The 71459-nt window shown below is 38.7% G+C and overlaps 6 protein-coding genes, 1 long non-coding RNA gene and 2 pseudogenes across 10 annotated transcripts; 5 read left to right on the top strand and 4 right to left on the bottom strand.

The window, feature by feature from the left end:
• Positions 1-2258: 2258 nt before the first annotated feature.
• Positions 2259-3031, bottom strand: LOC112168741 (annotated as a pseudogene).
• A 636-nt stretch (positions 3032-3667) lies between these two features.
• Positions 3668-4495, top strand: LOC112168750. The gene has a single exon (XM_024305657.1). It carries the CDS (start codon positions 3668-3670, stop codon positions 4493-4495), a length of 828 nt encoding a protein of 275 aa, XP_024161425.1.
• Positions 4496-17030: 12535 nt separating this feature from the next.
• Positions 17031-17947, bottom strand: LOC112168770. The gene is made up of 2 exons (XM_024305690.1): positions 17417-17947; positions 17031-17345 (listed from the first exon to the last, which is right to left on the bottom strand). The coding sequence occupies exons 1-2, from the start codon at positions 17945-17947 to the stop codon at positions 17031-17033; spliced, it is 846 nt and encodes a 281-aa protein (XP_024161458.1).
• A 2038-nt stretch (positions 17948-19985) lies between these two features.
• LOC112187573 (putative receptor-like protein kinase At3g47110) lies at positions 19986-25057 on the top strand. Its single transcript, XM_024326432.2, has 5 exons — positions 19986-20251; positions 21703-22774; positions 22960-23453; positions 23589-24006; positions 24558-25057. The coding sequence occupies exons 2-5, from the start codon at positions 22090-22092 to the stop codon at positions 24878-24880; spliced, it is 1920 nt and encodes a 639-aa protein (XP_024182200.1). The 5' UTR covers positions 19986-20251; positions 21703-22089; the 3' UTR covers positions 24881-25057.
• A 1442-nt stretch (positions 25058-26499) lies between these two features.
• Positions 26500-28118, bottom strand: LOC112182034. Of its 2 annotated transcripts, none has more exons than XR_002929252.2 (4): positions 27976-28118; positions 27061-27131; positions 26850-26952; positions 26500-26739 (listed from the first exon to the last, which is right to left on the bottom strand). It is a non-coding gene; the product is annotated as an uncharacterized LOC112182034 (long non-coding RNA). The 2 variants fall into 2 exon arrangements; XR_002929253.2 differs by having other exon boundaries at positions 27818-28118.
• A 1507-nt stretch (positions 28119-29625) lies between these two features.
• LOC112181662 (probable LRR receptor-like serine/threonine-protein kinase At3g47570) lies at positions 29626-32931 on the top strand. The gene is made up of 2 exons (XM_024320044.2): positions 29626-32359; positions 32486-32931. Exons 1-2 carry the CDS (start codon positions 29749-29751, stop codon positions 32857-32859), a joined length of 2985 nt encoding a protein of 994 aa, XP_024175812.1. The 5' UTR covers positions 29626-29748; the 3' UTR covers positions 32860-32931.
• A 9332-nt stretch (positions 32932-42263) lies between these two features.
• LOC121052222 lies at positions 42264-48879 on the bottom strand. Its single transcript, XM_040516753.1, has 2 exons — positions 48611-48879; positions 42264-47218 (listed from the first exon to the last, which is right to left on the bottom strand). Exon 2 carries the CDS (start codon positions 47212-47214, stop codon positions 43654-43656), a length of 3561 nt encoding a protein of 1186 aa, XP_040372687.1. The 5' UTR covers positions 47215-47218; positions 48611-48879; the 3' UTR covers positions 42264-43653.
• LOC112183163 lies at positions 46574-46686 on the top strand (annotated as a pseudogene).
• A 13798-nt stretch (positions 48880-62677) lies between the features above and the next one.
• Positions 62678-68176, top strand: LOC112181660 (probable LRR receptor-like serine/threonine-protein kinase At3g47570). Of its 3 annotated transcripts, none has more exons than XM_024320042.2 (4): positions 62678-63019; positions 63107-63514; positions 63677-67514; positions 67641-68176. In XM_024320042.2, exons 3-4 carry the CDS (start codon positions 64820-64822, stop codon positions 68012-68014), a joined length of 3069 nt encoding a protein of 1022 aa, XP_024175810.1. In that variant the 5' UTR covers positions 62678-63019; positions 63107-63514; positions 63677-64819; the 3' UTR covers positions 68015-68176. The 3 variants fall into 3 exon arrangements, with proteins under 3 accessions (XP_024175810.1, XP_024175809.1, XP_024175811.1); XM_024320041.2 differs by having other exon boundaries at positions 62685-63019; positions 63689-67514; XM_024320043.2 differs by lacking the exons at positions 62678-63019; positions 63107-63514 and having other exon boundaries at positions 65091-65221; positions 65862-67514.
• Positions 68177-71459: the final 3283 nt, after the last annotated feature.

Raw genomic sequence — 71459 nt, forward strand, 5'->3', positions numbered from 1 at the left:
TGCAACTCATTGCCCAGTTATTGAAGTTCACTTGGTGGTTTTGATTCTGGCAACGAATTCCGAGTCTTGCTTTGAACAAAACCATTTGTAGAAAGAATTTCAAGCTTTTTACTTTGTATACTAAAGCATTGTTTTCATTATTACTTACCTTAAAAGTTATGATCTTAAAGTTGTCCAATGACGTTCTTTCTCAACTATTGAGCTTGGCCAATTGTTAAGACATTTGCTTAAATTGGTTATGCATTCGTTTGCTTTGCTTATACTTCAATTTTATATTTGCTTGAATTGGTTAAGTATACAGTTTTTAACTTGCTTTCTTTGCTATCATATTTCTTTTGATGAGTCGATCGTTTATCACAAGGTCACTCTCAGTAAATTTTACTAAGAACTATATTCAAAATGTGAAATGACTTATTACTTCACCCACTATAGTTCTATTTTAGTAGTCTCTCTAACATTGTGTAGATTTGTCCTTGCAGCAGTTCTATTTTAATAGTTTCTAACATTCTGTAAGTTGACTGCAGGTTAACTCTTTCTAAGGCGTCAGATTCTTGAAGTATCAAATGATGAAGAGATTTTTTTTCCCTTTTTTTTTAAGAGGATCAACAAATGATGAAGAGGTTGCCTTACTCTCAGAGATGTTTGGATCAAAAGCGAAAAGCAAGCACTAATGAATTGTTTTGGCGTTAGCATGAATAGGATTTTCTCCTTTTGCTTAACACCTTTTGTGCATATATACCTAGAGCAACTAGAACAACTATTTTTTAGAAGATGCTCTAGCAGCTACTATAACTAAGGTAAGCTAAAGATAGCCAATTTGTTGGCAGCTACCATAGATATTGAAAAGTATTCATATTGTACTGTTTTGTCGTTTATATTCAGTTTTTTATGTTTAGTTTTATACTAACAATTGAAGATAATGAACTAGAGGGAGTAGACAAAGCCACAATGGATTAAAGGGAAGCCTTCAGTTTAGAAACAAAGTTGCTTAAACTTAGTACATTTCATGGTCGCAATTTGCATCCCGCAGCAAAGCGCGGGCACTATTCCTAGACATTACTAATTGCATTAGTCTTCCAAAAACCATACATTAGTAATAATGTATGATTTTTGCAATTTAACAATTGTATCTCTAATGTGGAGTTATGTTTTTATGGTAAAATTCAGAATTATCTATATTCAGAGTTACCCTGTTTTTATGGTAATGTGGTTACTAGACCTAGTTGCTCATGGTGGATCTGATGCGCTGGAGTTTATTTGGTACCCAACCATTAATTGGAGCCATTGATGGAGGGCTGTAAACCTTTACCTAGGTTGATTTTCATCAATCTGGTTCCAACCAGATTCATCATTCGATGGTTTGTGCTGAAGAGTTTTGGTGGTGCAATCGGCTTAGGCTCTGTAGTTGCTGGAGTGGTAGAGCGGTTTCGACCGTCAGCAGGGAAGTCTAGCTATGGTGGTGGCGCAATTGAAGCTACTTGGTGGAGGTGAAACCGTGAAACCGCTTGAAGAACTTTATGCAAGCTATTCCTTGAGAATGGGATTGGGCCTTTTCTGAAAGGATTTTGGGTTTGGGATTGGGCCTGGTCCTAAGCTCTTCTAGTCCTGCTTCTAATTTTCTTTCAGCCTATTGTAACAATGTCTAGTTTACTTTAAATTGAAGAGTTTTTAAGTGTACCATAATTGAGTGCATTGGCATTTGGAAGCATATTATCATTTGATTTTAAGTGGTTTGATTGTGATGTATCTAGGCTTGACGAATAAGTCGAGTTAACCGTTGTAATGAAGACAATTTGTTTCACCCTGTAATGCTTGGCTGTTATTGGGCACAAGCTTTAGAACATTATGCATGTACCGTTTTGGCTATGGAGATATTGAATGAAATTTTTTTTCTTATAAAAAAAAAATTCAATATATACGTACAACGAGATACAAAATGGTAGTCATGATAGTTCAACATGTCCAATACAAAGAAGTACATATGTAGCTAGGAAACCATATCATATATACATATCAGCAAATTTATTTATCTTTTGCTGAAGAAAAGAACATACAAAGAGAGGGGGACAAAGCCAAAAACCTCTCAGACAAACGTAAAAACATAATATGAAAATACAAATTACGGAAATAGAAACTTTAGGAGACCTAAACGGTCATCATACATTTTGACAATTCAGGACTAGGTTGATAGATAGTCCTGATTTATTTTTATGACCCAAAGTATAAATACACATATCCCCTCCTTGGATTTGTATGCCTTACATAGAAGCCCACAAAAAACCGGTAGTGGGCAGAAAATGACAGACTGGGATTGTATTTCCAGGCTTTATTTTGAGGACTTGAAAGGCCAAATGCTTAGGGTTCCAGCTAGTGGTATCAGTATGGCAAATAGCTACTGCTTTGGCTTTTGTAACCCCATCAGCACCCACCAACGGAAGCATGTAAGCCCTTGTTGTTGTGCCATAGAATTTGTGGCAGTAAAACACACCATAAACATAGTTCTCCTTATGGCACACAATCGACCTGTCTCCAATACTTTGGACTCCAGTAATCTCAATGCTATAGTCTTGTTTGTTTTCATTTTCGGCCTCGGTTGCATAAACTTGGACGTACTTCCCAAGCTTTGAAACTGTGAAATCGAGTCTTCGCCTTTAATGGCCGGTGCCTCACACTCTTCGATTGTCCTTTTCATTATTTCTGCAACCACTGATTTGGGTTTCACTCCAAAGTAGGTTAGAATTTCTGGCAACTTGCTACTCGAAAAGGGTATGGACTCTGCAACTCGACGAGGCAAAAGAGTTGCCTTGTTACTTGTGGGTTTCAAGAATCGCAATGTCACCGTTTTCCCCAAATGCTGAAGATCTTTTCCTTGGAAGAATGTAGTTAAACCTGGCTCCACTTTGACTTCTAGAGAGGCAGCAGAATAAATAAATATTTTTGACGGTACATGTGTAAGACTTACAACATCCTTTCCAATCCCAGTGTAACTTCTTTGACCTTGTGACAATATATCAGTTCCTTTGATGAGCATACCTGTTTTTGGAAAAACCGTGAAATAATTACAAACATTCTACGACTTTAGTTTTACATTTTTTCTTTTCCTTTTTCTTAAAATTTCTGGAAGCGTCATAGTTTGAGAAAAAAAAAATCTCATTATATATGTCCTTTACGTTAATTAAGCTCAGTTAGCAGAGACGAGCGACTAGGTCAAAAATATTTAATGTAAATGTTTGATGTCACGTTCGTTCCACGGTTAGTAAGTTAATGCATTCTTATTTGGGTGAAGAAAATTATCATATCATTAATTTTGCAATGTTGATTAAATGAATTCTTATTTGGGTGAAGAAATGCACCTGATGGCATTTAGAATCACTTTTTGGCCCTTTAGAGTTTATGAAAGTTTAAGGATTAAATATTAGTTACTCTATGTATTTTCCTCCATAGAACAGTTTAGTCTCTCATCTTCTATATTAAATATATATTTCTTGTTCTTTCAATTTCTCAACCAATAAGTCTAAAATGTCTATTATATCCTTTATTTCCCCCTGTCAATAACACAGCTTCAAATATACAACCAAAAAAAGAGAGCGGCGCTCTAGCAAAACGGCAACTTGATTGCTTTAGGCCGATTAGGGTTCCCTACGGCGGCATTAGCACTAGTGAGGAGATGGCTTTTCGCATACTTGCTTGGAATTGCAGAGGAATTGTAGGAAACTCCAGGCGACGAGCTCTAATCGATTTGATCCGGCAGGAGAAACCAAAGATTCTTTTTCTCTCGGAGACTCTTTGCGATACAAAACAACTGGACACTCTACGAGTCAAGGTAGGGTTTGATAACTGTTTGGGTTGGCCTAAAGATGATGAGAATTCAAGGGGAGTGGCTTTCTTATGGATGAATGATGTACCGGTGAGGATTAGGAATTATTCTTCAAGGCATGTTGACGTAGCCATTGGGGTAAGAGGAGCACCGGATGAATGGCGTTTAACAGGCATATATGGGTATGCTCAGACCGCTGATAGGCATGAAACATGGAATTTGATGCGCCAATTGGCATCTCAATCCTCCTTGCCCTGGCTTATTGTGGGGGATTTCAATGAAATCGTTGACAACTCAGAGAAAACGGGTGGAGTCCCTCGAAGGCATGTGCAGATGCAAGGTTTCCGTGAGGCAATGATGGATTGTTCTCTGCTTGATATGGGTTTTTTTGGAAGCCCTTACACATGGTCAGACTACCAGACGAAGGAAAGGTTAGATCGGAGCTTATGGAATGTGGAGCTAAGGAATCTGTTCCCATCTTCACGTACAACTCACTTGCCGCCAAGTTCCTCTGATCACAGTCCTCTATTAGTTGAGGTAAGTGAAACTCCTATTCCGCAAACTGGGCGTAGAAAACCACTATTTCGTTTTGAACAATATTGGGCAACACATCAAGAGTGTGAATCAGTGATCCAACGCGGTTGGCAATATGCTTCTGAGGGAGATCCAATGAGTTAGATCTGCCAACGTATTAAGCAAACAAGTCGTGAACTAACAGGGTGGCAGAAACAGACCTTTATGTTTCGTCAGGTCGAGATGAAGGCAGTGAGGACGAGGCTGGATGAGTTACTGCGACAGCCGTTTAACGCAGCTGATTATGCTGAGAAGCAGACATTGCATGCCCGGTTTCAGGAATTGTTAACTCAAGAGGAGACTGTTTGGATACAGAGATCTAGGGCATTGTGGTTGAAAGGAGGAGACCGTAATACCGCCTACTTTCACAGACGAGCCTCAAATCGGCAGCACAGGAATCGAATTGTGGGTTTGTTTGACACTAATGATCAGTGGGTGCATGAGCCGAAGGGGATTGAGAGAGTAGTAAGCACGTACTATCAGCAGTTGTTTCATACAGAGGGAGTTAATATGCAAGCTATGAATCTGATTCTGGCTACTGTGCAGCCCAAGGTATCTCCTGCTATGAATCAAACTTTGTTGGCCCCTTATTCTAATGACGAAATCAAGCAAGCCTTGTTTCACATGCATCCTTCAAAGTCCCCAGGACCAGATGGTATGTCGCCTTTCTTCTTTCAAAAGTATTGGAGTACAGTTGGACCTGATGTGTGTACCGCAGTGCGCTCCTTTCTCTATTCCGGAGTGATGATCAAGGATGTTAATTTTACTCATATTACACTCATTCCAAAGGTGAAAGATCTGAAACATATGACTGATCTTTGACCTATAGCACTCTGTAATGTTCTTTATAGAATATGTTCAAAGGTATTGGCAAATAGATTGAAGCAGTTGTTGGGGGATATAATATCGCCATTGCAGAGCGCCTTTGTACCAGGTCGCTTGATTTCTGATAACACTTTGGTAGCTACTGAGGTGGCCCATCACTTGCACAATAATCGCAGGGAAGGTGATGGTCATTTTTCTCTTAAGTTGGATATCAGTAAAGCTTATGATCGACTAGAATGGTCTTTCTTGCAGGCCATGTTGCTAAAATTGGGCTTTGATGAGGAATGGGTTAATTTGATTATGACGAGTATTCGGACAGTTAGGTACTCCTTCCTGTTAAATGGAGAAGTTCGTGGATATATTCGGCCTACTCGAGGTATTAGACAAGGTGATCCATTATCGCCTTACCTGTTTATACTCTGTGCTGAAGGTCTTTCCTCTTTGATTGAGCATTTTGTCCAGAACCGGTGGATTAGTGGGATTGAATTGGCACCATCTGCTATTTGCAGATGACAGTTTTTTATTCGGAACAGCTACCGAAGAAGAATGTCAACAGTTTCGAAATATCTTATATACATATGAATTAGCCTCGGGACAGAAGATTAATCTGTAGAAAAGTGAGGTCGCTTTCAGTAAGAATGTTGAGATGGTTAAGCAGAATTATTTGGCCAACTTATTAGGTGTTCAGAGGGTCGATAAACATGAGCGTTACTTGGGGTTACCTACATATGTGGGGAGGAGTAAGACAGCAGCTTTTAGCTATTTGAAAGAGAAACTGACAAAGAAGGTGGTTAGTTGGCGTGCTAAATTACTTAGTGGAGCCGGTAAGGAAATTTTGATCAAAGCAGTGGCCCAAACAGTACCTAACTATGTCATGAATTGCTATATGTTGCCGTTGGGTTTGTGTGAGGACTTGCAGCAGTTGTGTGCGGGTTTCTGGTGGGGAGACTCTGACGAGAAACAAAAAATACATTGGAGGTCTTGGGATCGGTTATGTGTTCCAAAGAAAGATGGTGGGATGGGTTTCAAGGACTTGCATTGGTTTAATTTGGCGATGCTAAGCAAACAAGGATGGAGATTGGTGAAGAATCCGAATTCTTTAATTGCAAGACTGTATAAAGCTTTATATTTTCCTAATGGGGATTTCTTACATGCAGAATTGGGTGCTCACCCTTCTTTTCCATGGCGTAGTATTTGGGAGGCCAGAGAGGTCTTACTGAAGGGCCTCCGATGGCAGGTTGGAAATGGTGAAGATATTGATGTATGGAGAGACAACTGGTTACCAGATTCTTACCCACGTAGTCCATGTTCACCGCAACCGAGAGATGCCCCAACGAAAGTGTCTGAACTCATTCTTCCGGGAGCTAGAACTTGGGATGAAGACAAGATTGCTCAGTGGTTTTCACCGGTGGATAGGGAAATAATTCTTAAAATCCCACTCAGTCGACGTGCTCCAAGAGACAGGTTAGTATGGTATTTTCATAAGAAAGGTGTCTTTACTACAAATAGTGCTTACTACGTGGCTCGTGATATATTACTGGGTTTAGTTTTGGCTCCTCCATCGATCCCGGATCCCTATTCTAGATTGTGGGCGGCTATTTGGAATGCCACAGTCCCTAAAAAGGTGGCTCTTCAGGCCTGGAGATCCTGTGTGAATATATTACCGACAAGATCTTGTTTAAGTACAAAAGGTTATGTGGGGGATATGGTTTGTCCTTTGTGTGGACATGGGATTGAGAATAATGTGCATCTTTTCATCCATTGTAATTATGCACGTGAAGTATGGGCAGCAGCAAACATTCAAGTACCCGCCATGCATGTCTTGGACGTGAAAGATTGGCTCCTGCAGTTGGTGGGTAGCTTGAGTAAAGAGCAATTTGGCAAAGTTCTAATTCTTCTCTGGGCTATATGGAAAAATCGTAATACTCAGGTATGGGAAGGGACGAAACAACATCCCTGTGATGCTGTGGTAATGGCTTTTGGCTGGCTAACAGAGTTTCTAAAAGCTAATAGTTGTGAAAAACAATCTCGGGTGCAGAGACAAGATTGGGCAGTGCCTCAAGCAGGGTGGCTTAAATGCAATTCTGATGGAGCTTTTGTTGCGCAAGGTAATAGGGCTGGAATTGGAGTAGTTGTCCGCGACCATGATGGTCAACTTAGAGTAGCAGCAGCAAAGCCTATGAGGCATATCACTTCACCATTCCATGCCGAGTTAGCAGCCTTAATGGAAGGGGTCACATTAGCTGAACGAATGAATCTGGAGAAGGTCATATTTGAAACAGATTGCGCCATCTTGGCAGCAGCAGTGAACCAGAATGAACATGATCTTTCCCTGCTCAGCTTTGTTCTTGAAGATTTAAAGGATCATGTTCATAGCTCTGTTGATTTCAAGGTGGTTTATGCTCCCCGTGAAGCCAATAAAATAGCTCATATCCTAGCCAATAAAGCTCTTTGTAATAGTGTTGACCAAACTTGGTTTGGTACTGCTCCCGAATATATAAGGGATGCCATTCTAAACGAGTGTACTCGTTAATTTTTTCAATAAACCTACTTTTCAAAAAAAAAGCTCAGTTAGCTTAAGCTTTTCTAGATCTTGCTCGTGTTTGAATTTAGAATGAATTTAGCTTAAGCCAGTTAATTAAGTTATATTACTATTAACTAAATAATATATACCTGCAGGGTTTAGAAGTTGTTGTACAGCTTTGGAAGGCAAAGGAGATTTTGGCAAAGCTGAATTCCAGTAAGACATCCAGGACTTGCCATCATCAACTTTATTAGCATACCCAATTCCCACCACTACTGATGCCACCTGTGCACATGCCACAAATTAACTACAAATGAGTATGTAGTCAAAACATTTTTTGCAATGTTAGACATTTTTTAGTCAAATTTTAACTAATTTTAATATATGTCTGCATCAGACATCAGTTCTCTAGTTTAGGTAGTTTTCTTATTCTTTAAGTCTATAAAATATAGTTTTAATGTATATATAAATTACACAAAACTACTTTAAAATGAATTTTTTAAATTAACAAAACTAATAGAGAGCTACATCTCACTCTTTATATTTAGATTTACGGGCCGGGTAACTAAAAACCAAAATGAAGAGTACTTAGAGCATTTTTAACACTCTATTTTGGCTCCTTATTTATTTTAGAGAACATGTTTAATTTTTTTTTATCTATTATAACTTTTAGCTATATCGCTCATAAATATTGAAACCGATATGAGACTCTCTATAATTTAAAACATTTATTTTGAGTTATTTTATGTAATGTATAAATATATTTAAACTATTTAATATTCATTTAAGATATAATTTGAATTCAAAATTAGCTAAAATATAGAGCACTAATACAGACATATTTCTAAGAGCATCTTTAGCAGACTCTCTATTTTGGCTCCTTAGCTATTTTGGAGAGCATGTTTAACTTTTTATCTATTTTAGCAGCTCCACCAGACTCCTAAGTGACTCTCTATTATAACTTTTAGCTATCTCGCTCCTAAATATAGAGAGCGGGATGAGGCTCTCTATAATTTAAAACATTCCTTTTAAGTTATTTTATGTAATTTATAAATACATTTAAACTATTTAATCTTCATTTGAAAAATAATATAAATTCAAAACTAGCTAAAATAGAGAGCATTGATGCAGACGTAATTCTAAAGTGGCTAGCTAAAATAACTTTTTAGCTACTTTAGCTAAAATTTAACTCAAAAATGGCTAGCATTGCTAAAGATGCTCTAAAGTAGCCAGCCAAAATGACTTTTTAGCTATTTTGGCTAAAATTTAACTCAAAAATGGCTAGTATTGCTAAAGATGCTCGTACTTAGGAGTCTGGTGCAGCCATTAAAATGATTAAAAAAAAAAACTAAACATAATCTCCAATATAGCTAAAGAGTCAAAATAGAGAGTATGCTAAAATTGCTCTTAGTTACTTAGTTTTGTCTAAAAATTTAGATGAATCAATACTTACTAGCCTCTTGGTTTGACTTTTCGTTTCTTTTATAGAAATGTGAAATAGTATATAAACAATGAATTATAATGAAAACAAAAATAAATATTTGAATAAAAAAAAGAAAAAAATGGGTAACGTTTTCACTTTTTGCGATTAATGGTTCGTTTTTCCTATTTTACCATCTTTTGATAAAAATATTTTTCTTTTACATATTAAAAAACCTTAAGCAGAAAAAGAAGATCTCAATTTAACTATCTTGCATTAGAATTAGAGAGGAGAATTGTATATTGAAAATCTCATTTTGCTATTTTTATTATATTTCTAAATATAAAAACTAGGTATAACATACTTCCTCTACCTGTAGGTCCACATTTTGAGTTTACAAGTCTTCAAATAGAACTTACTATTCATTCTCAAAAAAGAAAATAAAAAACAACAACTTACTATTTAACATAGATTGTATTCTTTTATGTCAATATTATTAATTTATTAGATTCGAGTATGCTTTTTGACATTTGCTTTAACAAAGTACTATATTTTATTTATGAAATTATCTAATATTTGTAGTTTGTCAATATATTTAACAAAACACTAACATTACTATACACTATACATTTTGAAACAGATACTTTATTATGGATGCAAAATGACTTGAAGAATTCTTGTATATATATATATATATTGGAATACATATGTGAAAGAAAAGAAATATAAGTAGCAGCAGCCTAGCTTAGACCAAAACAAAAATAATACTTGATAAAATAAGAAGAAAATAAAAACAAAAATAAAAAAAGAACATAACTGCAGTACATAACTAACGATAAAGTGAGAACAGGAAAAGAAGCCGAAACTAATCCACAGTTTTATATAATGATTAATATCGAAGTAGATCTTTTTTTTTTTTTTTTATAATTAAATAAGGGATGAGGCGATATTAGCTCCTCGGAAGTAGACGATTTAGGGAACAAGTCCCACCCTCAAACCCGAAGGTGAAGGGTCTACCACACTCTGGGAGCCCACCGCCCGTCCCCTTATTTATTTTTTATTAATAATAAAGCAAAATACAAAAACGAGAAGAGAGGACAAAAGCCAAACCCCAAAAGTATAGACATGACAGATGGAAAACATAAAATTCCATCATTGGAACAGAAACAAAATAAAAATAAACTCCAGGAAGCCCAAATCAACATCAAGAAGAAACACGAGAGTAAGGGAACCCCTGGTCATCCATTCTCAAGTATGGAGAGATCTCGGGTGGAGGTGAGGCATGCCAAATCAGAGATGAAGAAGCCAAACCCAAATTTGTTAACCTATCTGCCACAGAATTGCCTTCACGAAGAACATGAGAGCAGTGAAATGTCATTGACCGAATGCGAGATAAACAATTCAGCCAAGCAATGCGCAGTGGGCAAGGAGGTGCAAATGAGGTAGAGCTAATACATGCAAGAACACTCGTCGAATCACTCTCCAACCAAATACAATGCCAACCCATTCGAAAAGCAATCTCAATACCAATTATAACTCCCATTAACTCCGCATAGAAAGCTGAGTGTTGACCCAAACCTTGACAATAACCTCCAAAATATTAGCCATTCGCAACCCATAAAACACCACCGCAAGCTGCGGGGCCAGGATTACCTTTAGCTAACCCATCAGTGTTAAGCTTAATCCATGGAAAATTAGGGGGATGCCAAAGAACAAACCGCGGAGCAATTGATTTGCGAGAAACTGGTTGGATTCCCAAGCTCACTAGCAACTGAGAGTCTAACACACCGCGGGAGTAACCAGGCAAATGGTGATTACACGCATTTATATACGTGTAATTATATCTAAAATACTAGAATTAAGCTAATCTTCATGTCAATTATTTATGTAATTAATTTATTTTTATTTATTTTGTAGTGAATACGCGGAGTGTGGATTTCGGATGAAATCGTGCGAAAATGATGCTAATTGAAATTACCGATAAAAAGACGAAATTGTCAACATGGTCAACCATGGTCAATGCAAGTTTGAGAGCGAAACCCGACTAGTCTCTTGAGAATATATATGGAAATATTTGAGACTGTGGAAGAGGAGAAGAAAGAAAAATAGAAAAGAAGAAGAAGAAAATTACAGAAAATAAAGAAAAGGGTTGTATTAATTGATCATTAGCTTTATCATTTAATATCTCTAGCCATTAACATGCTGCAGTAGACCTTAGTTTAATTAAGCTTTGATTACAATTGAGAAGTCTGCTGCCATCACGTGCTCAAACCATTACTTCCTTTCTTCTTGCCCACTCCCATATTGACACGTGGCAACCATACTCCTTTCTCTTTTACCAATTGATCTCAGCCTCATATGGTGATATATCTGCTATATATTTATGAGAGAAGGGAGGACAGGAGGGCAGCGGCAGACCCAATTTCTCTCACCTCAAACCCAAAACAGCCGCAAGGGAGGAGAAGACCCCAGACTCCCAGATCCATTTTTTTCACTCTCCCCATATTTTTATTCTCCCTTGCTGCAGCACACCACCAACACATCTCCACATCTAATTTCTCTTCTTTTCACTCACACCCATCTATTCTAATCCTCATCAATTTGAAGGAGCTTCAAAAGGAAAAACACTTCAAGCATAAAGAGTTTAATCACCACTTGGGTAAAAGGGAGAGATTATAATTCCAAGGCTTGTTATGTTTGCTTTTTAGTATTTGTAACTTGTCTTGGTTGTTTTTCCCTCTTCTATACCTTTTCCTCTTTTGTTTGTATGAAATTGATGGAATTGATGATGTATATATTTATGGGTAGTGAGTAGAAATTTTGTTGGGGGTTAGGGTTGTGAAGCCCTAACTCATCTTGTATAAATATTGATACTTTAATTTTAATAAATGCAATTTTCATTGTGTATGCTTTAAATCCGAATGTATTGGTCCTTAGAAGCATGTTTCTAGGTTTTGTCACCCTTTGAAATTATGTTGTGGACAATTGTGATGAATAGATTGATAAATTGACAACTTATTAATCTTGTTGTATCTAGGATTTAAGTGTGGTAACCATTAACTAGCTTAATTGTAGTTAAGCTTGCTTGAGTCTCTATTATCTTGCACTCTAGGCCTTTAATTTTGGATATTGCGGCCTTAACCGGCGTAATGCCCAAATTAGAGAGTTGATTGTGGCCCTAACCGGCATAATCGATACACCGAAAGGATAATTGGTTTAGTAGCCTTGACCGGTACTAAATACGGGACTTAACACATATAGGAAATAAACATGAAATTGGCACCGATATTTGCAAGATAGTTAGTGTGAATCACCCGACATTCCCATATTCCCTTTAATTTGAAAATCCAAATTTAATTTCTTGCTTGATAATTAGTTGTTTGTTTTTATTTTAGTTTGCATTTAATTTAGTTAATTCTCAATTCAAAATTCCCAAACAAAATTCTATCTTCCATTGTGCATAACTCATTTGGGCTACAAGTTAGTGGCTTTGATTAGGCTTAGTGTGAGCTAAGCCGAGCATTGCCGAGGCTTGGTGCCTTGTGAATATTTTATTTTATTTTATTTTATTTTTATTTTTACTTTTTCATTGTATGCTTTTGAGTCACTCTAGCGCCGATTACCTCGATTAGGTCCAACACCTAATCCCCGAGGTATGATAATCAAGGTTTTAATACTTCCCTTACTTGACAACGATTCGTACGCTTGCGAAGAGTTTATGAACCAAGTCAAATGGGGAGCAGCAAACCGCAACCAAGATTTAATAGAACGAAAAACACGCATAAGAGAAGGCCTCTTATTATGAAAACAAAGCTTATTACGTGTTTTCCAAATAGCCATGAAAGCAAACAGACAGCCCGCAAGCCATAAATTTTTCAGTTGAGGAGAAAACGGTTTACCAACAATTATACTCCATAAATCACCAATTGAACCATGAGTTGGTAAAGAAGTACCAAAACAGCACGACAACCATTGCCAAACATGCTGAGCAAAGGAACAAGAAACAAATAAATGAGTTGAATCCTCAATAGTGCAAAAAGAGCAAAGCTGACATACTGAAACCAATGGGATGCCGCGTCGTTGTAGTTGGTCATCGGTGGGTAACTTGTTATGGAGGAGGCGCCAAACAAGTATAGAGAACCGTGGTGGAATAAAATGCCTCCAAACTAGAGGTTGTGATCCATTAGAAGCAAAGTGTGGGCGTAGAAGATTATATCCCTCTTTAAATGAGAAAAATCCATTACTCGAATCCTCCCAAATTAAAAGATCATCTTCAGGGACAATAGGAAGGGGTAAACTTTGAATCTCATCAACCAGAGCTGGAAATAAAGTAGAGAAACGGTGTGGCAAACTCCATTGCTGACCAGCAATAAAAGAAGCTACAGTAGTTGTTAAAGGCCTAGGAAAACAATTGACCTGCAACCTATCAAGAAGAGAAGTATCCAGCCACCGATCAGACCAAAAAAGAACAGACTTACCATCTCCTATAAGCCATCTTGAGTGTTGGAAAATTATTGGAAGAATAGCTTTCAACCCATGCCATAATGAAGAACAAAAGTAGCGATAATTCATATGATGGGAGATCGAGAACCTTGTACAAGCAAAAGAACTCCATAAAGAATTCAATGTGATAGTACTCCATCCCATGCCCAAGAGAGCAGCCATATTAAGAGTCTGAAGATCCTGCAAACCAAGTCCAGACTCAGCTTTAGGAGCACAAACTTGGCGCCATGAGACGGTAACCAGTTTCCTAACAGCAATATCTCCAGACCAAATAAAATTTCGTGCACAAGCCGATAAATGTTTCAACAAAGATGGTGGCCACAAATACACTGAGAAGCTATGAAGAAATAAACTTTGAAAAATATCATGAACCAATTGAACTCGGCCTGCCATGGATAATAATTTTCCATACCACCCAGCAAGACGCGCTTTTGCTTTGTCAGCAATAGACTGAAGATGAACACGTCGTGGCTTACCCTTGAAGATAGGAACACCTAAATAAGTGAAAGGAGCAGCCCCTGATTTGAACCCCAAAATTCTTTGAACATGCTTGCGCCGATGGGAATAAGAATCCCCCATATAGAAGGTACTTTTATTTTTGTTAACCAATTGTTCAGAAGCAGCACCATAAGAGTCAAAAAATAACTGCAAACGGTTAAGGGAGGAAACATCCCCTCTACAGAAAATGAACAAATCGTCAGCATAGAGCACATGAGTAAGCTTACATCCTCTTGGCAAAGATATAGACTGGACTCTTCCCGAAGAAAAAAGAGAAGAAAGTCCCCTACTAAGAGCTTCCTCAGCGAGACAAAATAGAAGAGGGGAAAGAGGATCACCCTGTCTAACCCCACGAACACAGGGGAAGAAACCATGAGGAGACCCGTTTACTAAAATTGATAATCTTGCTGATTGGAGAATTGTATGAACCATATCCCTGAATCGTGAAGAGAAACCGAACTGTTCCAGAACTTGGAGAAGGAATTGCCAATTCAAAGTGTCAAAAGCCTTAGCAATATCAACTTTGATGCCCACATTACTGCCCACATTACCACCATAATTTTTGCGATCCAATAAATTAAAACCTTCTGACACCAACCCAATGCAATCTGCAATTCTACGACCCTTAAGAAAAGCTGTCTGTTCTGGAGAGATAATCCTTGAAGCAATAGGACTCAATCTATCAGCCATGATCTTCGGAATGATCTTGAAAAGGAAATTAGCTAGAGCAATAGGACGAAACTCAGAGATCACAGAGGCCCCCTCTACTTTCGGAATGAGCACAATAAAATTAGAATTCACATTAGGGTAGAGCCAATTTTGTTGGAAAAAAAACTGAACAAAAGCAATGACATCATCACCCACAATATCCCAACAATTATGATAGAAAGACCCAGGAAAGCCGTCAGGACCTGGAGAGCTAGTCGGATCCATAGAAAAAACCACACGACGTATCTCATCTGAAGTAGGCACCGAAATAAGACTAGAGTTCTCATCGCTAGAGACCAAATTTGGAATTACCTGGCAGCAATCAACCACACCAATTGGAGCAGAGCCTGGACCATATAGAGTGCGATAGAAATGAACAATATGATCTGCAATATCATGCTGGTCAGTAAGTAAGTTAACCCCATCCTGCAAACAATGAATCTGAGCACGTGATGATTTAGAACGGGCATAAGCATGGAAAAAATTAGAACACTTGTCACCCTCTTTAAGCCACTTAACCCGAGCCCGGTCACGCCAAAATGCCTCTTGTCGACGAGTTGCCTCCAGCACCTCAGCTTTGGCAGCAACTTCAGCCTCCAAAATGACATCAGAAGGCCCATTTGTAGCAATGTCAAGCTGAATAGTTTGTAATTTATTGCGTGCCAACTCCAGGTTTCTATGCACATTCCCAAAAACAGTGTTATTCCAAACCTTCAAGCAAGCTTTCAAGGCTTTCAATTTTTGTAAAATAACATACATGGGGCAGCCAACAACCATATTTGTAGACAAACAGTTTGCCACCAACTCATGAAAAGATGGGTGAAGAAGCCACATGGATTGGAAGCGAAATGGTTTTGGACCAGTCAACAAATTCTTGTTAGCTGAAAACAATAGGCAATTATGATCAGATACCACCCGAGGAAGTGTCATACAAGAAGTATAAGGCCAAACATCCAGCCAACAATCATCACACAATGACCTATCAAGACGCCTTTCCAATCGCCGCCGTCCTCGGCCTCTAGACCAAGTGAAAAAAGCACCAGAAGTAGCAAGATGAGTAAAATTACAAAGCTCAATAGTGCTGCGAAAATCCTCACATGAAGATCGAGCTGGAATAGCCCCACCCTTAGTTTCATGAGCGCCGAGAACTGCATTAAAGTCCCCAATTGCCATCCATGGCACTGTAGTATGCTGTCGGAGATGCAAAAGCTCTAACCACAATGCTTTACGCTTAGCTGCCGAAGTAGCAGCATAAACACAAGTGAATTGAGTGAGAGATCCCTCCATTAAAACCTGAAAAGTAATTTGCTGATCTGAAACAGAAACAATAGAAGGAGTAGAAATATGAACCGAACCAAATAACCAAATGTTTGGAATACTAGTACCCCGATCATTCAAAGTGATTAACCGGAGATTTAAAGAATCCCAAAAGGAAATAGGAACTGAGTCAAAAGATACCATTGGTTCAGAAATGCAAACCAAATCTGGATGATGTTGACGACAAAAAGAAGATAACTCAGAACGGGAATCTGAATTACCAATACCTCTAATATTCCAATACAGAAGCTTCATTGGAGACGCTTTGGTTTATTACGAACCCTATCAGGGTTTTTGCGTGCAGCAGTAGCATCAGATTGCTTACTTTTCTTTTTTTCCAACTTTTTCTGAGACTTTGTAAGAACAGGAGTGAATCCATCAATTTCTTCACCATTAACAAACCTTGCAACTGCATCCATTTCAAAGGCAGCCTTACAGGATGACGGACCAAAGCCAGGGGGGCCAAGACTTGGTGAAGCACTTGCAACACCTGGACCACCAACCTGTTCTTCATCAAAAATTTCACCCCAAGTACGGGATGGTGTATCACTAACAGGAGAATCATTATTTGAAGCCTTTGAAACCTCATGCTCATTAGATTCTAAGACAGGTTCATCCTCCTCCATAACTCTTTGCGCCGTTGTTGCCATGATATTTCTAGCGGCTTCCTCCAAGATATTATCAACCAAAGTCACTACTGCAATATGAGCATCATTATAAGTTGGGGCAGAGTGCTCCACGACATGCATCTCTTAAGTCTTATCTGCATTTATCACAGGAGATGAGGCTGGAGATGCATTACTTCCATCGCTCTTGGACGCTGAAGAGGGATTGCCTTCATTATCCTAAGAAGGTGAATAAACTGGAGGAATTATAGCCGTGGGCTTAACCCGATACTCTTGACGAACCCCCTTGTGCTTCTCAGGAGCTTTATTAGCTGAAAACCTATTCACGTCCAATTGCCTGCAATTCTTCTGTGCATGACCTATCAGACCACAGTGGGCACACTGCGGAGGAAGATTCTCATAGTCAATTCGAACAGGGAAGCAGTGATTCTCCCTTTCTACCATAATTGAAGTTGGAAGAGCACCAAGGAGATCAACATCCACTAGTACCCGTGCATAATAACCAAATCGTTGTTCCTTTGTTGCAGCATCCAGCTGTAAAGGCGTTCCAACACCATGGGCGATTTCTAGAATATGATGTTGGTGCCAGTATTCTTGGCTAAGACCAGAGATTCGAATCCAAACCTGAGCGTGTGTTTGAGGGAGAACATCTCCGGGTCGAAAATCAGGTTGCCACTGAGAAAGTCTGAATAAGCCTGATTCAAGTGTGCAGGTTCCACCCCCCATATCTTGCGCATATCAGCTTCAGAGTGAAAGTGAAGGTCAAAATATCCCTTGCCAATGGGAACTAAGCGCCACGGTCCTGAAGGTCGCCATAAAGCATTCAAAGATGACTTTAGGGTTTCTGTTTTTAATGGCATGGTTCCCTTCCGGAGAAGTAAACGCCCAATGAGGTTGTTGCGACAAGCTCTCAATTGCTCCTGATAGATCTCCTCATTGATCTTGACATAGACTGTCTCACCACGTATTGTTGGAGCGGCAAGCTGACTTATGGGAACGTGAGACTCATCTTCATTCACAAGAACTGACGCAAAAGTCTTTGGCTTGGAAAACTTTGGTGCAGGGGCCGAGATGGGATGTGAATCTGCAAGAGGCCCTAGAAAACTCCAAGGGCAGATTGGTTGGGGTTCACCCATGGCGGAGAGCCGCTGCGGAGCGGCTGCGTGCAAGGAAAGCCCTAGGGTTACTCTCTAACGGCCGGTGAGAGCATATCTATATTTGTCATAGTTCTCAGTTGTTTAGTGCTAATCAGAGGTGTTTTCAAACCATACTCCAATGAGTAAAAGTTGAAAGTAGATCCCTTGCATTAATCGGATTGGACTCGCAACCAAATTGGTTGATTTGTAGGACAGCAGGTCCCTCCATCTTGATAATGAATGGGTGAGAAATGAGTGAATGCAGCATATGTGCGTTAATACAAAAATACAATACATATAGTTTTTTTTTTTTTTTTGAGAAATAAAGACAATATATGGAGGACGTAATTCGTGAATTAACTAAGACTTACATAGAAAATTGAAAACAGGCAAAGAAGACGAAACTGACCCATGCATATAGCTATTTGGTATTCCTATATATTGATCGATAAGAAGTATGGAGATCTTCTTTAGGGAATGGGTGAGTAATGAAGTGAGTGCAGAGTGCGCTTATATAGAGATCGAATTCTAAAGGCAACAGCACATATGTGCAACTTGATTTTAGGATATGGCTTGAGCACATAGCTTGATAGCTAGATATTTAACAATAATGGGTGTGTGTGTTTGATGGGGTGGTAAGGCTTTGGTCTCATATATAAGAGGTCAGGAGTTCGAGCCCCATCAAGGGTGGGAATGGGGTGGGAGGTTTTTTTTTTATAAAAAAAAAAAGAAAAAGAAAAAAGAAGGAGAAGATATTTAACAATAAAGTTCTATGCCGTCATGGTTGTGAATTTGTGACTCGATCAACTGTGCGTAATCAAATCCAACGTGTTCGATCGTGAAGCGGTGAGGGTACTGATGCAAACTCTTGTAGGGTACAAGAAGTACCTCTCGATGATGTATTAAGATTCCTTCTTTCAATAATGTAGATATCACTAATCAGTAATACTAATAATGCAGGGTATTTACTATTTACTAGTCGAGAGGAGGAAAAGGTTGGAGCTCCTTTTTCTTTCTTAAGTCTGTGGTACCAACCACAGACGTTGGTATACCGACGTTGGTTGTATCCATTTGCGGCCTCATGGTGTATTTGAGAGTTATTAGCTCAATTGTTTTTCTTAATTCTAGGAAGGTATGTACATATGAACATATCACGTGATCTGTCTTTATATTACAAGTAGGCCTTATGGCTCTTGTCTGATTTTGCAATACTACTTGCAATATTGCTATTCCACTTGAATGAAATCTTTTACTTTGATGAAAAAAAAAAAATCAAATATTCACGGGCGCTCAAGGTCGATTCGACCCTGGCTGCCTCCACCTCCATCAATTGTTGCGATTGAGCTAGGGCAAACTGACCTTGCTCCACATCGGCAAACGATCGCACATAGGAATCTTGAATCCCATGGCAACCTCCAATCCCCCTTAAATCCTTAATTAATTTCTAAAGCTGCAACCAAATCTAAAATTATATACTAATTGAATGGAGCTTAATACAAGTCTTTTAATAAATGTACGAATTTGACAGAGAGGTATCAAAGGGCACAATAGTTTCTAATTTTTTTTTTATTTAAGGGGATTGAAGATGCATATATATGTACAGCTTCATTGAGATACCGTCAGAAAAATACATACACCAAAACTTAGATCCTGAAGCAACACACTATCATATCTTTTCGATCTAAACGGGAAGAAAATCCTTAGCAAATAAATTTCATCATATAACTCACTGCGCACTTGACTAAAACAAAGAAAAAACATGACTCAAAGAGAACTACACAACTCAAGGAAACCAGACAGCCAACACCCGTTATTGCACGTAATCGTGGATTTGTGGTACGAGACCTCACATAAATTCCATTAAGCCCGTCACGAGGTATAATCATCTTCAAAACACATTTCAATCGTAACTTGGCCCAGATAAAACAAACAAGAGGGCAAGGGAGGCCCAAACTCAAGGTTCAGGCCCAAGCCGAATCCATAAATCGGAATGAGAGGTGTTGAGAAGTATCAGGCATCATCATAACCCTCATGTTCGAGCATTGATTTTCGCGGTAGTGATTTCATGGAGAATGGTAGCTTGGAAGAGTGGCTGCATCCAACTATTGGAAAACAAAATGTAGGACACACCCAAGAATTTAAGTCTTCTTAAGAGGCTAGCTAGACATAGCCGAGTTCATTTGGACAAGACTGGCCGGGTTTCTGACTTTGGACTGGCAAAGTTTCTCTCCGAAACCAGTAATGTTGCTTCAAATCAATCAAGCTCTCTTGGAGTTAGAGGATCAGTTGGTTATGCTGCACCAGGTGATTATCCTCATACCTCACATTTTCTCTTGCCTGGTGTTACTCTTATTGTCTTACATAGTTCAACGAGAGCTGTTAATTTGATATATGCACAGATGTATACGCAGAGTATGGTATTGGTGACACATATTGTTTGAACTGTAGAGTATGGTATGTGAAGTGAGGTGTCAACATATGGGGATGTCTATAGCTAGCTTTGGCATTCTCTTGCTAGAAATGTTTACAGGGGAGAGGCCCACTGATCACATGTTTAGTGACAGCTTGAATCTTCATAATTTTGTAAAGATGGCTCTCCCTGAACGTGTTGCATATATTAGAGATAATGATTCACTACTTTCGTCAAGGAGGCATCACCAATATTGTCGATGAAGTCCGGCGTGAGAGAACAGAAACTTAAAGAGGGGTTGACTTTAATATTTGGAATTGGAATCGCGTGTTCTGCCGAGTCCCCAACAAACAAAAAGGATATCAGTGATGTTGTATCTTAATTGCAGTCCATTAGGGACAATCTTCTTGGCTAGAACCACTTACGTTTTTACTGTTTTGATGAGAAGACTTTTATATATATGTTGTATGGTCGATGCTTCTTGTATCTCTTTTGTTTTCAATCTAATACAGTGAATGAAGAAATTTTTCTGGATAATACTGCTGCATCTTGTATAAATTTATTAGGTGATTTTCGGATAAAACTTTTCTTTACTGTTCTGTGATGGCTCTTGTGTTCTATAGTCTATACTCGGTTCTTTTTTTTTTTTTTTTTATTCCAATTGTTATGTTGTTCATTTGAATTCTTGGTGCTGATACATGGAGTCGATGATGTTTCCATTTCTTTCTGTAATTTGTCGATCTTTCAGTTAGGACCTATTGAGATTGTAGCATATGCAGATACGTTTAATTTGAGACTCATCAAACCAGAGACCAAAACAGGGCTCGACAAAACAGAATTATCCAATTTATCTAATTTTTTATGGTTACCATTCTTTTCACTGTGTTGTAATCTGGACTGTTTGAAGTTGACAATAGAAGGCTTTACGTAATCAGCTGGTGGCTTTCGGAGAATCATACACAGCTTTACTTAGCTTTCCTCTCAGCTGGCTAGCTTCTCCTTCTTGAATATTTCTTTGCTATTTTCATTTGGTACTTTTGTCTGTCCCAATTCCTAACCTTGAAAAGTTGCCAATTGGATCCAAGTAAGTCATTTCTAGAAAATTAAGTCAACCAGAAAGTGTTAAGAAGTTTCTACCTCCCCTATACATAAACTAGTAGTCATATATGCATATGCCTCCAAAGGAAAACAAACCAATTTCACAACCAAATTTCATCTGCTATGGTTAGTATTCTATAAACAGTACGTCCATTGTCTAGTAGCTGCTTGATGTTATAGTCACCAAATAGTTATATGGTGCTTTTCGGATATTTCTTTGCTATTTCATTTGGTACTTTTGTTTCAGAGAATCTTCCCTGAACGAGTTGTAGAGATTCCAGGTGGTGGCTTTCCAAGAATCCTCCCTGAACGTGTTATAAGTCGGCAATAGCAGAAGGCACTCCTAAGTAATTAGGTGGTCGCCTTACTTCGCCTTCCAGCTCATCTAGCTTCTCTTTTCTTGGATATTTCTTTGATCCTTCTTTCATTTGGTACTTTTGGCCTTCAAATGAAGTTGCCAATTAATCTGATACACATCGTTTTTGGAAAAGCAAGTCAAACCCAGAAATTGTTGAGCAGGTTCGCTCTTCCTCTCCTATATATCATGCATTATAGTCACTAATCTATAAACGTACATTCCACTGTCTAGTAGCTGCTTGATATTATAGTAACCAATCACCATTGTCGAATAGCTATGGTGCTGTCCTGTTTATTTCTTTGTTTGATAGGAAACATCGACAGAGGAACCAAAAGGGACAATTCGAACTTCTTCCGGGTTTCATATAATACTCTTTTAAAAGCTACTGATAGGTTTTCTTCAGAAAATTTGATTGGTGTGGGCACTTTCGGGTCTGTGTATAAAGTATTTCTTGATAGAGCTCAAGTACTTGTTGCTGTGAAGGTATTTAACTTATTACACCAAGGATCTTTGAAGACTTTCATAGCCGAGTGTGAGGTGTTAAGAAGTATCAGGCATCGCAACATCGTTAAGATTATAACCTCATGTTCGAGTATTGATTTTCGTGGTAATGATTTCAAGGCTCTGGTTTATGAGTTCATGGAGAATGGTACCTTGGAAGAGTGGCTGCATCCAACTGTTGGAACACAAAAGGTAAGAAACGCACCCAAGAATTTAAGTTTTGTTCAGAGGCTAGACATTGCCATTGATGTTGCTTGTGCACTGGATTATCTTCATAATCATTGTGATACACCGATAGTTCATTGTGATCTAAAGCCGAGCAATATTCTTTTGGACAATGACTTGACTGGACGGGTTTCTGACTTTGGACTAGCAAGATTTCTCTCCAAACCCAATAACATTTCTACAAATCTACCGAGTGTCATTAAATTAAGAGGACCTGTTAGCTATGTTGCGCCAGGTAAATGATTATCTTCATATTCTGCAGAATTTGTTTCTCCTTTTTTCCTGGTTGAATCTGTTTTACTGCTAATAACATTTACCCTTCATGTTACAATAGATGTAATTACCTCTAGCTTGCAATACGCTCTAGTACTATTTGCAATTATATATATTGACAGCAAGTGACTTTCAATTAAATTGTAGAGTATGAAACGGGAAGTGAGGCATCAACATATGGGGATGTTTATAGCTTTGGGATTCTCTTGTTAGAGATGTTTACAGGAAAGAAACCCACTGACGACATGTTCAGTGACCGCTTGAACCTTCATAAATTTGTGAGTATGTCTTACTTTGAGGGAGTATTTCCAGAGATTGCAGATCCAAGACTGCTTCTTCAAGGAGGCAACAGTCCTCCCAGTAAATGCAGTGTGAAATTCAAATCGGAAATTGGGCAGTGCTTGGGATCGATATTTGAAATTGGAATTGTGTGTTCCAGTGAGTCCCCGAGAGACAGAATGGATATAGATAATGTTGTATCTGAATTGAATTCCGTTAGGGGTAACTTTCTGAATAGGCTACATAGTTATAGTCCTACTGTTGGTGTAAGGTCAAGATCATGCAGCAGCTGCATGGTTTGTCGACGCAGGATGAAGGTACCACCAGCATGGAGGTCATGGTCACACCGCAGCTACCGCCAGGTGAAATATTAATCTATGATGTAACTTGTGCATGGTTATCCTAATTGTAGTTTGATATATTATTTTTCCTAGTAATAATTTGATCATGTTGTCTAAATCATATTTCATCATGTTTGAAATGTCTGCTAAGATCAGTTCTGTGAATCCCGTTTGTTATGGTATCTTTCTGAGTTCTGGACCGGGCGGAGCTTAGAGGTGTGGCTGCATCCAAGCACGAGAACAAAAGAGGTAAAAGGTGCGCCCAAGATCTCAAGTCTTATCCAGAGGCTAGAAATCGCCATTGATGTTGCTTGTGCACTGGATTTTATTCACAATCATAGAAGGACAGTTCATGGTGATCTCAAGCCAAGTAATGTCTTTTTGGACGAAACGCTCATGGCAATGATTGAACGCGATACACAGGCGGCAAGGTCTTTGGACCAAATTCTCCTGGCAGGGATTTGTCGACGCGTTCGTGACTGTGTGCCGGCAAGGTCTCCCTCAAACCTAAGCAATAATGTTTCTAAAAATAAATCAAGCTCCACTATAGGATCCGTGGGTTACACAGCTCCAGGTAATTTTAATTTCCTTATATGCTTCACAAATTTCTCTCCTTTACTATAACATAAGTGAGTGAGAGTTATGGGCATATTTTATTTTACATCTTCACCATTACATTTTAAATCATTTGTGTCCTTACACTTTTAAATTCATCAAGAGTGCGCATGTACGTACTAATTTCAACCAATTTTGTCCAACCATTAGTTTTTTTTTGTCAACTACCATGTGACATATTTTGAAATTTGTCTCACTTAATTACGATATAATTTGCAAGCAACGTTAATGAATCTTGATCATACAATATAGCCCACTAGAGCCATGTTTTTCAATTTACAAAATATTTGACTGAAAAACTAATGATTAAATCATATAAATTAAAATTGGAGAGAATAAGAGTATGTGTGATTAGATTAGAAGTGTCTGGCAGCAACTGATATAAAGTGTAAAAAGCAGAGATGTAAAATGAAATTAACCATATATCTAAATATATATATATATATTTATATATATATATTTAATGTAGTGTTGTAGTGACACTTATTTGTGATCTTGTTTGAACTGTAGGGTATGGTAAGGGAATTGGAGAGCGATATTACTGGGATGTTTATAGCTTTGGCATTCTCCTGTTAGAAATGTTTACTGGAAAACGACCCACAGATCTCATGAATATTCGTAATTTTGTGAAGATGGCTATTCCTGAACGAGTTACAGAAATTGCAGATTCGAGACTGCTTCAAAGAGGCACCAATGATACTAAAAAAAATGAGTGCTTGATTTCGATATTTGAAATTGGAATTGCATGTTCAGATGGAGCCCAAAGTGACCGAATGAATATCGATCGTGTTGTGCCTAGATTGCATTCCATTAGAGACCGTCTTCTCCCATAGAAAGTTTTTCTACTGTGTTGTGAATTGTAATAGCTTAATTGTTCATCAACTCGTTCTTTGCTCCGTAAAGTTTTATTTGTTGCTTGCAAAGACGAGTTGCTAGTACATAGGTTAGGATGCTTCAGGCAAATACAATCAATGAGGTACAATTTATGTGTGAAGAATACTAGCTATTACAGTGCTATTACATCTAGTAAATTTAAATCTGGGACACTTGATGGGTAGCTAGTTCTGATGGGTTTTGAGTGGAGAAATTCAAAGTCTTTGTGATGCAAAATTCAGATATCCAACCCTGCAAAATCAACCTAATCAAGTTAAATGGTTTAATTAACGGAATTCTTCTTGTTTAAAAAATGAACTTGGAAGTTGGGTTTCAAAACACTCATTTACCTGGTATCCTAGCCCTCCTGCAGAGCTTCACAGGTACTTGCAGGCGGATTTTTTGGGACTCCCAAATTATCGCTTCACAGGTTGCTGAGATGATTATGTTCGTCTGTCTTTCTTGCCTGCACCTTCTCAGAGGCTTTTATTCCCAGGAAGTCGTGCGCAAAGTTAGCTTCATTAGCTTCTACATCCAGGCGCAAGCGAATTTCTGGCATATTTCGCGTGTCCAGTTTTCACTTTTGTGGCTGATTTTTTCCTCTTTTAGATTTGTTCATGAGGGGGGAGTTTCTCTCTCTTCTCTTTCGCTGTTAATTTTGTTTTCTCTCTTGGACGATGTATTTCTCTTCTTTATTATTAATAAATTGAGTTGGGGGACGGGCAGTGGGTTCCCAGAGTGGGGCAGACCCTTCACCTTCAGGTTTGAGGGTGGGACAAGTGCCCTGCATTGTCTGTCTCCGAGGAACTAATATCGCCTAATCCCTTTCTCCTTAAAAAAAAAAAAAAAAAAAAAGAACTTGGAAGTTGGAACATAAGCATTACTTGACCCAATTGTGCCTATACATAAAATGGAAATTAGATCTTCAGACAGTGTTGGGTCAAAGTTTGTTCAAGTAGTACAGGCACACGGGCTCTTTTGGGCTTTGATGGCCCAAAGCAAGAGTCACTCTTAAAGACGGAACCCGAGGAAATCGAAGTTCTGGATTGTGTCTCCAGCTTGGAGCTTCACATGAAGTACAGTTGAGAGAAGAGTAGAAGACATTCCAAAAGTGCTAGATTTCCAGGGATTACATAATCTAACTGATAAAGATGATAATTTTCATGATGGAGGGATCAAACTATGCTTGTTTGAAAGTGAAAATGGAAAGGTTTAAGGATATAGATGCGAGTCAGTGCTATCTATATTACTATCAAAATGAGCTTTACACACGGATTGAAATCAGTGGGTAGATTATTAATAGCTACTGAAATCAGTGTGAGAAGCCCAATGGCTACCCTACACTCACAGATGTTATGTCTGTTCCGTTTGGTGAGGTGGTCTTTGATCTTTCCCCACTGATAGAAAAATCAGTGCGAGTTTTTTAGTGGAACCATCTCTGCAACCAACGTGCTATTAAGATATTTGCTACTTCAAATCTGTGTGGGTTAATGAAATTTTTACAAAGTAAATTAGTAAAATAATCAATTACAGCATTTGTGCTTTAAGGAGATAATCAATTTTAGCATTTTTGTTTTTATTAATTTACATAATGAAGTATTAAAGATTAATTAATATAATCACATTTAAATTAATGAGTCAAATCCCCTTTGATAATAATCACTTTTAGTCATAATCTCACGATCTGTTCATCAGCAAGCAACTTTTGCTTCATTATAATCAAATCCCAAACCAGTAGGAAAATGTCACTTCTAAATAAGTGGCGATCTTCATCATCATCCAAACAGCATAATTGCGCGATAGATTAGATCAGGAGAACCTTGCAAGCAAAAAAAAAAAAAAAAAAAATTAGATCTTGAAGAGAAACAAATGAAGACCCAGATCAAGAATGTTATACTAATTTATCAATGATAGATTAATGACGATTACCTGTTGTTATTGCGAACTCTTAAAACGCGGTTGAAGATTTGAAGATGGCCCGGCAGAATCATTGAAGATCTACATTATTTAGAACAAAGGACTTCGGAGTGGGCTTCAACAAATGAAATGAATTTATATGACCAAAAACCCGAGTTAAAAGAAAGAAGAGAGAAACAACAATATACTAAACTAAAACAACGATATTGTAGAGAAAGTTCACCTCCAACACCAGAATCAATTTCGCTGATAACCAACTCATGAACAAACTAGGGTCTCCCAAAACATGATGTCCTGTAACCCATTGAAACATAGGATTCAATGAATAGATAAGGAATTTCAATTACATAGGCCACGTTTGTCTACACAGATTGGATTGGAATGGGATACAGAATAAGATTAGACTCCGTAACCTTACACTTCGTTTGTTAGAGTGGATTTTGAATTGGAATGGAATACTTCCTTTTCTTGAAAACCAAAGCCAAAAAAAAAAAAAACTGAAAACAGAAAAAGCGTGAGAGATTGAGAGAGAGCTCAGAAGAATTGGGATTGTTTGGGGTTTACAATTCCATTAATGAAAAGATCAATTGAATTGCAGTTGAGGGAGGCTGGAGATGAAGAACACAGATGCAAAGGGAGGAAGAACATAGATGTAATGGAGGTCGGAGATGGCCAAATATTGCCCAGAGATTGCCGGATTTTAGCCGACGAGTTCTTGACTTCTTGCTGGAAACAAAAATAGCAGAGGTCGAATTCACCATCTGCATATCGGCGAAGACGCATCAGATATTGGAGAAATCAGTGGAGAACTAACAGAAAGAAGTAAATTGAAGAAAAAGAAAAGGAGGTTGCGATGAGAACTGGAGGAGTTGGAGGCAGATGTTCAGTTCTGTCGTGGTTGGAAACCAAGATGTAAAACTTGAGGCGTCCTAGTTAGATAAATTATATCTTACCTTTCTAACAAGATTGGTTATCCATACCTGACAGGAATTGAGAAATCCACCTGAAAACTATCTGGGATTCCAAACATGATTACTTCCCAAATTGGATTTAAGTTTTCCTATCCAAGCTCTTTATCCGTTGAAACAAACGCAGCCGTAAGGTTTTGAAGATTGAGAACAGAGGTTGAGAGAATTACCCTATTTCGTTGCAAGAAGCCGGAAACATCGATTTGGTTGTTTGGAAGAAACGGCGGTTTGGGTTTGTTTGGAGGAAGCGGTGCTGGGCGAGATCTACACTCTCTCTAGAGAGAGAGAGAGAGACGGGAAGAGTGAATAAATGTTTTAGTTAATTTGCAAGTGAACGTGAATTAAACCTAATTGACCAGCTTTAAGAAAATTAATAATTATTATTATTTTTAATAAATGGCAACTGAAGTCAGTGTGGCTGCGGCTCTTTTTTTTTTCTTTTTTTTTTTGAAGTTCTGCTTTTTTTTTTACTTGTTATTATTATCTCTTTTGCCCTTATTATTGGAAAAATGTATCTTTTCTTTGCTAAACTATGAGTACCTATATGAAACTTAAATCTTTAATGACGATAAAAGAATATTAGGTTTTTGTCATAAAGGAAAAAATAAAAAATTCATTACATTAATCACTTATTAATGGACTTCTAAATTTTTACAATTTCCACCATATAAATCAAATTAACCGTAATTATCTTTTCCACAGGACAGGTAATTATCCTTTACCATTCAAATCAAATAAGATTAATTACATTAATCACTTTTTAATGGGCTTTTAATTCTTTACCATTGAAATCAAATCAATCGGAATTATCCTTTCCACATGATTGAAACGACTTGTAAATTTTTGTATAAATTTTTTTTAGTCCCTAATCTAAATAAACTTGCAAAGATGAGGGAGAAGATCACTATGATTTGTTACCATTAATCCACATTGATATCTGTGTGTATTAACAACAATAGTACAAATGGATATCCGTGTGAGATACAAACATGTCACTTCTAACAAATGTTGACACAAATGTCAATGGGAAAGTAGCAATTGCAACAGATAACTGTGTCAAACAACATACAGATATCAGTGTCATTTCAACATTCACACGGATGATAGTGTGAAATTTCATTGCTATAGATGTCTGTGGGAAATATAATTTTTTGGGAAATTATAATTTTGTTATTACCAACAGATATCTATGTATAAATAGTTCTCACAGATATCAATATAAGTTAAATATTTAGTACATACAGACATCTGGGAGAAAGTCTAGCCACACTGATTTCAGTAAATAATAGTGTGAGCATGTTCCTATGTAGGACCCACTCATTCAATTCACACGAATATCTGTATCTACAAGTTAAAATCTACTGATTTTTTATCAGTGTGAGAGTCGGGGTGTTTAAAATCTGTGTGGGTTGCTCTTTTTGCTAATAGTAGCTATTTTATAAGATAAAGAAGCACAAAGAGTAGCACACAGCATATACTTCTCTTGGCCTTTCATGGAATGGGGTAGAAACAAACTCTAGAAAAAGGGGCGTCTCAGATCTGAACTTCATCATATTTTAAACCAAAGAAAGAAAATGGTGGCGGCTTTTTGACTTTGTTGTCCTTTCCTTGGTGGGAAACCATTCCACTAGTCTTTATGAACTGAACTTGGTCTTGGCGTGCAACTATTCATGCAACTAGCCAACTACACAGCATCATGCCGCCAACTGGAAAGCAAATGATCCAATTAAGCAGTCGTAGTCAATCTAAGAGAGCTTATCCGGATCAGAAGTATATATCTCCCTCTCTTTGGTTAATACCAGCAAGTTCAAAAGAAAAGACCGAAAGAGAGTATCGATCCAAATGGGGGTTTTGGTTCTGAATCTGCTTTTGATATACTCAGTTCTTAATCCCATGTTCATTTTCAGTTGTAGCTCTATGCCGCTTTGAACCATCTCCTGACCATGACGCTCGGAGGGAATGAGACGGATAGGCTTGCATTGCTAGCCATCAAAGCTAACATACAGCACGATCCCAACCAGGTCATGAGCACGTGGAATGAGTCCATTCACTTCTGCTCGTGGTACGGTGTAACCTGCAGTCGAAGGCATCACCAGAGGGTCACAATGCTGGACCTCAAATCACAAGGCTTGTCCGGCTTCATATCCCCACACATAGGAAATCTAAGTTTCCTAAGGGAGATGTACCTCTATAGCAATAACTTCACTCATGAAATTCCTCCAGAAATTGGGCGTTTGCGTAGGTTGCAGGTATTACATCTAGCTAATAATTCATTTACTGGCCATATTCCTACCAACATATCCAATTGCTTCAATCTTACCTATCTCAGTTTCGGGTTCAACAAGCTGGTTGGTGAAATTCCTTCCCAACTCGGTTTCTTGTCTAAGCTTCAGACAATTGATTTCGACCATAATAATTTTACTGGAGAATTCCCTCCTTCCTTTGGGAATCTTTCATCTCTTACGCAGCTCGGTGCAACTGTTAACAACTTGGTGGGTAGCATCCCTACGTCTCTAGGCCAATTGAAAAAATTAACTTTCTTTTCGTTGGGCGGTAATATGTTGTCTGGTTCCATGCCTCCCTCCATTTTTAACCTATCTGCCATTGTTTCTTTTTCCATACTACAAAACCAAATTCAAGGAAATCTTCCCTTAAACTTCAGTGATGCTTTTCCAGTCATCAAGGTCTTTAGCATTTTGGGAAACAAATTTATTGGAGGCATTCCAGTGTCAATATCCAATGCAACAAGTCTAGTGTCCTTCGATGTCTCCCGGAACAATCTAACAGGACGAGTGCCCAGTTTGCTACCACTTCATAACCTCATGGTTTTCTCAGTTGCAGATTATCTTGGAAGTGGTAAAGATGGTGACTTGAGTTTTGTCTCGGAAATGATCAATGCCACACAATTAATGTGGTTGTTTTTAGCCTACAACAATTTCGGAGGGACATTGCCCACATCAATATCCAATCTCTCAACCAATCTTGAACAGCTTTGGGTTCAAGGAAACAACCTACATGGTAGCATCCCAAAGTTGGGGAATCTTGTCAACTTGCAATCATTGTCTATGGAGGAAAACTCCTTCACAGGCAACATCCCCACTGACATTGGGAAGCTTATAAGGCTTGGGGCATTGTTTCTTAATAGCAACAAACTATCAGGGAGCCTTCCATCCTCCCTTGGAAATTTAACCATGTTAACCCTTCTTTACTTGCAAAGAAATAATCTTAATGGCACCATCCCTTTAAGCCTTGGGCAATGCCAGGGGTTACTAGAGTTGGATCTTTCTCAAAATAACATTGATGGCACAATACCCCAACAACTGCCTATTGGCCTCCCTTTTTTATCAATTTCTTTGAACTTGTCAAAAAATCACTTTTATGGTTCTCTCCCATTGGAGATAGGAAATTTGAAGAATCTAGGTGCATTGGATGTTTCAGACAACTTGTTATCTGGAGAACTTCCTCCTAGCCTCGGCAGTTGTAAGAGTTTAGAAGTCTTACACTTGCAAGGTAACTTATTCCATGGGCTCATTCCTTCATCTATGAGTGAGTTGAGAGGGATTCGAGATTTAGACCTTTCTCGCAACAATTTTTCAGGAGATATTCCACATTTCCTAGAGGGCCTTGGTAACTTGCAAAATCTGAACTTGTCCTTCAATGATTTTTGGGGAGCAGTACCAATTGGGGGTGTTTTTAAGAATGTAAGTGCCAATTCAGTTGTGGGAAACATTGGGCTTTGCAGCGTCACTGCTAATCTTCAACTTCCTTTGTGCAAGTCTAAGGAGTCTAAAGGAGCAGGATTGTCTCGTAGAATGAAAATAATGATCTCTTTAGTATCCGGGTTTACTCTTTTGGGAATTGTTGTGGTGATCTATATTCTATTTTGTTGTTCAAGAAAGAAAATGAAAGGAACTGAATTGAGCACTTTGGGGAACTCTATGTTGCAAGTTTCATATGCTAGTCTCCTAAACGCTACTAATGGGTTCTCCTCAACTAATTTGATTGGCATTGGCGCTTTTGGGTCTGTGTACAAAGGAATTCTTGATGATGATGCAACTATTGTTGCTGTGAAGGTGTTTAACATGTTACATCGGGGTGCTTCTAAGAGTTTCATCTCCGAATGTGAGGCATTAAGAAACATCAGACATCGAAATCTGGTCAAGATTTTAACTGCATGCTCAAGTATTGATTTCAATGGCAATGATTTTAAGGCTCTTGTTTACGAGTTCATGGACAATGGGAGCTTAGAGGATTGGTTGCATCCATCTACTGGAACTGAAGAGCTAACAGAAGCACCCAAAAGTTTAAATCTAGTTCAAAGGGTCGACATCGCCATTGATGTTGCTAGTGCATTGGATTATCTTCACAACCATTGTGAAACACCGATTGTTCATTGCGATCTCAAGCCAAGTAATGTTCTTTTGGACAGTGATCTGACTGGACATGTTTCTGACTTTGGGCTATCAAGGTTTCTAACAACACCAACCACTAATGTGCTTGAAAATCAGTCAAGCTCCATTGGAATCAGAGGATCGGTTGGTTATGCTGCACCAGGTAATTTTTCTCATATGCTTCAAAAATTTCTCTTCCCCTGTTTTACTCTTACATATTTCAATTAGAGCTATTTGATTTATTCATAGATGTAGTGACAAATATTTGTTGATACTTTCTGAATTGTAGAGTATGGTATGGGAAGTGAGGTATCTGTATATGGGGATGTCTACAGCTTTGGCATTCTTTTGTTAGAAATGTTTACTGGGAAGAGACCTACTGATCACATGTTCAGTGATGGCTTGAATCTTCATAATTATGTGAAGACAGCTCTCCCTGAATGTGTTTCAGAGATTTCAAAATCACTAGCTCTTCAAGAAGGCACCGCCAGCGTCGTTGAAGATCATAGACAATTGAGTGTTACACCACAGAAAATTGAAGAGGGCTTGACTTTGATATTTGGAATTGGGATTGCATGTTCTACTGACTCCCCAACAAACCGAAAGGATATCAGTAATGTTGCAGCTGAATTGAAGTCCATTAGGAAAAATCTACTTGGCTAGGAAGGTTTTAAGTTTTTACTCTTATGTGAAGGCCTTTAAACATGTTGACATATTGTTTTATCCTTCAAATATCTCCGTTGTTTTTCAATTGTCATATGCTATCTGTGAAGTTTGGTTGATATTACAGTGAATGAAGAAATTTGCTGGTTCTTGTGTGAACGTACTACATCTTGTACTTGATATGTAACTGTGTTTAAGGCATTGAGCTAATAAAGAAAAGAGTACTGCTACATCTTAATTGTATAAATTTGGGAGGTAAATTTCACACTCTACTTTGAACATTTTTCGTTACTGCAGGTTTAATTAGAATGAAAGATCTGTTCAGTTGTTGTAATCTAATACAATTTGGCGATATGGCACTTTTCTCGACCTTTTGGCTCCGAGCAGCGGCGGCTGTTGTTTTATAGGAGATGATATTTTACTTAATTTTTAGGATTACACTATTTTGCCCTATTTATGTGGATTTGGGTTGAATAGTAATTTTTATTATTAGGTTTATTTGTAATTTGGGCTCTTTCCATTGGGTTCATCCCTTATTATTAATGAATGTTTTCATTAATTCTAAAAAAAAAAATAAAAAAAAAAGCCGGCACTTCGGCTCTACCAAACTAGGGAAGTGACTTTCTACACACAACTTCACTTTGCCTCTGGACACAGCGAGCTAGCTTCACCTTCTTGTATATTTCTTCCCTATTTCATATGGTACTTTTGGTTGTCCCAACCCCCAAGTAAACTTCTATCTAATTAAGTTGCCCACTAAATGCAAGTCAAGCCTTCTTTGAAATTTCCTCTCCAGACTATATATTCAACTTAATTGCCTGCAAGTAAATTCTTCTATGGAAAAGAAAGCCAACCAGAAAGTGCTAAGCAGGTTCTTTAATTACTCGATCTCGTATATAATAATTAGTTATATATGAATGCCTCAGATGGAACTAACCATGCAATTTCACAACCAAAATCATCATCTGTATTGAAAATTTGAAATCACTCTCTCTAGCTTCCCCACTGAGTCTTTAAACAGTCTAGATTACGTATGAAAATTTGAAATCACTCTCTCTGGCTTCCCCATTGATTCTTATCTTTGGTCTCTCAATCACTCAATGAAGTGTACATGTAATATATTGTGTATGCAGGTTTAGCACTAGAAATTCGGAGGCCCAAGACGAACTAAATTCATAGGGCTCAGGAGTCAGGACATTTCATTACGTTTAGCTATTTATTTTTAACTAAGTCATAAAAAAATATTATTTAAATACCACACTTTAAATAAACTAATAAAGATTTCATAGCATAAGACCAAATAAATTATATCAATATTTTACAAAAGGAAAAAAAAAACACCAATACCCAGAACAAACATGTAATCTATTAGTAAATATATTTCAAAGTAGAGAAAAATTCAGTTACCGTCCCTAAATTATTCTGCCAAGGCCAATTTGATACCCGAACTCTCAAAAGTATCAATGTGATACCTAAAGACCTAAATTGGCATTAACATGATACTTCCGTCCAAAATTTCTGACGGCGCCATTTGTTTGCTGACGTGGCAAGCATGTGGGTCCAAAAAAAGGGTAAAATTGACTTTTTACCTTTTTTTTTGTTAATTCCTCAAAAAAAGAAAATTTCAGCTACCATCCCCAAATTATGCTGCCAAGGCCAATTTGATACCCGAACTCTCAAAAGTATCAATGTGATACCTAAAGACGTATTTTGACATCGAAGTAATACTTCTGTCAAAAATCTCTAACGGCGTCGTCTGTTTGCTGACAAGCACAAAATGAGCGTCAATCCCCGGCAACGGCGCCAAAAATTGACAAGCTCGAAATGAGTGTCAATCCCCGGCAACGGCGCCAAAAATTGACACGCTCAAAATGAGTGTCAATTCCCGGCAACGGTGCCAAAAATTGATACGCTCGAAATGAGTGTCAATCCCTGGCAACGGCGCCAAAAATTGACACATACAAAATGAGCGCGTAATTTAACCCTGTAAAATGTCATCGTTAGTATAGAATAAGTAGGGATCGTTCTAACCGAGGATTGAGGGTACACCTATAATTGTGTAAACAAATAAAGAAAGGTATTATTTACAAAAATAAAATAAAGAATATAAATATATACAATTGTGTAAACAAATAAAGAATTAAAATAATAAAGTATTATTTACAAAAATAAAATAAAGAATATAAATATATACAAGTAAACACAAATAAGGGGGTTTTAAGATTTATAAAATTGAAAATTAAAATTAAATGAAATAAAGAAAATATAAAAACATATATACAAGGATGAAATGTAAGAAACAAAGATCAAAACCAATTCCATATGATTAAACTCAATTCAAATCCTATAATTGATCATCTAAGTCATGAGAAAGAAGTCGATCATGTGAAACATTTGAAGCAAATGATTTCCCATATTTTACTTTCCTTTACTAATTAACCTAAGTGAAATCACCTAGATCAATCCTATTAAATGATAGGAGCATTTTTTTTCTTTTCATTTTTCTTCTTGTTCTTCTTCTTCTGGGATTTTGTTCTAGCCAAACCACCGCAAGCTCCACTCCTTCTCCTCCACCCAAGAATCAAAGAAAAATGGCTTCTGCTTCTTCTTCAAACTCAGTCCTCTTCTTCTTCTTTCTCCTCCACCTCTCTCTCATCTCCTTCCCCTCCGCCCAAACCATCACCAACGCTACCATGATCCTCTCCAATTCCTGCTACAAATCCATGTTCTTCGCATTCAACTCCCAGTAGACGGACCCAAAACGAAAGTTGTGTGACACGATTAACAAAAGAAAAATCAAATCTTTCTTCACCCAGAAAACTGCTCTAGGCACCCAGAGACACCCATGTCTTCTTCTCCGCCAAAACCGATTTCCTTCTTCTCCGCTCAGCAGCTTTTCTCTTCCGGGGCAACCAACTGGAAAACTGGTTCGCTGCACACCAAATTTTGGTGAACCTTAGCTCCACTAACCATCTTCTTTCTTCGCAGAGACCGTCACCCATTCGCTAATAGAACCTCCATTCATCAAACCCCCTCCTCCACCGCCACAACCTCAGCATCCTCCTCTTCCACTGCCGTCGTCATGTCAGTAACAACATATACCAAATACTCCGATCAAAATCACAATCATAAGGCCAAAGCAACATATAACATGAATTCATGTATATAAGAACTAAAAACAAACCCAGCATAAACCAAAAAAGCAAAACCAACCCAGATAGCAATTGAGCACAATTAGATCAAGAAAAAGACTTGCCAGCTGGTACTTGGTACCTTTGGCTTCTCCCATACACTGTCAATTGCTCGATTTGGGTAAATGGGTCATTTCACTTTTTTTGGGGACCCACGTGCTTGCCACATCAGCAAACAAACGGCGCCGTCAGAAATTTTGAACGGAAGTATCACGTTGATGCCAATTTAGGTCTTTGGGTATCACATTGATACTTTTGAGAGTTTGGGTATCAAATTGGCCTTGGCAGAATAGTTTGGGGACGGTAGTTGAATTTTTCTCCAAAAATAGGGTAAATGGGTCATTTCACTTTTTTTTTAGACCCACGTGCTTGCCACGTCAGCAAACCAACGACGCCGTCAGAAATTTTGGACGAAAGTATCACGTTGATGCCAATTTAGGTCTTTAGGTATCACATTGATAATTTTGAGAGTTCGGGTATCAAATTGGCCTTGGCAGAATAGTTTGGGGACGGTAATTGAATTTTTCTCTTCAAAGTAACACTGAGATACGACTTGTGTTACACTTTTATATGCGAAGATGTTTATTAAACTTACATAACTGATAAATAAATTAAATCGAAACAATTTTTTTTATTTTTTTGTTGAAACTAATAGTTGATTGCATTAGATCAACAGTCATGAAAAGGCTAGAGACTACCAACACTTTAGAGTAGAGAAATTGGTGGGGAAACAACCAACTCTCTACCCAAATACCACAGCTCATTACAAATCAATAAAGCTTGCTTAATAGCAAGCCTAGTACACGCTAAACCAATTTGATAAGAAAATAAATTGACTAAGATGAAAAGCTAAACAATATCAACAAATACACACTACAATACATCCGTGAAAAAATACCAATTGAAGCAGAGGTTTTCTTCAAACAACAACAAGCTGGGTCAACTATTCAATCAAATGAAATTGAGCATGTTTCCCATCTCTTCTTAAGAAACAAGTGAGCTATGCAAAATTGTGCTCAATTTCATATGTGGCAATTCCGCCAAGATCTCTTCTTTAGTTGGGGGAAGAATCCGCATGAATCGGATTTTTTGAGGAACGTATGGAGAGAGAATTGAGAGACGATGAGATTATAAGAATAATTAATATTATTAACGAAAAAGTTTAGTTTAAATGCCTAATTTTGAAACAAATTTTTAGTCATCAATTTGAATGCTTCCTAAAAAATATTTAATCAACCCCCTCAATCTCGATGAAAGATGAATGAAATTACACTCCCCATTTTACAATCCACACTCAATTTTTTTCTTTTTTAGTATCTTACATCACATATTATGAATTAAGATGTCTTCTTTCCCACAATTAGCTGGGGTATCTTACATCACTTTGATATTTTGGTGGCAACATAATGGGAAAGCTGTGCAATTGGTAATTATGCTACATTGTAATTGGATTACATATCAAGTTATCTTTCTGTTGTGTCATCGCTATGTCAAAACAAATAGAGTAGTCAGTAGAGCACACTTTGCTAATTGATGCTTGATAGAATACATGTACTTTGTAGAGGTTCTTGATATTTTTTTTGGGACATACTCTAGATGCTTATTGTAATCAGGGGTTTAGGCTTCATGTCCCCCCTTGTATTCAACAATTTTATTCATCAAGGCTTGAGGACAGCTACACCAACCCTTTATTCAAAAAAAAAAAAAAGGATGAGAGAATTGAAGTTCGTCACACCAAAAAGAGAAGATATTGCTTTGAGTTTGACCATAAGGATCTTCCCTCGCTATGGTAGTGAGTTTGTCTTCTTACATCACAGAAAATTGAAGAGTGCTTGGCTTTGATATTTTGGAATTGGAATTGCATGTTCTACAGACTTCGCAACAAACCGAAAGGATATCAATGATGTTGCAGCTGAATTGAAGTCCATTAGGAAAAATATACTTGGCTAAGAAGGTTTTAAGTTTTTACTATTTTGTGAAAGGCTTTTACACATGTTGACGTACTCTTTAATGCTTCAAATAACTGCTTTATTTTTCAATTGTCATGTGGTGTCTATGCAGTCTTGTTGATATTGTACGTTGACTTTATCATGGTATCAAAGCGGGTTCCCCTCTAATTGTGTCTCCAATTAGTTTGGGTCTAAATTGGAGTTCCTTATATTGCCACTGGAAAAATTCCTACTAGATTGTTACCGAGTGTCCGATACGAGACTTGTGTCCCAATTTCCAATGTAGGAATTGAATTTGTTAATTGATTTCACGTGCAAACCTAGAGTTAGGTTGCACGTGATGGGGCGTGTTGGACAGGAAAATCTCACATTAGAAAAATGACCAAAGAAAATATAACTTATAAGTGGCTGTCTCTGACGCAATTATACCGATGATTTTTGTCTTAAAACTCAACACCTCCCTGATGGTTAAGTTGGGATCGTATTGTTACAATGGTGGGTCCTTGTCGCTGTTTAGCATGGTATTAGAGTGAGTTATCTCAAGTGTACATGTTCCACGTCACCCAATATAAGTTGTCCACGGGTATGACTTGAAAATTCACCACAAGTGCGGGGGCATGTTGAGAATATATAGATTTCACATGAAAAAAATGGGACATTGACTATGGGTTTATAATGGTTTGGGCTACTTCATTCATTGTCAATTTGTTTTAGATGTGAACCCTAGATTATTTTATCATTGACATTCTTTTGTTAGAAATGTTTACAGGGAAGAGATCCACTGATCACTTGTTCATTGACGGCTTGAATCTTTATAAATATGTGAAGACAGCTGACTTGGTTCATAAACTCTTCGCAAGCGTACGAATCGTTGTCAAGTAAGGGAAGTAATTGGACCTTAGTTTATCGTACATCGGGGATTAGGTGTTGGACCTAACCAAGATAATTGGACTTAGGATACTAAAAGCACACAAGAAAAATTAAAATTAAAATAAGACTATAAACAATCAAGGCACCAAGCCTTGGCAATGCTCGGCTTAGCTCACACCAAGCATATTCAATGCCACTAACTTGTAGCCTCAAGATGGGTATACACAAATGAGTCGATGGATTTAATGTTTGAGAGTGGACTTGACCTTAACAACAAGTAATAAAATGTAAAGCGATTAATAAAAATGCAAGGAAATTAAACTAGAAAAGTGTGAACAATATAATGGGAATGTCGGGTGCTAGGGAGGTTCCTTCACCCAAATCTCATGTATCGGAATCTAATCTAATGTAGATACAAATTTCCGACTTTGGCGGTAGTCGTATCTAAGGCGGTTCAAGGCTCAAGGACCGAAATTCCCTTTCATGATATTCCTACTCCGGTTCAAGGGTCGTAGGAACTCACTTGACATGAATTAGAGCCGGTTCAAGGGTCTCTAATTCACATCAAGAGACGTAAAGATCGAGGAATTAGACTACTAAGCGACCCGCCCGAGCATTCACGCAACGGGTGTAAATTACCATGCTTATAACCCCTCGAATATGAAATTGAAGGTTTCTAGCTTAGGAATTAGAGATGGTCAAGCCTCTAACTCCATCCTAGACATGCTCAAAATACACACCCTAGAGTTGATTAGGCTCCTAGACATGCATTTTAACCCAACGAAAATAGATATAAGCATCCATCATATGAAAATTGCATCATGACACTAAAATAAGCATCTTTTACATAAGATTTGGACTAGCGCACACAACCCTAGCCCCCAACAACAAAACTACTCACTACCCATCGCCAAACTAACATCAAAATACATAATTGAAAGGGAGAAAAAAGTGAAGAGAAGTAGAGAGTAACAAGAACAAGCCACAAATTGCTATAGAGCAATTATGGCTAACCTTGATTTATGGCTCCCACTTTTACCCAAATTTGATGTTTATGAAGCTCTTGATGCTTGGGCTCCTCTTTGAATCTTGTGGAATTGATGAAGCTTTGTGGTGGAATAGTGAAAAAAATATTGAAAATGGGTTGGAGGTGGGTGGTTCGGTGTTAGAGGAAGACATGAATATGGGTGGTTGGTTTAGAGAGAAAAGGGGATAGGTGCGGCTGTTGAGAAGAAAGAAAAAAAATGGATCTGGGGAGAGGATTGGGGTCTGCTGGAAAAGAGAGAGGATTTTTGGGTCTGGGGTGTGCGGCTCCCTCCTTGAAGAAGAGGATAATTAGAATCAATATATGGGGCTCTCGGTGGTGTAGGGCTGCAAGAAGAAAGTTGGAGGTGACATGTGTCAAAACATGATAGGAAGGAAAGGAAAAAGAGAAAAAAATGAAATGAAAAAGGGAAGGAAATAAATGAAGGGTGCACGTGGGAGAGAGGGGTGGGGAAGGATTTCTGATGCTGACGTCATCATGATGTCAGCAAACTCAATTATTTTAAAAAAAAAATTCTTTCCTTTTCTTTTGTTGTTTCATCTTCTATTTTTTCTTTCTTCTCCTTTCTTTCTTCTCAATGCACTTTCGCGTATATTATCGGAGACAATTGGATTCCACTCCCTAATAGCGATGATCACGGTTGACCAAGCTTTACTTTTTCGTCTTTTTGTCGGAAACTCCAATTTACTCCACTTTTACACCATTTTATCTTGATTTCCGCAATTCCGCTTATCACCTACAAATTAAATAAAAGTGGATTAATTACATAATAATTGTCTTGAGGATTAACTTATTTATAGTGTTTTAGATACAATTACATGCATAGAAATGCATGTAATCACACCCCCACACCTGAACTTTGCTTGTCCTCAAGCAAACTAAATGAAACATAATCCGAAAATCTACTAACTCATAAACATAAAGGAAGTTTAGTATTAACCTTTCCAACCATAACCCTCAGAGAACTAATTATGTACATGACCATGAAGTTAACAAAGCATGACATAGAAATTATAAATTTGTAAGGCAATTAAGATGCACATGTAAGAAATGCTCAAGTATATGCATGTGTTGACCATGTGTCAAATCAATCCACCACAATCAAATAGGCATATAGAAGACCCAACATAACCCACTAAACTCACATAGGTTCACTAAATATTACCGCTCAAGTGTTTAAGGGTTACATGTGTTTCACTCAAAAGCAATTTCACAACACACGCCGCCATATGCTTGCTCTTCGATCTCAACTCCGCTGGGTAGCCCACAACTTTCAAGATCAAGAGGTCTTTTATTTAGTTGTAATAGGGCTAAGGGCAAGTGGCTCATAGAAATGAAGGATAACGAAATACAAAGTCTATAGAAATCGGTGAAGCAACTCTCTCTTGTAGAGATATATGACCTTGCATTCATATGCTAACTCACTCACTCTAATCCCAATGTACAACCCACATTATGCTACGTAATACTTTTTTTTCTTCCTTTTTTTTTTCTTTTCTTTTCATCACATAACTTACTTTTTTTCTTTCTATTATTATTTTTTTCTTCTACTTTTCTTTTCCTTGAACTTTCTTTCTATTTTCACAAACTTTCTTCTCTTTTTTTTTTTTTTTTGAGAACTTTCTTTTCTATACAAATCACTCACCCCCACACTTATTCTTTTGTAACCTCACACTTTTGACTTTTTCTTTCTTTTGAAGCACTCAAACATAAAGTCATTCTCTCAAATCACTTCACCAACTACCATGGAAGGGTAGGATAAAAGTGTTTAGACTAGGTAGGGATTTGTGGTGCGAATGAACAAAAAGGCTAACTATATAAATAGGCTCAAAGTGGCAATTTAGTGGTAAATATTTTTGGGCACATGCTTCTTTGCCCATGGTGGTATTAACCTAAAATGCCTCAATCCTTTCTATCCCTTCGCAAGCTAAAAGTAGCCTCGAGAGGTCTCAAGCAAGTTCTAGATACGCAATCTCATGAAATTGTACACACATGAAAGAAAAAGTGCATGAATGATGCATACACTATAGATATAGGCACAAAAACTCACAAATAAGGGCATGCAAGTTAATCGAATAATCTATATGCTTCTCTAATTATGATGAATGAACCTAACATAGGCTATGTGCACACATATAGTCAAGCATAAATCACATATGCACTCAATTACAAAATAAATTCAAAGTCCTATATCATGCTTAATCTATTCACAATCATAACAAGTTAAGTTCATGGCTCGTCATTGGGGTTGGAAAATGCATTAACCACTAAAATATAATTACAAAAAGCTAATCTAATTAATTTTTTTTTTTTGATAGGGCCGCCCGAGCCCTCACCCCCACACTTAAAACCAACATTGTCCTCAATGTTGTAAAGTGAGCTCGAAAGCTAAAATCCGTGTCGGATTTAGGCATGAGAGTAAAGTTCAGGCGAAGGCACAAAATTAACTATGAAAATGAAAATCTAAATGCTGAGAAAAGTTACGGAAAACCCCTTTTGTAGAACCTCCATTGCTCACGACCCTTGGAGAAGACTAATATGAGACACCAACCTCAAGGCACAAGGCCTTGACTTCCTTTACGTATACTCCATAATAGCTCTAGGTTCTCATGAAAAGATCAACTCCATTGAAAAATATATAGTGTCCAAGAGCAATGCGTCATAAATAGCCACCAAAGAATAAGGACAAGATCCTCCATTAAGATCATAGGCTTTGCCGCACCAAAATAACTCACAACTGCCATAGATTATCCTCCAAAGATGAAATGAAGTGCGAAGAAGTCCAACCAACCCGAGTGAACAAAACCAGTGAGTGCAGAGAACTTCCAGCAATGACCTTTCTGTCTTCACATGCCCATATCTCATACTCAGAAAGATACAAAGAAGCAAGACCACTCGGAATAGAAAGTAGACTCAGAGAGCTTTCTATCCATATAAAGTAAGCCATCTATCTCCAACTTAGATGGAAACGAAAGCTGGTCAAAATTGCCAATCTGTCATGAAGACTTCTGCTGACCCTCAGTCACCAAAACTGTAATATCTGAAGCTCTAGAGGTGCAAAGAGGGTGAGACCAACTGGAAATGAAAGTAGACTCATGAAAATACATACAGTAAAATTTCACTTGAAAATCTGTCATGAGTCAAAAATCGTTGGCCTCCAAACTCACTGATCTGTTCTGCAGTTTCTGCTGTGCCCTGTTTCTAACCTCTGTTACTTGGAACTCTATATCTGAAGCTAGGAAGGTTCAAATTAAAAACTGTTTCTCCTGTATATAGAAGACATATGAAGACACATCTCTGAAAATTTTTAGCTCCAAGTTACTTGGGATGTAGAAGGTGTAGCTTCCCAAACTCACTCTACAGTAGCTGTCTCTGTTCTGAACTTCATGCATTGACCATTAAATAAATAGAGCTCCAGTGACTGAAAGTGGTTCAAATTTTGGCACAAGATAGTATACATATAAAAGAATAGCTCCAGAAATTTTAGCACAAAATAGCATGTATAATGGAAGCTATAGTCACCCAAATTCAACTGAATTTTGAGGACAGAAACTGCTCACTATCACATTCATTCTTTCTTCACACTTCCAACTCCGAACACCTCTCATCCTCCCAAAAAGATGGCTGAATAGCCTTATTGATGCAAAATAAACAAGAAAATTTCAAAACTACCTAGGGTTGCCTCCCTAAAAGCGCTTGTTTTTAAAGACCCCAAGCCGGTCTATAGAACTTAGTCTCTTCAAGGTGGCTCTTTCTTTCCACCACCACCCACACAAGCCTTAGTCGAACTAGAACCTCCACAAGATGATGCAAGAAACTTGATGTTCACTGGAGTGTTCCACTCAAGATACCATTTCTTCTTCTTCTTTTTCAATCCACAAATCTCCTCTATTGTCTTGATTTGATTCTTTTGCTCCTCACTCAATGTGAGATCCTCATTCACATTTATCTCATCAAGAGTAGAAATTGCAAACACTTGGCAAGGAGAGGAAGAATTAGAGACCAATGGCTCTCGGTTGTAGTGTGGGACTTGGTTCAATGAGCCAAGAATTCTATCTCTCTTTGCTTCATTGCCCTTGACCAAGTTAATAGAAAGCACACTTTTTACCACCTCCGGAGGATAAATGGGTTCAAGACTCTTGAGTAATACTTTTTCGCCCAACACCTTCATTTTGATAGTGCCCTTTTGAACATTAATTTTGATTCCTGCAGTCGCCATAAAAGGTCTACCAAGAATGATAGGTATCTCCTTGTCACAATGAGCTCCATCATCCATATCCAATACCACCAAATCCGCCGGTAAGTAGAACTTGTCAACTTTGATTAACACATCTTCAATAACTCCTATGGCTCTAATGATGCTCTGGTCCGCAAGTTGCAAATATATAGGAGTAGCTTTAATAGGCCCAAGGTCAAGTTTTCGAAAAATCTCAAAAGAAATAATGTTAACACTTAAACCAAGGTCCATCAACGCTCTATCAAAGACTTTCTCACCAATAGTGCAAGAGATATTAAAACTCCCCGGATCCTTGAGTTTTGGGGGAATCCGTCTTTGCAAGATAGCACTAACCTCCTCACAAATTTCAAACCGCTCATCATTCTTTATCTTCCTCTTATGGGTGCACAAGTCCTTTAGAAATTTTGCATAAACTGGTATTTGTCTAATGAGCTCAATTAAAGGAATATTGACATTGACCTTCTTCAAAATATCATGCACTTCGGACATCAAACCAACCTTCTTTTTCTTCCCACCCTTCTTCATATTTTCCTTTCTTGGCACATTAGGGTAAGGAAGTTGAGGTTCTGGTGTGCTCAAATCAAGAGGTTGATCAAAGGTGAGACTCCCAGTGGTGCCCCTAAGGGTAGTCACGGTCCCACTAGGGTTCTTAGCCCTCAAGGCCTCGCCTAGTGATGAGTATATCGGACCACTCGTATCCCTAGAGCTACCATGCACATGTAGGCCTTCCTCCTTATTTCTCCCCTGTTTTTTGGTAGAAGTAGACTGCTCAAAATCATGAGTGGGTCTAATGTCATCAAGAACTTTCCTAGAGGTGTCATCAGCCTTAGATGGGTCCCTAGCCTTCATGGCCTCACCATCTAATCTTGAGGCCGAGATATCCTCATCCCTAGAAGTGTTCTTTCTCAATAGAGCTCTTTCCTTGCCACTATCAATAAAACCATATTTTCTCGCATCATTCTCAAATGACAAGAAACCATAACCACTATCAAGAATTGCTCCTCCGGAAGGTACATTTTCTTCTCCTCCGGCTACCTTATCCACCCCCTTATTTCTTCCTTTGGTTTTCAAAGTCACATCACCCACTCCATATTTACCGGAAGGTACATTTTCTTCCCTTCCGGTCCCATCCTCCTTATAATAAAAAGAATCATGATGTGTATGCAATGGATCATCAACAACATGGCCAAGAGGTACATTTTCTTCTCTCTTGGCCCCATATGAGTGCAAATCATCATCATGCACAAATAAAGGATTTGAATGTAAACTAGACGATGAGGGCATGTAAACATGATTGTTATATACCTTTCCCGAACGTAGAGTGGTGATGGCATTGCATTCATGGACTTTTCCTCTTGGGTTTGGCTCCGGTTGTGAAGGTAGGGCTCCTTGTGGACGTGCTTCAAGCTCTTTTTCCATTTGACCCAATTGAACCTCCAACTTTCCCACACATTGTGCAAGTGAACTTTGACCTTGAGTGAGAATACTAAGAGTTTGATCGGTCTTTGCTTGGCTTTGTGTAAGAGAAGTATGACTTTGAGCTAGGGTGGCCAATATATCATCCATATGAGACTTCTTTGGTTCCGGTTGTGGTGCTTGCCTATTTTGAAATTCGGGAGGAGCATTTTGTGTAGGATTGGCACCTCCAAATGAATGGGAACTTTGACCAAACCCTTGAGTATCATGTGGGGCTCCTCCATAAGCATGTGTAGCACCAAAAGTTGGCCCTTGGCCTTGAGAATTGTGACTAGATGCTTGCTGCCCATAATAATTTTGTCCACCAAATTGTGTGTTTCCATGACCGTGAGGACCAAAAGATGAAGAATTAAGGCCTTGATTCCCTCCATATGAATGAGAACCACCTTGGTGTGCATTAGAGGACCCTCCATCATCCTTCCATGAGAAATTTGGGTGGTTACGCCAACCCAGATTATATGTAGTAGAATAAGGATAATTTCTCGGTGGCCTTTGATATGAATTAATAGCTCTAACTTGCTCCTCAACAAATTCACTACCCTTTTGTGCTTGAAGAAGCATCTCAAATTTCTTGTCAATCTTTGCTTCAAGCCTCTCAAGCTTAGAACTCATAGCTCCATCATCTCTAGAAACATGAGAAACATCATATAAACCTCTACCACGAGGCTCCATATCAACTCGGCCTCTAGACTCCATAAGATCATCACGACCTCTAGTACCATATGCATGTGAATCACGACCTCTAGAAGTATTGTGGTCATCTCTACCTCCTCTTCTCCTCTGATGATTATCCCATTGACCGGATTGGGTAGCCACTTCCTCACAAATATCCCAAGCGGCATTAGGACCTTTCTTAAGAAAATTTCCACCCGATGCATTGTCCAATCTCCTTCTATCATCAATAATCAACCCATTGTAGAAAGATTCGCAAAGAAACCACTTGGTGAGTCCATGATGAGGGCAACCCAACTCAATATCCTTGAAGCGCTCCCATGCATCATAAAAAGTCTTATTATCCTCTTGAAAGAACTTGGTCAAGCTATCCCGCATATAAGTAGTCCGATGATGTGGATAATAAGTATTCAAGAAGACTCTTTGCATATCGGCCCAAGAGAGAATGGATCTTGGCTTGAGCCTATGAAACCATGTGCGTGCTTGATCTTTTAAAGAAAATGGGAATAATCGAAGCTTCAAACCCTCCAAGGTTAATCCTCCCAAGTGCATAGTGGAACATATGGCATCAAACTCAATTATATGATCATATGGCCTCCCACTAGTCATGCCATGGAAAGTAGGTAGAATAGACAACATGTTAGGCTTGATCTCAAAGTTGGCATTTGCCGGAGGAAGCACAATGCAAGATGGAGCATTCACAATACTAGGACATGAATAATGGCTCAATGGAATCTCTTCCTCATCTTGTAGTACTTGATGCTCGTTGGCCATATCTACTACTCGAATAGGAGACCTAGAAGGTGCTTGTGAGCGATGTCTTGGTCTCCTAACTCTCCTTGTTGGTCTTCCTCTAGGTAGTCTTTGCAAAACACAACCACTTCTCAAATTGATAGGTAGTACAGTGTCACTCATATACCTACAAAGGATCAATAAGAAATCGAGTATCTCAATAACAAAAATATAAGCAAGATAAGCACCAATTCAACTCATGAAAAATTGACAAGTAATTAGAGGGGTAAAAAGAGAATGAAACACAAGTTGTACTAAATTTGACTAAACTAACCGAAGAAATGAAAATAAAATAAAATAAAATAAAATAAATAACAACTAAACAAAGAAACAAGAGATAAAGATAAAAATAAAAATAAAAGTATGCTAAAAGTGACCCAAAATGCAAATTACCAAGGGATTAAGATCCGAAGACCCTAATCCCCGGCAACGGTGCCATTGACTTGGTTCATAAACTCTTCGCAAGCGTACGAATCGTTGTCAAGTAAGGGAAGTAATTGGACCTTAGTTTATAGTACCTCGGGGATTACGTGTTGGACCTAACCAAGATAATTGGCCGTAGGATACTAAAAGCACACAAGAAAAATTAAAATTAAAATAAGACTATAAACAATCAAGGCACCAAGCCTTGGCAATGCTCGGCTTAGCTCACACCAAGCCTATTTAAAGCCACTAACTTGTAGCCTCAAGATGGGTATACACAAATGAGTCGATGGATTTAATGTTTGAGAGTGGACTTGAACTTAACAACAAGTAATAAAATGTAAAGCGATTAATAAAAATGCAAGGAAATTAAACTAGAAAAGTGTGAACAATATAATGGGAATGTCGGGTGCTAGGGAGGTTCCTTCACCCAAATCTCATGGATCGGAATCTAATCTAATATAGATGCAAATTTCCGACTTTGGCGGTAGTCGTATCCAAGGCGGTTCAAGGCTTAAGGACCAAAATTCCCTTTCATGATATTCCTACTCCGGTTCAAGGGTCGTAGGAACTCACTTGGCATGAATTAGAGCCGGTTCAAGGGTCTCTAATTCACATCAAGAGGCATAAAGATCGAGGAATTAGACTACTAAGCGACCCGCCCGAGCATTCACGCAACGGGTGTAAATTACCATGCTTATAACCCCTCGAATACGAAATTGAAGGTTTCTAGCTTAGGAATCAGAGATGGTCAAGCCTCTAACTACATCCTAGACATGCTCAAAATACACACCCTAGAGTTGACTAGGCTCCTAGACATGCATTTTAACCCAACAAAAATAGATATAAGCATCCATCATATGAAAATTGCATCATGACATTAAAATAAACATCTTTTACACAAGATTTGGACTAGGGCACACAACCCTAGCCCCCAACAACAAAAATACTCATTACCCATCACCAAACTAACATCAAAATACATAATTGAAAGGGAGAAAAAAGTGAAGAGAAATAGAGAGAGAGTAACAAGAACAAGCCACAAATTGCTATAGAGCAATTATGGCTAGCCTTGATATATGGCTCCCACTTTTACCCAAATTTGATGTTTATGAAGCTCTTGATGCTTGGGCTCCCCTTTGAATCTTGTGGAATTGATGAAGCTTTGTGGTGGAATAGTGAAAAAAATATAGAAAATGGGTTGGAGGTGGGTGGTTCGGTGCTAGAGGAAGAGATGAATATGGGTGGTTGGTTTAGAGAGAAAAGGGGATAGGTGCGGCTGTTGAGAAGAAAGAAAAAAAAATCAATCTGGGGAGAGGATTGGGGTCTGCTGGAAAAGAGAGAGGATTTTCGGGTCTGGGGTGTGCGGCTCCCTCCTTGAAGAAGAGGATAATTAGAATCAATATATGGGGCTCTCGGTGGTGTAGGGTTGCAAGAAGAAAGATGGAGGTGACGTGTCAAAACATGATAGGAAGGAAAGGAAAAAGAGAAAAAATGAAATGAAAAAGGGAAGGAAATAAATGAAGGGTGCACATGGGAGTGAGAGGGGTGGGGGAAGGCTTTCTGATGCTGACGTCATGATGACGTCAGCAAACTCAATTACTTTAATTTTTTTTTTCTTTCCTCTTCTTTTGTTGTTTCATCTTCTATTTTTTCTTTCTTCTCCTTTCTTTCTTCTCAATGCACTTTCGCGTATATTATCGAAGACAATTGGATTCCACTCCCTAATGGCGATGACCACGGTTGACCAAGCTTTACTATTTCGTCTTTTTGTCAGAAACTCCAATTCACTCCACTTTACACCATTTTATCTTGATTTCCGCAATTCCGCTTATCACCTACAAATTAAATAAAATTGGATTAATTACATAATAATTGTCTTGAGGATTAACTTATTTATAGTGTTTTAGATACAATTACATGCATAGAAATGCGTGTAATCAACAGCTCTCCCCAAACATGTTTCGAAGATTTCAAAATCACTTGCTCTTCAAGGCACCGAGAATGTTGATGAAGCTCACTACCAATTGATAGAGTGTGAAAGCACGGAAAATCGAAGAGTGCTGACTTTGATATTTGGAATTGGGATTGCGTGTTCTACCTACTCCCCAACAAGTTAAAGGGATATCATTGACGTTGCAGCTAAATTGCAGTCTATTAGGGACAAACTTCTTGGCTAAGAAGGTTTTAAGTTATTAATCACGTGTTGACATATTGTTTTATGCTTCAGATATCTCCTCTGTTTTTTAATTGTCATATATTGCCTGTGAAGTCTTGTAGATATTACAGTGAATGAAGAAATTTCCAGGTCATTGTGTGAATTTACTACATCTAGTACTTGTTATGTAACCGTGTGTTTAAGGCCTTGAGCTAATAAAGAAAAGAGTACTGCTACATCTTCTATGAATTTGGGAGGTAATTTTCACACTGGATCTACTTCATTTTTCATAATTGAAGATTTAGAATGAAAGACCTGTTCAATTGTTGTATTCTAGACTGTTTGACGTCGGCAATAAGGCTCTGAGTAATTACGTAGTGACATTTCAAGAATCCCACACAGCTTTACTTTGCCTTTCGACTCAGCGAGCTAGCTTCACCTTCTTGTATATTTCTTCCCCATTTTAGTGGTATTTTTGGCTGTCTCGGTTCATATTAAGTTGGCAATTAACTGAATGCAAATCAAGCAATCTTCTTTGAAAATTCCTCTCCTATATATATATATATATATATATATATATATATATATATATAGTGGCTGCAAGTAAAGTCTTTTATGGAAAAGCAAGTCAACCAGAAACTGCTAAGCAGGTCTTCAATTCCTCTACAGCGTGTATAGTAATTACTTTTATATATAAATTAATGAATCCGACTGAATTGCAACTGCGTGGTTTGTCGATGCAAGTTGTCGACGCATGATGAATGCATTCGTTTGTCGACGCAAGTCTGACCTAGCGCACGGGCACAAAATTTCTTCGATAATAAGAGGAATAGCAAAAAGAAAGACCTAGAGAGTGCCGCCTCTGCAGTCGATAAAGAAAACCGATTCTCGTCCGGCGGTACACTCTCCTGGCGTCGTCTTCGGACGGGTTATAGTGGACCTAGTGTCCGGTAGTGGATGTCCCTTGAATAATCCCAATCAGAGGGAAGGCTGCATGGTGTTGGTGATGCTGTCCATATCGCGGGGAGGCTCAGTCCGGTTGGAGTACAAACAGTGGGATGGTGGCTGGTGGGTGTTGATCTCCCCAAGATTGGAGTGCAGACGGTGGGAAGGGAGGTTGGCTGGTGGTGACGAGTCGGTGGCGGCGAGGAGGGGATCTGAAGTGGTGAGATCGGATCGATTTGTTCCGATCTGGTTTGGGCATGCTTGGATCTGGTTTGGAGCCCCTGTGTGGAAAGAGGTGGTGAGGGTTGGGAAGGGAGGTGATTCTTGCCGACGTGATGGGGATGAAGGACGGATGGAGGGACGATCGGCGCCTGCTGGGTGCGACGGGGGCTACGAATGCGAGATGGCGGCATGGTGACACGGGCAGCCTGTGATCTCGGCTTGGGCTGGGAGGTTTTTGGGCCTGGGCCTGGGTTTGGGCTCAGGTCTCAAACTATTTTTATTTTATGTTTTATTGTTTTTTATATTTAATTAGACGTAACTTTATACCGGCAATAAGTCCCTGTAACCATATGGTAAGGCGACGTGGGCTTGGTCTCAGTATGTGCACTCAATGTGCCTTGTCTAGCCTAGCGAGGCGGCGAGCTATTTACTTGATCAAATTGACGCAACTTCCTAGTAGCAGGATGAAATGGAGTGTCGCTGGATTTGTTTTCGTGTGCCAACATAGTAGGAAAGCTATGTTATTTGCAATGATGCTTCTTCATTATAGAGTTATCTTTCCGTTATGTTACCGCTTTGTTAAAGCAAATAGAGTAGTCAGTCGTGCATCTTTGCTAATTGGTGCATGTTAGAATACATAGATTTTGTGGAGACTCCTGGTATTATTTCAGGATATTCTCTTGATGCTTATTGTAATCTGGGGTTAAGGCTCTATGTCCCCCCCTGTATTCTGCAGTTTCATTAATCAAGACTTGAGGGCAGCCGCACCAAGTCACCAGCCCCCTTTCAAAAAAAGAAAAAGAAAAGAGGAATAGCATGTTTCATAATTAGATAGTATGAGTATATGATTTCTTCTCCATTGTATGTGTATAGTTGACTTGTGTTAGTGTAATTAGGATTTCTTATTATTACTGGTATCTCTATAAATGAATACCTCTTTTTTCTTTTCTTTTTTTGAGAAGTATAAATGAATACCTCTTAACGGAGAAGAATACATTATTAAAAAAATAATAATAATAAAACATTAACTCGTTTGTGTTAAAGGAAAAACATATTGTGTGCCTTCGTCAAAGTGATTGACGGAGAGGGAATCAAGCAATTACCGATTAACATCAATCAGCATGGATTACGAACCAATCAGTAGTTAATGTCATCATTGTAATTGTTCTTTCCATTGTAATTCTCTCCCTATATAAAGGGGTTATGAAATGAAATGAGTAGACCAATTCCAATCTCCATTTACTTTTACACGTTATCAGCACACTCAGAGCCAATAGCCAAGAAAAAAAGTCTAGTTTTCTAGTTTATTTCCGTCAAAAAACAAATCAAAACCCTAGAAAAAAAAAACATTTTTTTTCTTCTTTTTCTGCCGCCACAAACAACAACAATTCTCAAAAAAAAAAAAAAAAAAAAAATTTCCTTCCAAGACCGGCTGCATCCAGACCGGCCTCACCTCCAGATCCTTCGCCCAGCGCACCAGCCCACTACCCCGAGCACATCGCCCCGCGTAGCCCACCCCTGCCCTGCCTTCTACAGCAGATCCCAGACACAGCTGCATCACCTCGATCCCACATCGATCCGCCCTGCAGATCACTTGCACACCCAAGCCGCCACCTCACTAACCAGATCATTCTTCCAGCCGACCAGAGGCCCGCCTCCCGCCCTGCACCGCCGGAGCCCACACAGCCCAGCAAGTACCCTGCATCCCAACGCCTTGCAGCAGCGCAACACCGGCAGACCACCTCGCTGCTCCTCCGCACAGCCTAGCCCATCGCTGCCCAGCCGAACCGGCCTCACCCGCGCACAACCCAGCACTTGGCCTCCACCGCCGGATCCCAGCACCTGCGTCAGCTACTCTGTTACAGTTCTGCAAACCAGAAGTGAGGCAGAGCAGAAGGAGGAAGAAGACGTGAAGAAGAGAAAAAAAAAATAAACGGTGTGACCCGGCCCAAAGAAAAGGACCCGGCTCAATCAATCCAAAAAAAAAATCTGCAGGCCCAGAAAAGAAAAAATTGTGCGGCCCAGAAACAAAGAAAAAAAAAGAAACAGGCCCTGCAGCCTAAAAGAAAAAAAAAAAGCAGGCCTGAGGCCCAGAAAAAAAAAGAGAGGTGCGGCCCAGACAAAAAAAAAGAAAAATTAGGCTTGCAGCCCAGAAAAAAAAAGAAAAAAAAAACAAGGCCCATTACTGAAAAAGAGGAAGCGGCCCAGTTTTTCTCAAGTCCAAAAACATCGCTACTCACGCCTACATCAACACGCGCGTGCGTTAGGATTATTTTTCTCGAAACCAAGTATGTTCTCTTTTATTTTCATACTATGGTATATTTAATTATTTATAATTAGAATTTTTATTTTTTTATTTTTGAGCATGCTATTTTATTGCTTGTTATATATGTGATATATATTCGTGGAATCTAAAGCATGTGAATTTTATTTATATTTTCTATTTTTAAGCATGCTTTATATCTTATTGTTTATACCTTTATTATATTTTGTTATTAAGCATGTTTAATTAGATAATTTTGATCATTTTAAGCATGCCTTGTTATTTATGTTTTATATAATTACCTTTAAGCATGATTATATATTTCATTGCTTATGGTTTATTTATGAAATTTTGAGAATGTTTTATTTATTTATTTATCCTTGTATAAATTATTCCTAAGCATGCCTTTATATTATGCTATCGATTTTTTTTATTTTATGCATGATATATTATTGTTATTATTATATGTAACATATATTTTGGTATACATTTGTGAAATTTGAGCATGCCATTTAATTTATTTTAATATATGCTATGTTTTTTATTATTTATTACGTGCTATGATTATTTTTAATGCAACATATCAATACCGTTTGGCCATGAAAATGAAAATTCATGCTCATTATACACCCACTTACTGTGATAAAGTATTTTCACATAGCATTGAAAAAAAAAATGTGACCATTACGAATCTTGGTCTTGAAATCTAATTCAAATGTTTGGAAAATATTTCACGTGGATGTCTTTATGACTGCATAATTTATTTCTTCTCTATTGTTTATATAGATGGCTGATCCAACTCGACCTGAATTTGACATTTTGGACTCAGACGGACTTGAGTACCACCGTTGGGTTTCCGATGTAGAAACTGCCTTTGTGGCAAGAGACTACACTGCCACCATCAAAACTCCACTGACACCAAAGACGATGGACCGTCTGATAAGGTGAAAGCAAATGCCTTAATGTTTTTGAGGCGACATATTGATCCTAGCCTACGCTGGGAATACCTTCAGTTGAAGACACCCAAAGAACTGTGGGATGCCCTTAAAGGACGTTTTGAGAACATTCATGACACCTTGCTCCCAGAACTGACCGTTCAGTGGAATGAAATCCGCTTACTTGACTATAAAAGGGTAAATGACTTCAACAAGGATATGTTGTGTCTAAAAGCACGTCTAAATTTCTGTGGAAAGGAACTCACAAAAGATGATATGATCCAAAAGACTATTTCCACTTTTCCTACTTCAGCAATTATACTAGCGAACCAGTATAGGCTGGAGTATGATAACAAAAGAATCACAACCTTCAATAAGCTGATCAACCCAATGCAAGTGGCTGAGCGGCATAATGAGGTTCTGTTAAACAACAATGCCAGGCCTGTTGGAACAAAGAAAATTCCTGAGGCTAATTATGTCAAAATGAACGGTGGAAAGAATCCCAATGCAAAGGGGATTGGACATGATGATCCCTACTGTCACACCCCGAATTTTGAAATAAGGATTCAAATCCGGAACATGACTAATAACAATACAAATAACGTTCTGAATTTTTCTCTCAGAAACAACCACTAGTTACACCTCTTGATATTACATAAATCAAATCCTCAAGCTACTTATTACAGCACACTCTCACCAAATCAAATTGTAAAACTCAATGAGTATAATTCTCCTCACAAAACAAATGTTGTAAATCTAATACTAATTCTCTAAACTGCACGATCATTGCCCTGATTCTCCTGACCTGTGAGATTACCCGCTACACAATTTGAATAGTGTACCGGGATTGCAACAACACCAAACCCGGTAAGCTTTTTGCAAAGCTCGTGAGTAAACAAGAAAGAACTGTTGATTTATTTAATTACAAATCTTATAATTCAAATGAACAATCAACACATTCACAAGGTAATCTCCAAAAATCACATAAACATAAAAGTATTGTAACAATCAACACATTCACAAGATACTCTCTTTTAAAACTCAACCAGCAAATATTGTAACATTAATATGTGAAATAACATTAAAGCAATACATGCTTGATTTTCCTTTTTACCAACACCTTCACATATTCAAAATATATCATGGATAGATATTTGATCAATTTCACATAACACCTTCACATTTTCAAAATATATCATAGATAGATATTTGATCAATTTCACTAACACCCTCACATATTCAAAATATATCATGGATAGATATTTGATCAATTTCACATAACACCTTCACATATTCAAAATATATCATAGATAGATATTTGATCAACATAACATAAGTCTTTTAAGTGAATTTTCAGATTAACTGGTATCAGATCATAAATCCACGTGTTAGGGTCCATAATACCAAAACACGGGAAAACCAGGTTGACTGGTATCAAATCATAAATCCACGTGCTAGGGCCATAATCCCAAAGCACGGGTAAGCCGCAGCATACCAAGGCCACCACCAAGGCATGTATACTCAAAGTAAGCACCCTTCCTAAGAGTATAATAGTGCACTATCTGAAGGGACTAGGGCCCACAGCTTAACAACCACGAAGCATAACCACGAAGCACAACCACGAAGCACAACCACGAAGCATAACCACGAAGCACCACGAAGCACATTTACCAGTAATTCACTTAAGCACGGGGTTGTTGTAATCACCCGGCTTCATAATTATATTTTTCAGACATAATCAAATTCACAACATACAATCTTTATAAGTTTTAGATTGTATAAATGTATATGTACACCCATATAAAGAGACATATTATTTCAAAACAAATCTTTACTTCTTAAAATAATTTCCACATATTCACAATTGGCCATATAAAATAGCTTTCACATCATATGATCAACATTTCATTATTCAACAATTAAATGGAAGATTAATAGCTTGAATAATATCCAATCAATTCTCAATCATTTCATCATACCAATCACACGCCAATTAACATATATATTTCACGTAAATATATGTATACGTAATCATCCGCTCAGGAATGACCACTAATAACAACTATAGTTCAAGTATAAAAACCGTGAAATTCATTTGTATAATAAAATCATTTTACTTACCTATGGACCGTAGTAGATCAAGTCCATATGATTTAAAACAAATATTTATTCCACAAATATTTTCACACAATTACGACAAAAATAAAGTAATTAAATTTATTGGGTTCGTAATATGAATCACGTGAGGTTTACTCACCTCTAATCCAGCTGCGTATTCTTAAAAAGTCAAATATAACGATATTCCAAACGCTCGTCAACTCAAACCGTCAAGTACCTAATCAAGTATGGTCTTTGCTTAGTAAACGAAACAAGAAATAAACTTAAACGACGATCCAATGGTCAGATTCTAAAATAAAGACGATCCAACGGTCGGATTCTAAAATAAAGACGATCCAACGGTCGGATCCTCACGGATCGCCCTTAGGATCATCCTCCAAATTATCACGAAGATCCAACGGTCGGATCTTCCTGAATCGTCCTTATAAACATCTCCACAAAATTATACGAAAATCCGACGGTCAGATTCTCACAAATCGCCTTCCGAATCAGTATTTTACAATTATACGAAGATCCAACGGTCGGATCTTCGCCCGTGACCTCACAAAGTCACCGGGACAGTCATACGATCAACATATTAAAATTTGAAGTAAAACCGATGGTCTGATCTTCACAGATCGTAAACCGAAGATAAAACATTAAAACGTTAAAACGTAAATCCACTATTTATCAACTTTTTCTAAAATAACCTTGTAATATATCAAAACGCTCATATGGATGCGTAGATCATCGTCCAGATAATATAAACTCAAAAAAAGGTCCGACGCGCCGCCACAAGCGGTGGTCAGTGGGTGGTCAACACGGCGGTCAACCACCTCCGATGCAAAAGTCGTCAACTACAAACTTCTTCAAAATGAAAGGGAGATCAACTTTCATACCTGGAGCTAAGTCCGGTTCGGCCTAGATAGTCCTAGATCAAGCTTTGAAGTTTGGATTAATCTGGTGCGTCTGATCAGATTCCAGATTGAATCAGGGACGTCGAAATCTTCAACTCGTGATCTTTCACTCCACACTCAAAATCGTCAATCAAGGAGGATATGAGGATGATCAGGGGGAGGAGAACAACCCAAAACCGAGAGGATCGGCCCATGCAACGCCGGCACGACCAAGATCCGATCGGGTCGAAACTTAGGTTCGGAGGGGCTTCGATCCAGCTTTCGGAGCAGCGGCGAGGCAAGGCGACACCATAGGGAGGCTCGTCGTGGGGCGGCGATCCCAGGGGAGTCCGGGTCAGGGGCCGAAGGAGGCCGGAGGGCGGCCGTTCGGCCGGGTCGGGTCAGTCGGGACCCGAGGGTTCTGAAGAGAAACTGAAGAGAGAGAACGGAGATGCTGAGGGACTGTTCAGCAACGAAAATAAAAGTTTCGTCCTCAAATGAAAATTTCCGGATTTTTTTCGATATTTATAGGAAATTCCCAAATTTCAAATATTCATAACTTAATCATACGAACTCCGAATATTGCGTTCCATATATGCACGCAATCGTATCGACGAGCTCTACAACTTTCATGAAGGAAGTTTTCCCAAATTCGGTACGTATAAAAAGTCACTTTTTGAGACCGCCCTAAATAACGTTCGATTTCGAAAATAAAATCGTTCGAACTACTTCCACAACTTCTCCAAGCTTCGTACTCGCTCCTAATACCGCGAAATCAATTATAAAAATCCATGGAATTTAATTTGAATTTTTCGGGGTATTACACCTACCCACGTGGCAACAATGCACCACGTGGCAAGGGACATGGGGGTCATGATATGGGCCGTGGAGGGCCTCCCAATGTATGGCGCAGAGATGGTGGCGCTGGCCCTAGTGGTCATGGAAACAAGGTGCAAAGGGCACCTAAGAACCCTTTAGTCAAACATAATAGAGTTGGCAATGAATCATGCTATAGGTGTGGAGTCATTGGGCATTGGTACAAGAACTGCCAAGCAAGCAACAGAGTAGCAGCCAATTACAAGAGGTATAGGGAGTCTAAAGAACAAGAGGCTCACTATATGGAAGAAGGAGGCCATGACCCAGACGTCAACCTCACAATTGCAGACTTTAATGGCAACAAGGAACTTGCTCAGTCAACCGATGCCCCAGATTTTGACTGATCTGCTTTATTTACTTTATTTTCCAAGAACAGTTGTGAAGGCATAATGCCTCATTCTTAATTAGACTATTACTTGGTCTTAAAGTTTATTTCAATAATGGTTTGATGAATTAGAACAAGACCTTGATTTGATTATCGTTGGCTCATTAATAAATTTTGAATTTTATTCTTAAGCACTGAATTTATTCAAATTTATTTACTATACACATATTTACATGGTTCGAAATTGCAATATAAAGATGTAAAACAATACATCTAGAGAAAAATTATTACTAGAATGAAAAGATTATCATTCTACTAAAATAGAATTACTCTAAAGAATCTGAGATATATTTAAAGTCAAAGACGCTCTGTATGCACCAATAGCTAATCGAACCTTGCTAATGTTTCAAAGCAATTTGTGTCAATGGTTATCATGTAAAAACACACCGTGAGAATGGAACCGAATACCTTGATATTACATCTAATGACTGTGAAAGGAAACACATCTCAGAGAAACTTATGAGTCAATTTAGTGGACTGTACCTCACTACGATTCAGATCATTGAATCCTATACTATCACCAACAATAAAATGTGGGACACTGACTCATACAGGCTTTTGCATGACCGCCTATGGCACCGAAGTCGTGACATGATGATCCGTATCTTTCAAGAACTCACACGGACATCCCTTCTTTCGAGTGCAAAATGGGAGAAAAATCCGCCACACTGCAAGGTGTCGGTTCTAGGATTGCTCAAATGCAGTCATTGCTTTCTGAAGTACTAGAAGCACTACCTCCCTCCCATTATGCCTCATTGACTATTTCAAAGGCACATCACTCGTTTTGCAAAGCCTGCTCTTTAGCAAAAATAGGATTGAGACCTTCCTATGCTAAAGATACAAAATAAAACATTCCATTCTTACAAAGGATACAAAGAGATGTCTGTGGACCTATCCATCCAGAATGCGGATCATTCAAGTACTTTATAGTTCTGGTGGATTCTTCGACAATCTGGTCACATGTCGTTTTACTGTCCACAAGAAATGCTGCAATACTCCTAGCATAGATTATACGTTTAAGGGCTCACCACCCTGATCACCCTATCAAGTCTATAAGGCTTGATAATGCTGGAGAGTTTACATCAAAAGCATTTGATGATTATTGCATATCTATTTGGATCGATGTAGAGCATCTTGTACCCCATGTGCATACACAAAATGGTCTCACAGAAGCCACCATCAAAAGGCTACAGATGGTGGCTAGGGCATTGGTTATGCGCACCAACTTGCCTATATCTGCATGGGGTTATGCAATATTGCACGCAACTTTACTTATTCGTTTGAGACCCACAGTTAGCCAACCATTTTCTGCGTACCAGTTGGTAACTGGATATGAGCCTGACACTTCACACTTACACATATTTGGTTGAGCAGTATATGTGCCTATTGCGCCCCCACAGCCCACCACAATGGGTCCTCAGAGACGATTAAGTATTTATGTTGGATACGAATCCCCAACAATTATCCGCTATTTGGAACCCTTGACAGACGATCTCTCTACCACTAGATTTGCGGATTGTCACTTTGATGAGACAGTCTTCCCGTCGTTAGGGGGAGATAGGAAAAAGGATTTTCCAAGGGAACGACAGGAATTGTCGTGGTTTGTTCCCACTCTGTCTCATTTTGATCCCCGCACTTCACAATGTGAAAGTGAAGTGAAAAGAATAATCGATCTTCAAAACGTAGCAGATTCGATGCCTGATACGTTTACTGATATCGCAAAAGTGACGAGATCACATATACCAGCTGCAAATGTGCCTGCAAGGTTAGAAGTCCCCAACAAGGGGCAGGGTACCGCAGATAGAGGCACTGCAACCGCACTTAGTGGAGGTGTGGTTGAGGCCGTGGCTCCCCAAGGAAGAAGGGGAGGTCACTTGGTTCGATTGACACTCAACCAAGGAAGAAGAGGGTGAGTAAGGCACAAACCAATCATCAATGTATAGAATCCCTCTCATGAGATTATCTCTGATTATAGTTATGTCCATGAATCAATACTGGAGGACGCTCCGATGTTTAAAATGATTCCAGAGAACAAAGAAATCTCAGAGGATTATGAGAGTGCGTATGAGTTGATAGAAAGATCTTCCATACACATTGATGATATATATACTGTTGCTCAAGGAACCATAGAGCACGATGATATCGAACCACGCTTTGTTGCAAAATGTCAACAAAGAGCATATTGGCCTAAATGGAAAGAAACAATCCAGGCAGAATTAGATTCTCTGACAAAGAGACAGGTATTTGGTATGGTAGTGCTAACCTCACCAAGTGTAAAGCCTGTAGGACATAAATGTGTCTTTGTCAGAAAGCGTAATGAGAAGAATGAAGTCCTGAGGTACAAGGCTCGCCTTATGGGGCAAGGTTTCTCATAACGCCCTGGAATTGACTACGAGGAGATATACTCTCCCGTAATAGACGTTATAATGTTCCGCTACTTAATTGGCTTGGCAATTTCCAAAGGACTGGAAATGCAGCTCATGGATGTTGTTACTGCATATCTGTATGGGGATCTAGATTAAGACATATATATATATATATATATATGAAAGTGCCTGATGGCCTTACATTACCCAAGTCAAGTGACTCTAAACCACGGAGTGCGTTTGAAACTAGGTTGAAATGCTCACTTTACAGATCAAAACAATCCAGGCGGATGTGGTATACCCGTCTAAGTGACTACTTGATTGGGAAGGGATATAAGAACGATGAAGTATGCCCCTGCGTATTCTTAAAGAAAACAAGTTCCGGATTTGCAATTGTAGCTGTATATGTCGATGATATGAACATAATAGGCACTCTTGATGAAATAAGAGAAACAACGAGCTACTTAAAATCCGAATTTGAGATGAAGGATCTTGGGAAAACTCGATTCTATCTAGGCCTTGAACTAGAACACCGAGTTTGTGGAATACTAATCCACCAATCTGCGTATGTCCAAAAGTCAGGCGATATAACATGGACAAAGCGCATCCTACTAGAACTCCCATGATCGGTCGAAGCTTGGATGCAAGGAAAGATCCATTTTCGTCCAAAGGAAGATGACGAAGAGGTGTTGGGAGTTGAAATTCCCTATCTAAGTGTAATAGGCGCATTATTGTATTTAGGCATGTACTCGACCAGACATTGCACTCTCAATGAACTTGTTAGCTAGATTTAGCTCAGCGCCAACGCAGCGTCACTGGAATGGAATCAAGCACATTTTCCGATACCCAAAAGGAACCATTGACTTGGGACTATTCTTTCCCTACAGAGAGACAAGAGGGACCGCAGATTGAACTACAATCCCTAAAGGAAATGTTGGTGGCGAAAACGCCACTCACTACACCGAAACGCCAAATGATGTTTTGGTTGGTTTTGCTGATGCTGGGTATCTCTCTGACCCACATAAAGGTCGTTCCCAAACTGGTTATGTATTTACCAATGGGAACACGGCGATATCTTGGAGATCAATGAAGCAAACCCTTGTGGCTACCTCCTCGAACCACTCAGAGATCATGAGGCGGTTCTTGAGTGTGTATGGTTAAGAACTATCATTGCACATATTCGAGGGATTAGTGGTTTGAGTTCTACCACTGAAGAGCCTACTTGCATTTATGAACACAATGCAGCTTGCATCGAACAGATGAAGCTAGGTTATATTAAGGGTGATAACACAAACACATATCGCCAAAGTTGTTCTACAATCAGCAACAACAGACCCTTCTCAAGATTCAAGTGAATCAAGTAAGGTCTGAGGAGAATGTGACAGATTTGTTCACCAAATCACTGCCTAAGGAGACATTTGAGAAACATGTGAAAACATAGGAATGCGAAGACTTTCCAAGCTCCCTAGATTAATGTAAGTATCAGGGGGAGGTGTAGACGTCAGGGGGAGTCTAACACACACATGTCATACTCAAATGTAAAAGGTGTGTTGTGCTCTTTTCTTTCGACCAAGGTGTATTTTTGTCCCACAGGGTTTTTAATGTTACTTGGCAAGGTTTTTAGTGAGGCAACAACTCATGCACTATTTCGTCTTTGACTTGGCACAAGGGGGAGTGTTAAAGGAAAAACATATTGTGTGCCTTCGTCAAAGTGATTGACGGAGAGGGAATCAAGCAATTGCCGATTAACATCAATCAGCATGGATTACGAACCAATCAGTAGTTAATGTCATCATTGTAATTCTCTCCCTATATAAAGGGGTTATGAAATGAAATGAGTAAACCAATTTCAATCTCCATTTACTTTTATAGTTTGATAGATTTTTCAAAACATAATATATTGATTTTGTCGTTTCAATGATATCATATCATGATCAATTACAAGACAAACTCACTACCAATTTTTTTTTTCGTTAATGAAATACTTCATTAGAGGACAAGCCCAAAGGCCCAGCAAAGCTTAAAAGGCCGAATGATTACAACCAAATAGGAGCAGGACATCTCCAACTAGATCCAGACCAAGAACTAGAAACAGGAAAAAACCTACTAACAAAAATGCTGACAAGCAGCACCGATCCCCTCTCCGCCATGGGGGGGGGGGGGGGGGGGGGGAGGGGAGGCCGTCGTTCCTTAGAACAGAGGTAAGGGAAGGTGGTGGCTGATTAGCCCATCTCTGAGGACCCACCGACCCATTGGCTAGCGAAGCTGCCATGTGAGCAGCTCGATTCGCTTCGCGGGAAATCCATTCTCATTTGCATTCCTCAAAACTTGTGGCCTTTCTTCTTATCTGCTCCAAAATCGGGTATGTTTTCCAATTTTTCCCCCGACCCAGTTCTTTTAGATCGTTGATGATTTCATTTGCATCTGATTCTACATGCACCTTCTTTAGGTTCATAGAGACAGCCAAAGAAACCCCATGGAGGAGAGCATTTGCTTCTGCTTCAGCAGCAGATCCGCAAGAGGAGGAGGAGGCAGAACCGCAAATGAACTCGTTGTTGGAGTTCTGATTATAACCCCCAATCCTGCTCTGTAAGGAGGCTTCCACGCAGCATCACAGTTGACTTTGGAGTAGCCTAGAGGGGGAGCACTCCATTAGGGCCGTGGCTGAAGGGCCTGCTGTGGGTCAAGAGCTGTTGGGTTGTCAATAATCTCTGGTGGAGGAATAGTCATGACAGATTGGAACTCTGTAGCCAAATTGGTAGCCCCAGAAATGGTCAGGATGGGGGATAGAGGTTTATGTTGATACACATACATACACCTAGCCTTCCAGATTGCCCAGCACAAGAAACTCATCCAAGTTAGTATTCTATCTCTATTACTTCTGCACTGTTGAGAACTAGCCAACTTTAAGATCCATGCATCCATGGTTGTGATACTCTGCTTGTCCACTCGTAGACTCAGGATTGAACTAAACCATACACCCTCCACCAAGGACATAAAAATAATATATGCTCAAAAGTTTCTTTTGCAGGAGATTGGATCTTTTGCCGGAAAAGTTAAAGTGAGTTGCCGGGGATTGGATCTTTTGCCGATTAAGTGTATTGTCGCCGATCACGGTTGCCGGATATTGGCTCCGGTTGCCCAAAAGAAGAACCAAGTCCTCCAAGGTGTGATGTTTTCTTGTTTTGCAGAAAACTCATTTGAGCTTTTCCAAGGCTGGAACGATTTCGACCGACTGAAGCTGCGATTGAACTTGCGTTGAAGGTGTTCGGAGTTGGTGTAATAGCCATGGCCTAACAATTGCAGTTTGTGAGCTTTATTATAAGTTGAGCTAATTTTAATCAAGCATACCACTTCGTCTTTCATATCACAGACCATCTCATCTCTTTATTTTCTGTCATTTTCACTGTTTGGGTTCTATATTATACTGAAATGAAATGGATAGGCCAAATTGTGCATGATTGCTTAGAGCTCCAGGAACGATTCCATCCACATTCGTTTGTGAAACATAGTTGAAAAGATCAACCACTAGGCTTGGCTTTGTTATGTGGCATTCTCCAGCCCTCCCTCTTATCCTCTGCTGTTGTCTGTTGTCGCCCTTTACATTGCACAAAACCGAATCGAGGGCCACTGAGTATTCCCTTATAATTGGGAAATACCTTGTCAATATGTTTGAACTAGTTCACAAACTACTTCAATAGTTCCCTGTTTCAAGTCTATCATAGTTGACATTGTGTCAGTTTCATGCCAAACGAAACTACTGGACTAGAAGACATAATAGCCTCCTTCGTGGTAGATAACAGCTGCAATTGGACCCTGCAATTAATATGAAGTACTGGAGTAGCTGATATTTATAAGTTTCAAGTTCCTTTATGTTCAACAAACTATTGTGACCACACAGTGCCCGCTAACAACAGTGGTGTTTGGAAAACGAGAGTCGTCTCTAGTTAGAAGCAAGTGAGTTGAATCAGTCTTCTTTTGGAAGAATGCAATGAATCAATCAACAATGGTTCTCCATCCCTTTGAGTCCTTCTTGATCACATATTCTACATCTTCCTATCCTATAAATTAGGTTGTCATGCCTAACATGAAACTACCTATTTCAAAACCCAACACCACCCATATTTATCTCAGTCTCTTTAGTCCAAAGACGAAATAAAAAATGGGGGAAGTTTTGGTTATGAACTTGGTTTTGATATACTCATTAGTTTTAAATTCCATGTCAATTTTCTGTTGTAGCTCCATGCAATTAAACCATCCGAGACTCCAAGGGAATGAGACAGATAGGCTGGCACTGCTAGCAATCAAAGCTCAAATACAACACGATCCCAACCGGGTCACAAGCTCATGGAATGTAACCCTTCACTTTTGCCTGTGGCATGGCGTCACCTGCAGTCGACGACATCGCCAAAGGGTGACAAAGCTGGAGTTGGGGTCTCTGGCGTTGGTGGGATCCATATCTCCACATATTGGAAATCTAAGCTTCTTAAGAGTGCTAAGTCTCGAGAACAATAGCTTCACTCATCAAATCCCTCCTCAAATTGGGCATTTGCATAGATTGCAGGTATTGCTTCTAAACAATAACTCATTTACTGGCACCATTCCTGTCGATATACCCAATTGCTTTGAACTCATCAGTCTCTTTCTTAATAGAAACAATCTAGTGGGTAAAATTCCTCTCAAACTGAGTTCCTTGTCAAAGCTTCGTTATTTTGATTTGGAAGTTAACAACTTAACAGGAGAGATCCCTCCTTCGTTGGGGAACCTTTCATCTCTAGAGAAATTTGGTTTAGGTTTTAATTACTTGGAAGGAAGCATCCCTAGTTCTCTATGCCAGTTGAAAAAATTAACAGTATTCTCTTTGGGCATAAATAGGTTGTCTGGTATCATCCCTTCCTGCATTTATAACCTCTCTGGTATAGTTCAATTCGAGCTAACACAAAACCAAATTCAAGGAAGTCTTCCATCAAATTTAAACCAAGCTTTTCCCCAACTCCGACTCTTTTCCATTGCCTTTAATCAATTTACTGGGGTCATACCTTCGTCAATATCCAATGCAACAAATCTTGTGGCATTTACATGTTCATCAAACAAACTCACTGGGCATGTGCCAAATTTACGAAATCTTCATAACCTTGGGATATTCAATGTCTATCAAAATAATCTTGGAAGCGGTAAACCTGGTGACTTGAGTTTTGTCTCAGAATTGAGCAATGCTACAAAGCTAAAATGGTTGCAGTTCGCCTACAACAATTTTGGAGGAACGTTGCCCACATCAATATCCAATCTCTCAACCAATCTCGAAATTCTTACAGTCGGAGGAAACCAACTACATGGAGGCATCCCAACTGGATTAGGGAATCTTGTCAAGTTGCAAGCACTAATTATGGAGGGAAACTCCTTCACAGGTTACATCCCTGCTGACATTGGGAGGCTTTCAAGGCTTAGGGAATTGGATCTTAACAACAACGAATTATCAGGGAGCATTCCGTCCTCTCTTGGAAACTTAACATTGTTAACATTACTCCACTTGCAAGAAAATAATCTTGAGGGTAGCATCCCTTCCAGCCTAGGGAAATACCACTGGTTAATAAAATTGGTTCTTTCTGGAAACAAACTGAATGGCACAATACCTCCTCAAGTTATTGGCCTCTCATCTTTATCAATAGGTTTGGGATTGGATGGAAACCAATTCACTGGTTCCCTTCCTATGGAGATTGGAAAATTGAAGAATCTAGGTATATTGGACATTTCTAACAACTTGTTATCAGGAGAACTTCCCAGCAGCCTCGGCAGTTGCGAGAGCTTAGAATTGCTGTACTTGCAAGGCAACTTCTTCTTGGGACCCATTCCTTCATCTATGAAGGAATTGAAAGGGATTCGAGAATTAGACCTCTCTCGCAATAATTTGTCAGGAGATATTCCACAGTTTTTCGAGGGCTTTGGAAACTTGAAGAATCTAAACCTATCCTTCAATCAGTTTTGGGGAGCAGTACCAACTGGTGGCATTTTTAAGAATGCAAGTGCGACTTCAGTTATTGGAAACATTAGGCTCTGCGGCGGTATTGCTAATTTTCACCTTCCAGTGTGCAAGACGAAAGGAGGAGGGTTGTCTAGCAAAGTGAAACTAATGATCTCTCTAGTTTCTGGGTTCACTCTTTTGGGACTAGCTGTGGTCCTGTTTTCTTTTCTTCTTAGGAAGAAAATGAAAGAAACTGAATTGAGCACTTTGGTGGACTCTATGTTGCAAGTTTCATATGCTAGTCTCCTAAACGCTACTAATGGGTTCTCTTCAACTAATTTGATTGGCATTGGCTCTTTTGGGTCTGTGTACAAAGGAATTCTTGCTGATGATGCAGCTGTTGTTGCTGTGAAGGTGTTTAACATGTTACATCGGGGAGCTTCTAAAAGTTTCATCTCCGAATGTGAGGCATTGAGAAACATCAGACATCGAAATCTGGTCAAGATTTTAACTGCATGCTCAAGTATTGATTTTAATGGCAATGATTTTAAGGCTCTTGTTTACGAGTTCATGGACAATGGGAGCTTAGAGGATTGGTTGCATCCATCTACTAGAACCGAAGAGCTAATAGAAGCACCCAAAAGTTTAAATCTAGTTCAAAGGGTCGACATCGCCATTGATGTTGCTAGTGCATTGGATTATCTTCACAACCACTGTGAAACACCAATTGTTCATTGTGATCTCAAGCCAAGTAATGTTCTTTTGGACAGTGACTTGACTGGACATGTTTCTGACTTTGGGCTATCAAGGTTTCTAACAGAACCAACCACTAATGTGCCTGGAAATCAGTCAAGCTCCATTGGAATAAGAGGATCGGTTGGTTATGCTGCACCAGGTAATTTTTCTCATATGCTTCAAAAATTTCTCTTCCCTTTTTGTACTCTTACATATTTCAATTAGAGCTATTTGATTTATTCATAGATGTAGTGACAAATATTTGTTGATACTTTCTGAATTGTAGAGTATGGTATGGGAAGTGAGGTATCTGTATATGGGGATGTCTACAGCTTTGGCATTCTTTTGTTAGAAATGTTTACTGGGAAGAGACCCACTGATCACATGTTCAGGGACGGCTTGAATCTTCATAATTATGTGAAAACAGCTCTCCCTGAATGTGTTTCAGAGATTTCAAAATCACTAGTTCTTCAAGAAGGCACCGCCAGTGTCGTTGAAGCTCGCAAACAGTTGAGTGTTACACCACAGAAAATTGAAGAGTGCTTGACTTTGATATTTGGAATTGGAATTGCATGTTCTACTGACTCCCCAACAAACCGAAAGGATATCGGTGATGTTGCAGCTGAATTGAAGTCCATTAGGAAAAATCTACTTGGCTAGGAAGGTTTTAAGTTTTTGCTCTTATGTGAAGGCTTTTTAAACATGCTGTAGTACTGTTTTATGCTTCATATATCTCCTTTGTTTTTCAATTGTTATATGCTATCTGTGAAGTCTGGTTGATATTACAGTGAATGGAGAAATTTGCTGGTTCTTATGTGAACATACTACATCTTGTACTTGATATGTAACTGTGTGTTTAAGGTATCGAGCTAATAAAGAAAAGAGTACTGCTACATCTTGTATAAATTTGGAAGGTAAGTTTCACACTCTACTTTCAACATTTTTCATAACTACAGATTTAATTAGAATGAAAGATCTATTCAATTGTTGTATTCTAGACTGTTTGAAGTTGGCAATACGGCTCTGCCTAATTAGGCAGCGACTTTCCAAAATATCTCACACTACTTTACTTTGCCTTTGGACTCAGCGAGCCAGCTTCACCTTCTTGTATATATATTTCTTCCTATTTCATATGGTACTTTTGGCTGTCCCAACCCCCAAGTAACCGTTGATCTAATTAAGTTGCCCACTGAATGCAAGTCAAGTCTTCTGTGAAATTTCCTCTCCGGCCTATATATTCAACTTAATTGCCTGCAAGTAAAGTCTTCTCTATGGAAAAGGAAGCCAACCAGAAAGTGCTAAGCAGGTTCTTTAATTACTCGATCTTGTATATAATAATTAGTTATACATGAATGCCTAGGATGGAACTAACCAATTTCACAACCAAAATCATCATATGTATTGAAAATTTGAAATCACTCTCTCTAGCTTCCCCACTGAGTCTTTAAACAGTCTAGATTACCTATGAAAATTAGAAATCACTCTCTTCGGCTTCCCCATTGATTCTTATCTTTGGTCTCTCAATCACTCAGTATACATGTAATATATTGTGTATGCAGGTTCAGCCCTGGAAATTTGGAGGCCCAAGACGAACTAAATTCAAAGGGCTCGGGAGCCCGGACCTTTCATTACTTTCAGCTATCCTTATTTTTAACTAAGCGATACACAAATGTTATTTAAATATCACACTTTAAATAAATATTTCACAGCACAATTATCGGTTTGATGTCATTTAAACAGATTGTCAAATTGCAATTCATGACATCTATTGCTGCTCTTCAATGCTTACATTGTATGGATCTCTCATTGAAGACATTCAAGACACCTTGAAGGTCTACCGCAGTTGCAGGTATGCTATGCTGCTCGTACTTGCAACAGAGCAGCACATAGACTAGCTAGCATTGCTTTTGAGTCTGAGCAATGTATGAATTGGCTAAACTCACACCAGGACATAGTCCAAAAGGAGACTCCCACTCCTACTTAATCTAATAAAGCTCAGTTTCTTTGCCTTAAAATATATATATATATATATATATATATATTTCATAGCGTAAGACCAAATGATTTATATCAACATTTTACAAAAGGAAAAAAATAAAAAACACCAATACCCCGAACAAACATGTAGTCTATGAGACTGAGTACTTTTATGAATATTTGTATTATATTATTTTTGTACTCAAAAGTTAAAATAATGTAAATAAATAAATTATATTTTATAATTATTGGATTATATTATTTTTGTACTGAAAAGTTAAAATACTGTAAATAAATAAATAAATAAGTTGCAACAGTTATGCTTGGCTGATACTCTGATAGTGGCTGCTCCAGCCTTGACACCAAAAACTAAACAATAGGACAGCCCACTAATCCTAAAGTCTAGCCCACTCACTAAATTCTATCAGAACATCAATTCTGAAATTGAGAAAATCAATAGTCTCCAAGTGGGAACCCCTTCAAGCCTAGCTAGGTGCATACGTCGTTATCTTGGATTCTTGTCCACAAACCTCTGGAGTCGTTATCGTTCAGATGATATAGAGCAAGTTCGGACCACATTTTTAGTCCAAGAAAAACACCATGATCTAGAGCACGTCAAGAGAAACCATTGGATTACCAATAGCTGTCATCTTTGGAAAACAAGAATCGTCTTTGGTGGGAGAAATAGTGAAGTCACTGTTGAGCAACAGTGGTTATCCTTTCCGTTGAACACTTCCTGATCCATACATTCTAAATCTTCCTATCCTATACATTAGTTTGTTAGCCTCAGATGAAATCAACATATCATATACATTCCCCTCTAGTTAATATACCAATCAATCAGCAATTCGAAATGGGGGTTTTGGTTGTCAAATTGATCCTACTACACTCACTCTTCACTGCAACGTTCATCTTATGCAGTAGCTCCATGCACTTGAACCACTATCCCTTAACCGGGCGACTCCAAGGGAATGAAACGGATTGGCTGGCATTACTTGCAATCAAAGCTCAAATACAACATGATCCCAACAAGGTCACAAGCTCATGGAATGACTCCCTTCATTTTTGCATGTGGCATGGCGTCACCTGCAGTCGACGACATCGCCAAAGAGTGACAAAGCTGGAGCTGGGTTCTCTAGCGTTGGTGGGATCCATATCTCCGCACATAGGAAATCTAAGCTTCTTACGAGGGCTAAATCTCAAGAACAACAGCTTCACTCATCAAATCCCTCCTCAAATTGGGAATTTGCACAGATTGCAGGTATTGGCTTTAAACAATAACTCACTTAATGGTACTATTCCTGCCAACATATCCAATTGCTTCAAACTCACCATTCTCATTCTAATTAGAAACAATCTAGTGGGTAAAATTCCTCCCCAACTCAGTTCCTTGTCAAAGCTTCAAGTTTTAAGTTTGCAATGGAACAATTTAACAAGAGAGATCCCTGCTTCTTTTGGGAACCTTTCATCTCTCGAGGCATTTGCTGTAACTTCTAATAACTTAGAAGGAAGCATTCCTAGTTCTCTATGCCAGTTGAAAAAATTAACATTTTTTGCTTCTGACGTAAATAGGTTGTCTGGTATCATCCCTTCCTGCATTTATAACCTCTCCGGTATAGTTCAATTCGTGGTATCAGTAAACCAAATTCAAGGAACTCTTCCATCAAACTTGAGCAATGGTTTTCCCAACCTTCAATTATTTTCTATTGCCGAGAATCAATTTACCGGGCCCATCCCTTGGTCAATATCCAATGCAATAAATCTTGTGTCGTTTCACTGTGCAAGAAACAAACTCACTGGACATGTCCCAAATATACAAAATCTTCATAACCTTAGAATATTCTTTGTTGATGATAATAATCTTGGAAGTGGTAAACAAGGTGACTTGAGTTTTGTCTCAGAATTGATCAATGCCACACTACTTACTCGATTGGTTTTCAGCCACAACAATTTTGGAGGGACGTTGCCCAAATCAGTATCCAATCTCTCAACCAATCTAGATACACTTTGGTTTTCAGGAAACCAACTACATGGAAGCATCCCAGTTGGATTAGGGAATCTTGTCAACTTGCAAATACTTGTTACGGAGGAAAACTCCTTCACAGGTACCATCCCCACAGACATTGGG

This window comes from Rosa chinensis, chromosome 1 (assembly GCF_002994745.2).
Source record: "Rosa chinensis cultivar Old Blush chromosome 1, RchiOBHm-V2, whole genome shotgun sequence".
Classification (NCBI taxonomy): Eukaryota; Viridiplantae; Streptophyta; class Magnoliopsida; order Rosales; family Rosaceae; genus Rosa; species Rosa chinensis.

Bases quoted from the DNA above. Each gene is read 5' to 3' on its own strand.
- LOC112168750 (XM_024305657.1), top strand. From the start codon at position 3,668: ATGGCTTTTCGCATACTTGCTTGGAATTGCAGAGGAATTGTAGGAAAC.
- LOC112168770 (XM_024305690.1), bottom strand. From the start codon at position 17,947: ATGGGTGAACCCCAACCAATCTGCCCTTGGAGTTTTCTAGGGCCTCTT. The intron at 17,346-17,416 runs GTCTTAGCCAAG...ACGCCTTTACAG, and splicing joins GGTTTGGATTCGAATCTCTG to CTGGATGCTGCAACAAAGGA.
- LOC112187573 (XM_024326432.2), top strand. From the start codon at position 22,090: ATGGTGCTGTCCTGTTTATTTCTTTGTTTGATAGGAAACATCGACAGA. The intron at 22,775-22,959 runs GTAAATGATTAT...ATTAAATTGTAG, and splicing joins TGTTAGCTATGTTGCGCCAG to AGTATGAAACGGGAAGTGAG. The intron at 23,454-23,588 runs GTGAAATATTAA...TGCTAAGATCAG, and splicing joins CACACCGCAGCTACCGCCAG to TTCTGTGAATCCCGTTTGTT.
- LOC112181662 (XM_024320044.2), top strand. From the start codon at position 29,749: ATGACGCTCGGAGGGAATGAGACGGATAGGCTTGCATTGCTAGCCATC. The intron at 32,360-32,485 runs GTAATTTTTCTC...TCTGAATTGTAG, and splicing joins GGTTGGTTATGCTGCACCAG to AGTATGGTATGGGAAGTGAG.
- LOC121052222 (XM_040516753.1), bottom strand. From the start codon at position 47,214: ATGAGTGACACTGTACTACCTATCAATTTGAGAAGTGGTTGTGTTTTG.
- LOC112181660 (XM_024320042.2), top strand. From the start codon at position 64,820: ATGGGGGAAGTTTTGGTTATGAACTTGGTTTTGATATACTCATTAGTT. The intron at 67,515-67,640 runs GTAATTTTTCTC...TCTGAATTGTAG, and splicing joins GGTTGGTTATGCTGCACCAG to AGTATGGTATGGGAAGTGAG.